Source organism: Myodes glareolus, chromosome X, assembly GCF_982192425.1.
Source record: "Myodes glareolus chromosome X, mMyoGla1.1, whole genome shotgun sequence".
Lineage (NCBI taxonomy): Eukaryota > Metazoa > Chordata > Mammalia > Rodentia > Cricetidae > Myodes > Myodes glareolus.
The window spans coordinates 29,450,114-29,521,282 of record NC_142053.1 but is presented as its reverse complement, the minus strand read 5'-3'; the positions used below and the strand labels follow the sequence as shown (position 1 = coordinate 29,521,282).

Sequence of the window (71,169 nt, the reverse complement as noted above, 5' to 3'; positions counted from 1 at the left end):
GACCTCTTAATGAGCTGTAGGGTTTTGCAGCTAAAGCTGAGTCAGGAAGCCTCTCTTAGATGAGAGCCTTGCTTGCCTCTAGCAAGCAAAGCAGACCTGAGAAATTGCTGCTACCAAGAAAACGTGCTTTACTCTATTCTTTCCCAAACTTTCTCAGGCTTTCTGTGGATGCAGTTATCCACGTGGGCGCCATATGTAAAATGAGGGACTGGCTGGTTCGGGTTTCTTGTCCTGCCCGGTACCCCACAGCCGGCAAGTCCCAAAGAAAATCACACAGAAGACTCCATAAGATTATGAACTGATTGGCCCATTAGGTCAGGCTTCTTATTAGTCCTTGTAACTTATATTAATCCATTATTGTTATCTATGTTATCCACACGGCTCAGTACCTTTGTCAGCGTGGCAGCTCACATGTTGCCTCTTCAGTGATCTGGGCAGGAATGGCAGAGGGAGCTTCCTGCTTTCCAGAATATTTCTGTTCTCATCGCCCCGCCTCTACTTCCTGTCTGGTTGACCCACCTATACTTCCTGCCTGGCCAATCAGCGTTCTATTAAAATATGATTGACAGAATATAGACAATTCTTCTGTATCATCCTACTTATGGTTGGGAAAGTTTTCTTCTATAGTTTTATTGAATATATTTTTTGGGCCTTTGAGCTGTAATTCCTCTCATTTTTCTACCCCTATTATTCTTAGGTTTGGTCGTTTTATGGTGTCCCAGATTTCCTGGATGTTTTGTGATGTTATTTTGTTGGATTTTTGTTTTCTTTGATCAGTGCGTTTATTGTCTCTATAGTGTCTTCAACATCTGAAATTCTTTCTACTGTCTCTTGAATACTGTTGATTATGCTTGTCTCTGTAGTCCCCGTTCGTTTACCCAGATTTTCCATATCCAGCCGGCCCTCGGTTTGTGTTTCCTTCATTGTCTCCATTTCAGTTTTTAATCTTGAACTGTTTCCATTACCTGTTTGATTGTTATTTCTTGGTTTTGTAGGGTATCTTTTAGGGACTTATTTATTTCTTCGAACTTTTTGTTATTCTTATCATCCATTTCTTTAAGGGAATTTTTCACGTCTTGTTTAAGGGACTCTATCACTTTCATAATGTCTATTTCAGATTGTTGGAGGAATTCTTGCATTGGTGCCTGCCCATTTCTTCCTTCAAATGCTCTCTGATGGATGTTCTGGTACAGGATCAGGACCAGTTGATGGCCAGGATCCTCTCTGATGGATCTTCTGGTACAGGATCAGGGCCACTTGCTGGCCAGGAACCTTGCAGATAAAAGAGCGGGCTCATAGAGTGCAGGCTCAGTGAAACAAAGGAACTCCTGCACCCTTGCACTCCCTACATTTTCCCCAGATCCTCAACTCCAAAGCAGGCTGAGTTGGGGGATCTTATGTCCCTGAAGAAGGGAAGGCATGCCTGGGAGTAAGCTGGGCTGGGATAGGAAGTGGGAGGCATTAGCTGGGGAGAGCAGCCCCTGCTGAATACCCAGATAGTTTAGGAGGTTGCAGGGTGTCTGTGCTTTATGTCCGGAGCATTTGTCAGCGGTTGGGAACACACTCACCTCTCCAATGGGTCTTCTGATACAGAATCAGGGTCACGTGCTGACCAGGAACCTCACAGACAAAAGGGCAGGCTTGCAGCGTGCAGGATCAGTGAAATCTGGTGAAGAATTCTTAACAGAAACATTTTTTGTTCTTTTTGTTTTTTTGAGATGGGTTTCTCTATGCAGCTGATCCTGCTCTGTAGACCAGGCTGGCCTCGAATTCACAGTGATCCTCCTGCCTCTGCCTCCTTAGTGCTGAGAGAGATTAAAGGCATACACTGCCAATCCTGGATAGCATAATCAGTTTTTATATGTACAAAATTTTTGCTCCCATGGTTCTAACAGGTCGAATCACTGTCATCTTCAGCCTTGAGTTTTATTAGAAACCGTGCCCCTTTACCTAAATGTTACTGTGTGTAACTGAGAATTTTCTAATCAAGTTTATTAGTTTATCCTTCGTAGCAGAGGTTCTCAATCTTCCTAATGCTGTGAACCTTTAATACAGTTCCTCATGTTGACATGATCCCCAATCATAAAATTACTTTATTGCTATTTCATAAGTATAATTCTCCTACTGTTATGATTTGTAATATAAATAACTGATATGTAGGATATCCGGGATGTGATCCCAAAGGAATTGTGACCCACAGATTCAGAACAATTACTTTATAATATCAATTTGTTCATGTTCTCTCTCCTTCTGCTCCTCATTTGGACCTTGGGAGCTCAGGCCAGTGCTCCAGGGTGGGTCTCTGTCTCTATCTCCATCCATCGTCAGATGAAGGTTCTATGGTGATATGGAAGATATTCATCAGTGTGGCTATGGGACAAGGCCAGTTCAGGCACCCTTTCCTCTGCTGCCCAAGGAACAATCTGGAGACCTCTCCTTGGACCTGGGAAGCCCTCTATATTCAAGTCTCTTGCAAACCCTAAAATGGCTCCCTTAATTAAGATATTTACTTCCCTGCTTCTATATCTACCCATCCTCCATCCCACCCATCACATTCCCCTAAGCTCTCCCGAATCCCCCCTTCTCCCTTCCCTCTATCCATCTCCCCTTACATCCACCCCCCACCCTCATGCACCCAACTTTTGTCTGGCAATCTTCTCTACTTCCAATATCCAGGAGGATAGCTATGTGATTTTCTTTGGGTTCACCTTCTTATTTAGCTTCTCAAGGATCACGAATTATAGGCTCAATGTCCTTTAATTATGGCTAGGAATTCAGGGCCATGAGTGATGGGTCCACCCACTGAGATGGTGGGACTGATCTAATGGGAGCTTAGCAAGGCCAGCTGGACTGTGAGTGATGGAGCATGTGATCAAACTGAACACTCTGAATGTGGCTGACAATGAAGGCTGACTGAGAAGCCAAGGACAATGACACTGGGTTTTGATTCTACTGCATGGACTGACTCTGTGGGAGCCTGGTTTGTTTGGATGCTCAAATATATAGACCTGGATAGACGGGGGAGGACCTTGGACTTCCCACAGGGCAGGGAACCCTGACTGCTCTTAGGACTAGAGAGGGAGGGGGAGGTGGGGAGGGGACGGATAAGGGAGGCGGGGAGGAGGTGGAAATTTTTAATAAATAAATAAATAAATAAGTGAAAAATGATGAAGATAGGACATAAAAAATAAAAAATAATATCGATTTGTCATTCCTGACTTCTTCTATATTAGGGTAGCAATCATAAATGTATTGCAATGAACAGCACCATGCCAAGTCACATGTAACAATCTTACAAAATTGAAAAGAATGTAATTTTAGAATAGAAGTTTGGAGTTTCAATTCTTACTTCAATAATACAATATCGATTAAGACGATTGCAAAGAAGCAGACAAACCAAACAACATTATTAACCAAGCTGACCTAAGAGGTAGGTGTATACAAGAGTTCACTCACTGACAAAATGAGATATAGATATAGATATATGGTGTTTGAATGAGAATGGCCCCATAGGCTCATTTATTTGGATGCTTGATTGCCAGTTGGTGGAACTGTTTGGTAAGGAATAGAAGGTGTGGCCTTGTTGGAAGTGTATCCCAGGGGTCAACTACTGAGGTTTAAAAACCCACACCATTTTAGTTAGCTCTATTTTGCTTCATGCTTATGGATCAAGGTATAAGCTCTCAGAGACTGCTACAGTACCATGTCTGCCTGCCTGCAGCCATAGTCCCTGCCATGATGGTCATGAACTCTGACACTGTAAGCACACAAATAAACCCTTTTTTAAGAAATTGCCTTTGTAGTAATATCTATGCCTTTCTGACTGAGGTAAGATGAGGTAAGTTGTTTTGATTTGCAATTGCTTAATTGTTAGGGATGATGAACATTTTAAAGACATTCCTTAGCTATTTCCTCTTCTTTTGAGATCTATCCGTTCATGTTTCAGACATGATCCGATTTTTTCATTGTTTTGGAGGGGTGTTTATTTCAACTTGCAGGTTACAGTCCATCTTGGAAAGTAGTCAGAGCACAAAACTAAGCAAAAATGTAAAGCAAAAACCATGAAAGAATACTGCATGCTGACTCACTTACTCAGGCCCATGCTTAACTAAGAGAGACATACATGGATCTAATCTACATGGGAAGTAGAAAGAGACAAGATCTCCTGTGTAGATTGGGAGCATGGGAATCATGGGAGAGGTTAAAAAGGGAGGGGAGAGGAAGCAAGAGGAGTGGAGAAAAATATATAGCTCAATAAAAGCAATCCATATCTAGATTCTATATACATTCCATGATTGCCTGCCCAGGAAATGGTTCCATGAGTGTCCCACGGATTTAACAGCTATTTTCAGGGTTAACAGCAAACATATTTACACATCTTGTCATTTTGTTAGCCCTAAGCATTGGAGTATTTTGTGAAGCTTTACATGCATGAAATAAATACATCATCATTTTGAAACTAGATTAAACCCTTTCTTCCTATTCCACTTACATTTTCCTCATAACAGTGTATTGAGTGCTTCTTGTACATTACAGTAGACCACACTGTCCTCTCCCTGACTGACAGCCGCCAAAACACAAAGAGGCATCTTTCTGATGTAATACAACTGTACCCTACTCAATGTACCCTATTTTTTTATGTATATCAGACATTTTACCTGGAGCCCCTAGTGGCCACACCAATTAGGAATTCAGAAAAATTTCCTACAAGAAAACAGAGATCCACCTCATTCTCCTAAGAACCAGAGAGGGCAACAGAAATCAAGGAATAAAATACCCACTCAAGAAAAATAAGACCACATACCAGGACCTAGCATTACAGTCTCAGGTGCCTAGACATCAGTGTTAAAATGCAGTAACAACCAGAACGAAATATATCTCCTCTAGAACTGAAAAATCTTAACTGAGCAGGCCCTGAGTATTGCAGCATAGCTGAAGCACACGGACTGAGATTGATATGTCAAATGAAAGAGATTGTTTTTAATAATATGAAAATGTACTTAAAAATATGAAAAGCACATTTAAAAAATTCTGGCACAAAAGAAAACCCTGGAAATCTGGAATAGTATGAAAAGACCAAATCTAAGAATAATAGGAATAGAGGAAGGAAAAGAAACCCATGTCAAAGGCTCAGAAAATATTCTCAATAAAATCATAGAAGAAAAATTTCCCAACCTAAATAAGGAGATGCCTATAAAGGTACAAGAAGCATACAGAACACCAAATAGACTGGACCAGAAAAGACCACAAAAGAGAAACCCCTCAGCACACATAACAATCAAATGAAAGAGCTTACAAACCAAAAGCACAATATAAAATGCTACAAAGGGAAAAGACTAAGTAACGTTTAAGAGCAAACCTATTAGAATTATACCCGACTTCTCAATGGAGATTCTAGAACCCGAAAGGGCATGGACAGATGTGCTACAAACTCTGAGAGACCACACATGCCAGACTACCATACTCAGTAAAATTTTAAATTACAAAAGATAGAAAGATATTGAATGATGAAAAAAATTAAGTTTTCTTATATATAATCTATGCCCACAGAAGGACCTAGAAGGAAAAGTCCAACCACAAGGAGTTAAGCCACACACAAGAAAACACAGGGAATCTCAGGAAAGCAAATCAATACAGTGTAAACACATAAACCCCACCGCCACCAACATCGCCACCATCACCATCACCACCACCAAAAAAATAAGAGGACTGCTCACATGTATTTCTCAATATCGATGGTCTCAAGTCCTCAATAAAAAGACACGGACTAACAAAATTAATGTGAAAGCAGGATTTGTCCTCCTGACGCATCTGAGAAACATATCTCAACATCAAGGATGACAATCAAAACTAATCAGAGGACACAAAGAAGAACACTAAATACTCATTAAAAGATAAATTCATCTATAGGACATTGAATTCTCAACAACCAAGTACCAAACACAAAGACATCCACGTTGGTCAAAGAAACACTACTACAGCTTAAATCACTTATTTATCCTCACACCCTGACAGTGGGAGACTTTGATATCTCAGTCTCGTCAATAGACAGGTCATACAGACAAAAACTAAATGGAGAAACGCTGGTGCTAACTGACACCATAATCCAAATGGACTTTATAGATATTTACAGAACATTTCACCCAAACACCAAAGGATGTACTTTATTTTGTGAGGATATACCTTCTTTGGGGAGAACCTAGTGGAACTGTCTCAGATACTAATCACATATTTGAACACAGAGTATCAACAGATACAAGGAACTTGAAATTACTCCCTGGATTTTATCTGAACTCCCGGATTAAATATGGATACCAACAACAGAAACAACAGAAAGCTTACAAACTCATGAAAACTGAAAAGCTCACTACTGATAGAAGAATGGATGAAGACAGAAATAATAAAGCATTTTTCTGTGTATATGTGTTCACCGATGTGTATGGGTTTTATACATTCATGCGAAAGCAGAGGTCAGCCTCTGGGGTAAAATCTCACAAGCCAGCTGCCATTTATTTATCTATTTAGTCATTAAATTACTCTTTATTTATGTAAGACCGAATCCCTGGTGTGTCTTTATGTAAGACCGAATCCCTGGTGTGTCTCTAGAGTTTTGACTAAATTTCCTGTCTCTAAATCCACACACCTATTGTTTTTGATAAAGAGGCCAGAAATACAGTCTGGATAAAAGATAGCCTCTTCTACAAACGGTGTTGGTCAAATTGGATGTCTGCACGTAGGGAAGTCAAAATAGGAAATCACTGGTCCACTGCAGTTATAGATTGACTACTGGGTGCCTGCAGAAGTGAGGCCCTTTGGGGGAACCCAGACCCTCATGGTGATGGAAGAGATGAAGGGAAGATCCAGCAAGGAAGGACTATCCCTGAGGTTACTGCCACAGGAGATGATGCCCTACCTGTCTGCCCTGGCTACCTTGATAACCAGGTCTCCCTCTGGCTACTGGATTCCATTTACAGGGATCTGAATATTGTTAAGATATTAATAATACTGGAATATTATTTTATGCTGGTCTACTTTTCTAAAAAGCCCCCTCTGGATTTGACTTATGACTCTAGACCTAATCATGCTTTAAAAAATGAACAAAAATTCCTCTCCATCTAGTGTTTGGTGATCTGCCTGACTTTATGACAGGGAAAGTAAGGCAAAGCAGAACAGTCAAGAAACTGAGCGATTGGCTTCATTCAACTCCCTAAGATTTTGCAACTGCAAGACATACATGTTACAATTAGACCCTGTCTACTTGCAGTACAATATATTGTAATCTTGTATTTTTGTCTCTATAAGCCTTGGATCACTCGGTCCAGGGACCAAATCTAGGGAGAGCTCTCAGTTTAAGTCCTGGAGTCATGAGCATACAGCACTGTTATTTATTTGATCAAGCCTCTTCTTATTAAAATTGATTCATGGTCAGGGTGAATCTCTGAGTGATCCCAGACCCACAACATTGTGTTCAATTTTAATGTGTTAGCTTCTATTTTCCTTATTATATTTTCTTTTATTATTACTCCTTAGAAGACTGTACGGTTGTATACATTCTACATATAATATATGATATATGCAACTGCTTTATTGATTCTTTGGGAATTTCACAACATGCATCCCAATTCTGCTCATTTCCCAGTCCCTCTATATCCTCACTTTTCCCCTGTGGTGTCCCTCCCGGAAAAGAAAATTTAAAAAAACACCAAACCAAGCAACAAAACAAACAAACAAACAAAAATCCCCACTTCACTCCTCTGTCTTTCGTGCTGCTCCAATTATTTTAGTGGCCTTGGGACCCGTGGTCTGACATGCAGTATACCGTTTTGTCCAATCAGATCCGCCTGAAAACGTGCACTTTGATGAGTCATCGGTCTGGTTAAAGGTCTCTGGTATCTGGACCCTGACTGAAACTCCTCTCCACTATCCCGCAGCTGCCCCAAGTCGGGGAGATCCTGCAGAACCAGTCCCTTCACATGTGCCAGCAGGTCCTAGATGGGTAGATGCTATAGTGGGCCAACTCAAAGCCCTGATATTGCCCTGGGAGGTAGGTAACCTGGTCAGTATTGGTCCTCAAGCCGCCCCCTCAGGTCATCAGTGGAGCCAGCTCTCCTACACCAATTCCATCAGGGCCAGCTGTTGCATGTCTGTGTTGAGGGGTGGGGTCATCTCTCCTGAGTGCAGGGACCAGGCCTCCATGTCTGGGCCACTGGGACCAGCTCGGCCGTGAGTGTCAGGGTCAGTTCTCTTGCCACAGTGTCTAGCATGGTTCAGGGACAACTTTGCCAGGGCTAGTGAAGGGCAGGGCTGGCTCAGCACGGCCCTTGGCTTTCATCATGCATGACCTTCTATGGAAACATAGACCAGAGACATCATCACAAATCTCAGCTGCACCAGGACCACAGATCCAGACATGGCCTTGTGCATCGTCTCTGGCTCAGATGTCATCATGGCAGTTGTGGCAGCCTAGGTCATCCAGATCTGTATGGCCCCAGCAGCAGCATGGCTCTCCACCACAAATTTGCTCATCACAGTGACCCTCTCTGCCCATGAATGTCTTCAGCCGGTCCAGGCTGGCCTGTGGGCGTTGTCCACCCACCTGGGCTTTTTCTTTTTCGAATGTATCCAGATGGGATACAAGGGGAATGTATCCAGATGGGAGGGTAAGTGGGGAGGAACTGGGAGGAGTAGGGGGAAGGGAAACCATAACCAGGATATGACAAAAAAAATCTATTTTCATTATGAGGAAAAAATGGTACAATCCCCCAAGTAAAATGCATTCAAACCATCAATATCATCTGTGCCAGCTTCTCCTGAGATTTCTTGTTTGCAAGATTACTTCTGAATCTCTTGCTCAAAGGATGAAGTGAGCCTGAATCAAGAAGGCTTATGTGACCCACTGTCTCCCAATCACCACATATTGGGAATATTCATCTTTGCAAGCAACACTCATGACTTAGAAATGATACCCCATGAAACTAGACTTTGTCATTCTGTTTAAATGGAATTTCCTGAAGAGTGTACCTCATAGCCTACAAAATACCAGAAAGTATGTGGAGGTTATGTTTTTATTGTTAACAAGAGTGTTCAATATTAGTTAAGCTTAACAATGGGCACATGGGTCACCAATTAGTCATTTGGCTCCTGAACAAAGGATGATGCCATTCTAGGAAGAATCTTCTTCTATGTCTCTAAGTATAATGATGTCTTCAACTGGAGGTGTGTTTTCTACCGGACGAGTGTTTTCTTCTTCCTTTCTTTGGCTCTTCGGTTGGCAAACCACACCTAAAATCAGAGGGAGAGAAGAGTGTTTTAGCATTGGCTTCCAACCTCAGAGCCAAGAAAAAAAATTCACTTTAAGGCATCTAACATGGAACTTCCTACTCAGCTCACAAAAGCAAGCCCCGGCTGTGTGTCAACCTCTGCAAATAGGGCCATGATTTTGTCTTTTTCCCGCACTATAAACACTTCAGTAGGGACTTCCACCCATGGTAAACCTGACCAGCATATTCTTTCATGTTATACAAAGTTCTCCAGCATCAGGATGAAGAATACTATCTCTGCTTCAGTGAGACTTCCAGAATCCTGTCCTGCCCAATATTAATCTTTGTGTTTTAAGTGTTGTTCTTCCATACCTATCAGTCCTTACCTCCACTCAATCCTTATATAACTGTTGGTAATGTGTTTGACTAGACACAACACAGAATGCCAGAAAAATTAACATTAAGGGATGCCACTATGTATTACCATCGTCCCAAGATATGATCATTTTTATCTTTATGCAGTGTAGTACTTTAACCTGATATTCCAGACACAAAACAGAAAGACGGGAAGAATCAAAGAGTTAGAGGGGCAAGGAGTATTTCAGTAGGAGGCCAAGTGTCTGGCCAGCTGAGGGTCAAGAATTGCATCACAGTGAACAACAAATGCTATGAGAGTTTTCCACCTAGATATGATGATCCTTTATGTAGTGTTGTTTCAATTAATGTCAAAATAGAGTTAATACAGCTCAGTTTGTCAGGTGCTGTAATCTCAGCACTTGGGGGACTGGAGGCAAAAGAACCCCGAGTTCTAGGACAGCAAGGGTTACATAGACAAACCCTGTGCCAAAAATCAAACATTCAAAGAGGGAAAAATGAATTCCATTCATTTAAAAGTGCCTAGGTTAAGGCTAGCTAACCCTAAAGAAGGCCATAGATTGTCTGTCCAATTGCTGTGTTTGTATTCACTGACCTTCAGTTTGTCTTTAGGCACGTTCAGAGCTCTCGCAAGTTCTTCCCTGTGTAAAGACAACCACGGATGTTTATCATTCTGCTTTACATGCAATACAATGTCATATATGAATTCTATGCCTTTTACAATATCACCATCCTCTACCCTCACACTCGGTATTAACTTTCATTCTCAGAGGCAGTCTTACTTTTGATATGTCTTAATTTCCTGCAAAAGTTTCTAAATGATAGAGACAAATAATTTTAACAAACTTTCAAAAATTAAAAATAAATGTCAAAGTCTATGCTGAGCAAAGAATGCTAATTTAAAAACAGCACTTGGGGCCGGGCAGTGGTGGCACAGGCCTTTAATCCCAGCACTCAGGAGGCAGAGGCAGGCAGCTGTCTGTGAGTTCCAGGCCAACTGGTCTTCAAGAACTAGTTCCAGGATAGGCTCCAAAAGGTAAAGAGAAACCCTCTCTCGAAAATATCAAAAAAGGAAAGAAAGAAAGAAAGAAAGAAAGGAAAAAGAAAGAAAGAAACAAAACAAACGAAAAGAAGAGAAAAGAAAAGAAAAGAAAAGAAAAAGAAAAAGAAAAGAAAAGAAGAGAAAAGGAAAGAAAAGAAAAGAAAAAAAAAGAAAAGAGCACTGGGGAGGGGAAAAAGAACCCAAAAGGAGTTGATGGTTATGTACACAGTCCCTGAAAAGATGAGGAGACTACTGGTGGGGAGGTCACCAAACACAGTATAAAGCCCTAGCACTCGTGAACTTGATGCTAGTAAGTTGTTTGGGCCCACTAAGCTCTGGTCTCTATATTTCACAGAAATTAAAATATGACTCGTAATGAGAGGTGTGGACTAGGGACACTTGCTTCACGCCAACACTACATGTTGTTACTGAGCTCAGCCCCCACACAGGGCGCCCTCCCGTACCCACCACCAAAGGAGAAGACCCCTGTGACATGGAGATGGGCGATAGGGAATATAGGGCCTTGAAGCGAAAAAGGACACCTCAACATGAGCCAGAGGCCAGGGAGGGTGGGGAGCTCTTAGTCCAAGCCACATACCTGGCAGCCAAATCTGGGCACTGGGATTTTTTAAAGACTTGTTCCATTTTCTGGATCTGGCACCTTGTGAAACGGAAATGGTTTTGAGGACCCTGGTGCCTCTGAGGAATCCTTGCCACACCAGCCGCTGAGGTGTTCAGATCTTCTGGGTCAAGCTCCAAAGAACATTCCGGGTGGCCACTGCTTTCGCCCACGTTGGCATCACATTCCTCAGAGTCCCTCTCGCTATCCTGGCCCTGGATGCTGTCATAGAGTCTGATATATGGGAGACCTATGCAGCATCCACAAAGGCCACCAACTGCTTCCTTGGCTGCGGCTGAGGAGGAGGCTACAACCCCGTCCTCATACACTATTTCATCCCCATAATCTTGCGTAGTATTGAGTTGAAACTCATAATAAAGCTTCTTGGCCATGACTCCAACTGTGAGCCACAGGCAGACTGGGGTCCCGAAAATGAGTGACCTCGAGTTCTAGAATCTCGGCACTGCTACAGACAAAACAATGAGAGAACTGAGGAAAGGGTGACGTCAATGTGTCAATGCTCAGGTCCGAGCATGCTGCCCAGTTCTTCATGCTCGACGTCCAGGCGCTTGCTTGCATGCAGGAGCTGTTGAATTGTGCACCCTCCACTCACTGCTGCCTGACTGGCTGCGCTGGCCCTTCTGCCCACTTGCTGAGGTTGGTGCTGTCTGTTTCAGTGCACAAAGGATGGGTGTGGTCCAAACGAGGAGGACCTGAGGGAGACTGAACGGGGATGTGGAAACGTAGCATGGAGTTAAATCTTTCTCCTAGGCCATTCTTCCAGAATGAGCTTTAATGCTTGTATGCATGGTGCCCGTTCCTTCTAGCTTGTAAGGAGGAGTTAACAGGTGGATTGTGTGGAAGTGCTAGATAATTTGGAATGGCGTATGGGAGAAAGGCACACACTTGACTCCAGGATCCTCGAGTGAACATGTAAGAATTTCTGTGACCCCCACCCACCACCCAGGACTAGAAGCTCAGAGAATGGGTTTAGAACCAAGTGGACATGGTCAGCTTTAGAGGCCACTAGTTCAGGAAAAAAAGCAAATCAAGACCACATTCTAGCACCTAGTATTACAATCTTCCCCACACCCAGGTGCCTAGACATCAGTGTATAAATGCAGTAACAACCAGAAGAAAATATGTCTCCTCTACAACTGAGAAATCTTAACTGAGCAGGCCCTGAGTGTTGCTACATAACTGAAGCACATGAACTGAGATTGATGCGTCAAATGAAAGAGATTTTTTTAAAAAAATATGAAAAATGCTTTTAAAAAATATGAAAAGCACATTTAAAAAATTCTGACACAAAGAAATCCAGGAAATTTAGGATAGTATGAAGAGACCAAATCTAAGAATAATAAGAACAGAGGAAGGAGAAGAAATCCAGGTCAAAGACACAGAAAATATTCTCAACAAAATCATAGAGGAAAAAAATTCCCAACCTAAAGAAGGAGATGCCTATAAAGGTGCAAGAAGCATACAGAACACCAAATAGACTGGACCAGAAAAGATCACAAAAGAAAAATCCCTCAGCACACATAACAATCAAATGAAAGAGCTTACAAAAAAAAGCACAATATAAAATGCTACAAAGGGAAAAGACTAAGTAACATTTAAGAGCAAACCTATGAGAATTATACCCGACTTCTCACTGGAGATTCTAGAACCCGAAAGGGCATGGACAGATGTGCTACAAACTCTGAGAGACCACACATGCCAGACTACTATACTCAGCAAAATTATAAATTACAAAAGATAGAAAGATATTGAATGATGAAAACAAAATTACGTTTGCTTATATATAATCTATGCCCATCCAAGGCCCTAGAAGGAAAAGTCCAACCACAAGGAATTAAAGTTACAGATTAAGAAATCAAAAAATTGTGATTTTTAGATTTTTTAAAGATCCTTTTTAATAAAAAGTCATTATTAGTTGGTATGGCCATACTTAAGGATGCCTACATGGATCACTGGATCTCCTGAAGCTCAGCTTATAGATAGGTGGTTACCGAGGTGGATCCTGGGAACTGTACTCTGGTCCTCTTAAAGAAGAACAAAATCTTTTAACCATTTAGCCATCTCTCCAGTCCCCTCGCACAAATGCAAACTTTTTCTTTCTTCCTTTTAATTGTAGAATCCTAGAGCACTGTGATATTAGGGAAGCTAGCAAGATTACTAAGGAAGTTGTAGTGCAAATATTTTTACTTATAAATGTGAACATCAACATCCATAAACACAAAAACATTGTCAAATACCTACATAGTTAGTAGCTAAGTAAATTAGGATTCCTTCTAATTGTTGAATTTATTTGTCATGTGTGTATGGACCTGGACCATGTTGTGCATGTCACAGCACATGTTTAGATGTCAGAAGACAACTTGGAAAATCAGTTCTCTCTTTCCATCACGCAGATCCCACAGATCAGGTTCAGGTCATCTGGGGGTGTAAGAGATCCTCCTGTTTATGTGCTGCTTTCATTGGTTAATGAATAAAGAAAGTCCCTTGGCCTTTTGATAGGGCAGTGCTTAGGTAGGCATGGAAGACAGAACAGAATGCTGGGAGGAAGAAAGATGAGTGAAAAAGACGCCATGGATCTGCTGCCAGAGAAAAACGTCCTGGAACTTTGCTTGTAAGTCATGACTTCGTGGTGTTACACAGATTAATAGAAATGGGTTAATTTAATATGTAAGAGTTAGCCAATAATGCCGGGTGGTGGAGGAACACGGCTTTAATCCCAGCACTCGGGAGCCAGAGGCAGGCAGATCCCTGTGAGTTCGTGGCGAGCCTGGTCTACAAGAGCTAGTTCCAGGAAAGGCTCCAAAGCTACAGAGAAACCCTGTCTCAAAAAACCAAAAAAGAAAAAAGTTAGTGAATAAGAAGTTAGACCTAATAGGCCAAGTAGTGATTTCTCTAATACAGTTTCTATGTTGTATTTTAGGACTAAGCTAGCTTGTCGGCTGGGATGATTGAGCATGCCCTCTCTGAAAGCATCGGCGCTCCAACATTGTCAACTAAATCCATGTAAAACCTGAGAGGGCTTGAAAACGGAATTCTAGACTAAAAAAATATTGAGTTTAACACAACTTCTTTGTGTTTGCTGGCGGTGTGCCACAGCTCCTTTAATAGAGATTTTCCTGACCCAGCAGCAGCAACAGAAGAAGAGCCATGCCATTTTAAAACACGGCTTCCTAGTCCGTGTCACAAGCACAAACTCTGGCCATGGAGCATTTCAATGGCATTTGTGGGCCCAGGTGTTTGTGTGCCCACGTGGTGTCTGGAGGAATGTCGCTGAGACTGTACCCACTGCTTAGCGTTCCCCGCCTGGGCAGGCAGCTGGATCAGATATACTAGGCTTGCACAGGCGGGAGAGCATGGCGGATTCCTGCTGCCCTACACAGAGATATTTCAAGGCCATGCAGTGCACTGCATGGCGGATTTAATTTTTACTCAGGAAAAAAGGGGTTTATGTGTTGCATGGTGCTACCCAGAGTCTAGGTGGTGAGGATGGATCCCACCCAGCAGTCCTAGAGCTGAGGTGAACTATCTCCACCATATTTAAAGCCCGAGAGGGGTGGAGTCAGCACCCAGAGCCACTGAGACCAAGCTGCTTAGCATTTTAAGAAATGCTTCTGATCAGAAAAGAAGTACAGATACACAGTAGGACAGATTCAGACAAAAAAGTCCTCTAAATGTGTCACAGTGTTGGATAAATGTACATAGGCTTGGAAGAGAAAAACAATTGAATATAGAGAGTCATAAAATAACATTAATGCTTTTAAAAGGGGAGGGGTAAAGCCTTTAAAGAGACAGAGTACAGAGAGTCATAGATTCAATAGAGTAAAGGAAAATAAGCCATGTGAAAATGGAAAATTCACAGAGAGTCTGGATTATGTACAGTATTATGTTTTCTTTGAACTTTTTGACTGTGAAGGAGCTAAGTACAGAGAGACATTTCATTGTATGGGCTGCTAAACTAAACCAGCATTTATATTATAATGATATCTTGACTTCAAAATTTAAGTCTAAAGATATGGTGCTTTGGAAAAGAGGTTCTTTTGTTTTCACAGAAGATGAGAACCTGTGGATTGCTTCTATCCCAATATGGTTTGATAGACCACACCTTCCCTGAAAGGTTGCCGTGGACACCCTCAAAAGATTACTTCACCCAACTGCTGACTGAGATAAACCTAGCACATAGGATACACAATAAAATACCTGATAAACAGCACCCCCAAACAGCAGAAAGCAGTATAGACAAAACTATGCCCTTATTCCCAAATACTGTTTATGTATGTTCTTTTACACTTAAAGGGGGATATACTATAGATATGAATAATTTGCATTGGTATGGATCTTGGTTTATTGATACAAATTTAAGGTCAATTTTGTTATATGTCTACGTATTTCTGATCTTGATTAAGGTATTGTGATTGTGTAGGTCTCTTAAAAAATGTAATGTATAATTGAGAAATATAGGTTAATAGATAATCATTTATAATAGTCGAGTTTGTAGTCATGTCATTTAGATTTTCTAGATATATAGAGATATATTTCAGTTAGCGAGGTATTCTTCAAATATTTCAGAGACCTTCAGAATATGGTATTTACAATGTCATAAGAAGTTATGATTTTTCGTGACAGTGAGACACATCTGTTTCTGGCAGCACCATGCTACTTCAAGAGGAAGACAGACATCAAAGAGGCTCCTTAGGGAGTTGGTTAGCCATTTGGGCAAGAAACTGCTCTTGCCCGGACTGATTAACTGAACATGTAGTACCTGCAGAGAAATGACTGCTGAACTTGCCTAAAGATGAGATGATCCTGCTTCATGAAAGAACCTGTGAGACATTCTGCAGGATAGAGAAAAAAGAGACTGAATTGTTTTTGAAATTTCTGCTTCATGGAAAAGTCTGCCAAATACTATGGGCCTGTAGGCAGAAGATGGATACCCCAATGGTACAGAAAAACTTTGGGTAACTATCCTGGTATTGAGATGTCTCTGCAAATTGAAGAATTCAGAAAGTTGCTTACAATGGACTTCCTGTTTACTTCAGTAACATTATATCCTTCTGGAGTCTTTGATGGAGTTGAAGAATTTATAATGATAGTTATAGTTTACCTTAGTTATGATAAAAGATAAAGTAGATGAAAATATAATAACTGTAATTCTTGCTTGATAACTGTTTAGTTATATGTAAGTTTACTATGTTAAAGTTAAAGCATTCCTTTTTGTTTAAACAGAGAAGGTGACATGGTATAGGAAGTCCTTCTGTTTATGTGTTGCTTTCATGGGTTAATAAATAAAGAAACTGCCTTGGCATTTTGATAGAGCAGAACATAGATAGGCAGGGAAGACAGAACTGAATGCTGAGAAGAAGAAAGCAGAGTGAGAGAGACATCATGGATTTGCCACCAGAGGTAGATGTGCTGTAACTTTGCTGGTAGGCCACGACCTCATGGTGATACACAGATGAATAGAAATGGGTTAAATTATTATGTGAGAGTTAGTCAATGAGAAGTTAGAGCTCATGGGCCAAGCAGTGATTTAATTAATACAGTTTCTTGTAGTTCTATTGGGGCTAAGCTAGCTAGGTGGCCTGGACGAACAAGTATCCACTCTTGTAACAATCAGGGTGGCCAGCAAGCGTCCTTACCAATGGAATCACTGCCAAAAACCACACCATGGCTTCAGTTTTATGTACAAGGAGAGAGGTACAGTCAGGATCACATAAGAATATGCTTGATGAAAATCATTAAACAACATTCAGTGTACTTTTAGCTGGATAGGGTAGCACACACCTATAATCCCAGCACTTGGGAGATAGAGAGAGGCAGGTGAATCTCTGTGAATTAAAGGCCAGCCTAGTTTGCAAGAGCTAGTCCCAGAGAAAGCGCCAAATACTACAGAGAAACCCTGTCGCGAAAAACAAAAAAAATAAATCTTTTGAATATTCAGCTTACCAAACATTGAGCCCTACATAAACTACAGGGGTTCCTAAATCATAACAGCATCCCCCAAGAATTCTTGACCTAAGTATATTCCATCAAATTCCTCCTAAACACACTATCAGGAGATAGGGAAGAATATCTACTCTGAAGAGAATACTATCCTTGCTGAAGTATTATGGGGTTGTATTACACACTTTTTAATATACTGTGTGTTTTTATAGAAAATAGCTCTTTTTAAGATTTGAGCCATAAAATTAAAAAATAGAGCCTCTGAGGCTGCATCCTGCTAATGCCTGAAGCAGAGGTCTTCAAGGGTGATGCCTAACTCAGAAAAGCCCCTAATATTTGCATCCTGTGAGCATCAGCAGAACAGGACACACTCACCTTCCCTTTTCACTCACTGCTAGGACATCTTGGATTCTAAACTTTGAGAAGGAAGAGAGCAGGAAAAGACAGAAGAATGAGCACAAAAGGAGTGGAAAGGGCAGGCTCCTGTGAAGCAAGGAGATGACTGACCGTGGGAGGTGGCACATGGGTGCCCAGCTCCAAAGTCTGAGCTTTGTGTCTTAGGACCCTAGGCTGCTGTCTGATTATCACTTACATTGGCCTCCTGGATTGCAGCTTCACCTACTCCTCTTGCCTCTAGCAACATTTTACTCTCGGTTGCTGCTGCGAAACACACTTTTTCTAAGGAAACAACACACGTTTACTCCTAGAGAAAGGAATCCTGCCACAGACAGAAGGAACAATACCAGAGTCCACCTGGTGAACAAGTCGCTTTTACCAGAGTTACTTACAGGAATATAGGTGAGGGGTTGCTTACAGCAGAGAAATGACTCCAAGTCAGCTTTGTCACCAAAGCCTACCTCAGTATGACTGATGGCTCACCACATCTGGAAACCCGAGCCACACTGTGCAGTCCACAGACAGGAGAGTGGGCTGCAGTCTTTCCAGATGGGTCAGCCCCTCTGAGCCTCTTCCAGGCAGCTCACCTGGTCTCTGCTCCTGCTGAGATGATCCACTGGTCTCTTCCAGGCTGCCCTGCTGGTCTGAGATTGACTCTCAGCAGTCTTTACTATTTATCGACTCTTGGGAGGGCGGAGCCTACCGAATCCAATCAGGTTGGGGCTCTTCCTGAACTTATTTTGAATTGGACTGAATGCTTTAACCCAGGGGGACACTGCTAAGGAAGAGCAGTAACAGGAATCAATGACAGAAATGTGCACTTGAGACTGTCAGGCTGCTCATGACACCCTCCCAGAGAAGGTACATGACACCTGGAAATTCATAGGGCCTTCTAACTTTCACGTACCTGGGGACAGAGTAGAGCAGGCCACAAAAGAAATCCTGTTATCTTTGTTAAACATACGTGTTTCTGACTCATTTTGGATATAACACAGTTTGTTGTTGTTCCTGAACAACAAATCAGGTCATATTTAAAAACAAGAGAGTTGTGGAGCAGAAGAAAGCACAGGGGTAGGGATACACTTCCCCGGGTCACAAAAGGAACCCCGGCCACAGAACACCTAAGCGGGTGGAGCGGCCAATAGTGGCCAATGATCCAGAATTCCCACGGACTTAATTTGAGGAATTTGTGGACAGAATTGTGGTAGAGGGTGACTGCAATGCCACTGTGTCCATTGGACCTGGCGCAGAGAGAGCTGATTCTAAAGCAGTGGTTCTCAACCTTCCTAATGCTTCAACCCTTTTATACAGTTCCCTATATGGTGGTGACCTGCAACCATAAAATTGTTATTTGGTACTTCATAAGTGTAATCTGTTATTGTTATGAATTATAATGTAAATGTCTGACATGCCGGATATCTGAGATGCAACCCCCAGTGGGTCACAACTTGTTGAGAATCACTATTCTAAGCAAAGGTGGCTTTCATCTGAGTTGTAGGTACCTGGTTTTCCTCAAGCTAAGCTCAGGGAATTTGGGTGCATCTGGCACCTACGAAACCACAGTCCACTTCAAACTTCCACACCCTAATCAAATACATATTTGTTGCTGCCTATTTGTGCACATGGTGCATTCAAATCAAGTTTTAGGAGCCAGAAACACAATTGTTGTTTCAGAAGAAGACAGTAGTTTTCTGGGTACTGCCAACAGTCTCCAGTTCAAATGTTTTCTAATACCCACCTAGTTAACTACCCTTCAGTTCTCATTGCAAGACACAGGGGAAATGTGTACTTGAGAAAAATAGAGTTTTCTTTCCTTGTTCCTGTGACATGTGTGAATATTTAATTTATAAGGACTTATTTATTTCTAAGCCAATATAAGTGGAAATCCTTTAAGAGAGTTGGTGCTCTCAATAAGTACTTGCAACCAGATATAAGAACTATCTAGTATGTATTATGTATCTGCTAATATACAAGCATTTAAATGTAGAGACAGATCGTATACGTGTCATTTTAAGTGTTAAGTCATACATAAATATATAAACAAAAGCCGATGGGACGCTAGCACTTCTGTATACACAGACACACACACACACACACACACACACACACACACACACCATGAATATCTGTGGAAAAACCATTTCAGATTTCTGAGGATGCCAATATGAAATTTTCTGTAATTGTAGACTGTATATTAGGTGAGAAATCAAGGCTGCCTTTCAGTGTCTTCGAAGGCCTCTGAATGTATGAAATACTCTGAATTTGGCCAGTGGGATTTCTTCCATTAGAGGTTTATGCTAGTTCTGTGAACAATATGAATCCTAGGGAAAAGAGGGCCTACATAGCCAGTGACTGTAGACAGCACAGGATCTGATGAGAGAAGGAAATAGTATGCCAGGGTCGGGCAGATGGAGAAGGGAAGGGTTTACAAGGAGCATTAACGGGTTCAAGACCAGAAATGAAAAAGGATTGAGGATGACCAGACGGGGAAGCAGGACAGAAACAGAGAACAGAACCTGGTATATCCGTTGAGGAGACTTCTGTATCTCAAAACTGCAATGAATGTTCAAGTGACCTTCACCAAATCCTGCCAGAAAATATGTCAGTGTCAGTAGGGCCTCAAGAATAGGGTTCCATTTAGAAAAGATCTCTCATACACTGTCATAGAAAAAAAGACCCCTTTGTCAGCAAAAGAGACTTCCAAGAACAAGGAAACTGGTACTGATGCACACACAAGGTAAAGCTAAAAGAGGAAAGAGTTTGCACCCAGGAGGAGTCTTTCAAAAGAAGCTTAGCACTCCAACCCATTCTCCAAGATCCAGCCTCCCAGGAGGCTTAAGTCTTCGGAGTTAAGTCCACCCTGACCAGCTTCACAGGAGCTGCCTGAAGCAACGAGTCTGGAATATGATTCATGAGTCGCTGTCAAGTATATAGGTCAGGAGTGAAGGGTCAGCATTGATGTGTAAGTATCTGGGGTGCCAGAGGAGAGGCCCAGGAGCTCAGGGATGTCAAAGTTACAACATCCCACCTAAGAAAGGAAAACATTTACTGAATTCTCCAGCGGTGGAAAGAGAGGCTGTTCAGGGGGAGCATAGAGACAGAAATAGGGAAAGGAGCTGACATCAGGTTCAGGGTGGGCAAAAGTCAACACAGCTTGTAGCCAATTGTCCTCTTTGGCATAAATAGCAAGTATCAGTGCTCTGACTCTGACTGTGGAGGAGAAAGAGAAGTTTAGCTTCTTCTACACGTATGCCATGCATTTAGGGTTCTGTAACTGAGGTCACTGTCACTATAACGAAACCTGGTTGGGACTAGAGAGATGACTCAGTGGTTAAGAGCACTTGGTGCTCTTGCAGAGGACCCAGGTCCACTTATCTTTACCAACATGGTGGCTCACAGCTGTCTAGAGACTCATTTCCAGGGTATCCGATACCTTCTTCGGACCTCTACGGACATTAGAAAGGAACATAGTACACATGCATACAGGCAGGCAAAACAGTCACACACATAAACTAAAAGAAATGAATCTAAGGAAAATGGGAACCTGGGAATGTGGGAATTCACAGATCAAGAGTAGGGTGGAGTAGTGGAATAGGTGGAAACCCTATTCACAGAAATCCTTTCATGGAAGGAAGAATTCTGGCTGACTAGAGATAATAAGACTTTGCCTAAGTCAGGCCAGGCTGTCCAGACTTCTGCTGGGTGTGCACAAGGATGTGGATGCAGAGCAGACATGGGCAGTGCTAGGCTATGCGGTGCAGGTCAACTGACTGAGTGTGAGCTTTGCTAAACCTGCGACAGGCAGACACAAACTCATAAGCTCAGAGTCCACACCCAGTCTCAAAGAACTCAGGAGAGATTGAATGACAGGCTTCTCCCCTCCATGACCTCAAGATAGATGGCACTGAGACAAAACCACACTATGCAGCAAAAATGGAGGGATATTCCAGTGAGTCTGAGGAGCTAGCCATGGCTGCATTGACGGGACCGTGAGGGAGAGCAGAGGGAGCAGGACACATCGTGAGAGAGAGAGGAAGCTGAGAATTTTCAGGAGTAGGGTGGAGAAGGGACTGCACCTTGACGGAGTGAAGGGAGGTATGGAGAGCCGAAAGGGGGCAGGCAGAAGACAAATATCAAGACTCAGAAGTGTGAAGTCAGAAGCATGAAATGAGCCAAGGAGTGGGGAAAGAGGTCTGCTTACAGCCCTAGCTCAGGCCATGAGCATGTGCATAACCCACATACATAAGGACTAGGACCATTAGAAGTATTAGGGAAATATTCTCCCAGCTCTGGAGTCACACGGTGAAAGCATGAAGTCCCGGGGCTTCTGGACTGACCGCAGGTTTCCTGTGCTCCTGGCTGCTTCCACTTTCCCTTATGTTCCATAGCTACTGCTACTGTGAAAGGGGCCTCTCTTCCTAAGAGTGTTTGTTCTCATGCTCTTTCCGGTCATCCACGAACAGTTCATCATACAGAAAGTCAACACATTGCCGGGCACGGGTGGTGCATGCCTTTAATCAGAGCACTCAGGAGGGAGAAGAAGGTGGGTCTCTGTGAGTTCGAGGCCAACCTGGTCCACAAGACCTAGTTCTATGACAGGCACCAAAAGCTACATAGAAAGCCTGTCTCAAAAATCCAAAAAGAAAGAGAAAGAAAACAGAAAATGAGCACACCCACTGGCACGGGGAGGTAATGGCGCCCATGGTCCCAGAGTGGGTGATGGGAAGCCAAAAGCTGCAGATTTAAAAAAGGAAAGAACATTGGGCTATCCCCAGAGAAATGTAATATCTGGGAGTTCATTGGGGCATCTGCCATCATCCTGGCTATGACCACAAAGTACCTCCATGTCCTCTTTCATGCTCAGACTGACATCCAAGTGTCAACTGTCACTTAACCTGTGCTGACTGCATGGTTTGCATGTGGAGAACAAAGCATTTGCCTCCGCAAAGCATGTCCTTTGGTCCTCAGCAATTGTCATGTGGGTCTAGGGGTTTGGCCTTAGTAGGGTCTGCCCCTCTTGACATGTCTGATTCTGGTGGCAACATGTCTGTTACAGGCACCAAATATATTTACTATCACTAGATGAAGGGACTAGATGAAGGGACTGCCTTTCTGTGACGAGGACTTGATGCTTCCATGGGCGAGAAGAAAGCCTATGTAATCTAACAATGCTGTTCAGTGAAGACTGAGAGGGATCTGGTCTCTGACCAATCCAACTGTATACGGAATTTAAGTGCAATTCTAATTTTCATAGATAAAGTCAAGCCTAATATTTAATACTTCTATAAGAAATAGTCAACAATGTGAGGAATGATGTCACATACCTAAAATCCCAGCATGAAGAAAGCGATTGCAACAATATCACCACATATTTGAGGCTCTCCAGGACAATGTAGTAAATTCCAGGTCAGAAAAGACTCCATAATGAGATCTTATCTTTTCTCAAACAAACAAACAAACAGACAAACAGAATTTAAAAATCTATGTGGAATACAAATGATTTCCATACAGATAAGCTACAGTCTTGACTGCTGTGCTGGCTGGTTTTATGTCAGCTTGGCACAAGCTAGGGTCATTTTGGAAAAGGAAACTTGAACTGAGACAGTACTGCCACCAGATTGACCTATAGTGTATTTTCTTTCTTTTTTAACAAAATAAAATATGCTAGAAATTTATCACATCCAAGTTGGACAAGGCAAGTTAACAGAAGGAAAAGAGCCTAGGAATCAGAGACACATGTGTTCTCACACTCAGGAGTCCCATAAAAACACTAAACTGAAAGCTATAGTTCATATGTAGAGGATTAGGGGAGACCCGTGCAGGCCCTGTGCTTGCTGTCACAGTCTCTGAGAATTCCTATGAGCTTTGCTCAGTCCACTTAGAGGGACTTGTTATCCTGGTGTCCTCCATCCCCTCTGGTTCTTACACTCCTCCTACCTCCTCTTCCACGGGGTTCCCTGAACTCTGATGTGAGGGATTTGGGGGAGACATCCCATTTAGTGCTGAGTACGAGGCACAATGAATTGTTAAAGTCACTTTAATTGGGCTATTTACAGTAATACAGAAGTCAGCAGCTTCCAGGCTGACAAAAGCTCTGAAAGTATTATCTTAGTGCTGAGACTGTCATTCAGGTAAGGTACTCTGATTCAGAGCAATGACTGCAACTCTGAAGTGCATGTGTGGACCCCAGCATGGTGTTTCATACATCCAGCAATACCCACACTGCATGAGCTCTGTGTCCAACACCATACGACCTGAGCTGTGTTCCATTAGGGCACTTCCGGTTGCAGGCTGACTCCCAAAACTCGGGTGTTACCTGAGCAGGGGTCCTGCAATGGAATTGACTGAGTTTCAATGCTTCCTCTGCCCCGTCCCTCTACCTGGCTGCACTAGGTATGAGCACTGCCAGGAACTATGCCAGGATGTCATCTCTTTGACACACTTGGTACAGTTGCTTTTGTGGCCTCCTACATGTTTTATTATACATTGAAAATGAGGACGCCAAACTCAGTTGAAACTATTAAGTGCCTCTCCAGAGCACAACCCAAGGACAAACATCATAAGGTGTAATAAGGTGCACCAACAGGGCTGAATCCGTAGGCCCACCCTCCACCACTTCTGAATGAAAGGAGGTTCAAGGAAGAAAAGGTCCAAGCCAGAAGACAGAAGCTAATATAAAATCTACCCCAGGTGGTGAGTTACTAGGCTCTGTGGAAGAAATCAAGAGGTTTGAGGATGTGCTTTCCAGGGGAAGGAAACCGTAGTTGCTGGTACACTGGTTTGTGAAGCCGAAGTAAAAGGATGCCAAAATTCTGCAAGTAATTAATGAACCTGGACGGTCTCCCTGTCCTGTGCCATTGATGTTATCCCCGTTCATGGTTATGGAAGCTGTGAATGAAGCATTTCATCCAGGGTCCCAAGATATGCACAGCTCAGGCTTTGGGATTTAGCTTCCTACTAGACAGAGCTGGCACTGCCCATCCCATTTTCTTTTTCTTATGCTGCTTCTTTCTTAGCAGTCTACACTCTTCTTCCTCTGAAGTTATAATCCAGAGGTCTTCTAGAAAGTGCTTGGTAGTCAGTGAGAGGGGAAACTGTTCTGAAGCCCAAGTACAAATGTCAAGTATCATCCTTGACTCCTTGTCATCAGAAAGACCCCAACTTCTTGCACTGGCATTCTGCAGACTCGGAGTCTCTGTCTCTTCATCTATACTGCCAGACCAACAAACAGTCAAGCCATCAACTAATATAAACATCAATATAAGGCATATGACACGTTTTCAGAAAAATAATCGGTGCCTGAATTAACCAGCATGGGAAATGGGGAAGGGTCAGTAGCCCTCTTCCTAACAAATTATCTAGGGTTTTCTCTGTCCTTGAAAGTTTTGCACCTCAGAATTAAAGATTAAGTTCATTTTGTAGATTTATTTTAGTTTTTGTGTGTGTGTGTGTGTGTGTGTGTGTTTGAGTATTCATGTGTATGTATTTGTACATGTGTGTGGGTGTCTTCAGAGTCCAGGCAAGGACACTGGATTCCCGGAGCTAGAGCTAAAGGTGGTAGTGAGCTAGCATATATGGGCTCTGGGAGCCGAAGTCTGGTCCTCTGCTAGAGCAGCAAGGGCTCTTGATCACGGAAGCACCTATCTATCCAGTCCCCCATTGTGTGTTTTTAGCAAAAGTTTTGTGTAAGCGATTTAAAGACTTCCATCTTTGCACTTACTCTAAAGCAAGCTTTTTCAAGAATCTAATGATTCACAGAGAATCACAAGATAAAATAAGATCAAATCATTCAAAGACATCGGCAGCTAAGCACTGAGCTGAGTTCTGGGAGTCCTCATGAAGAAGGGCGAGGGATTGTATGAGCCAGAGGGGTCAAGGTCATGACAGAAGAACCACAGGCACAGCTGATCTAAGCTCGTGGGACCACATGGGCTCTGGACCAACAGTTAGGGAGCTGGCATGGACCCGACCTAGGCCCTCTGCATGTGTGTGACAATTGTGTAGCTTTCTCTGTTTGTAAAGTCCTGGCTGTGAGATCAGGACCTGTCCCTGGTGCTTAGTTTACATTTTGGACCCTAGTCCCCATGCTGGATTACCTTAACCAGCCTTTATACAAGGGAAAGAGCTTGGTCCTCCCTCAACTTGATGTGTCCTGCTATGTTCAAGTCCATGGGAGGCCCGCCCCTTTCTGGATGGAGACCAAGGAGCAGTGGGTAGAAGGGAAGGGGGATAGATGGGAGTCGGGGAAAGGGAGAGGATGAGAGGAGGAGAAGGAAGGGTAACTGTGGGCTAGAGAAATGGCTCAGACGTTGAGATCACTGGCTGCTCTTCCACAGGTCCTGAGTTCAATTCCCAGCAACCACATGGTGGCTCACAACCACCTATGATGAAATCTGGTGCCCTTTTCTGGTGTGCAGGCAGAATGCTATATAAATAATAAATCCTTTATAAAAAGAGGTTTTAGCCTCTTCCCCTGTATAAAGTACTGCATTATTCTACAATAAAGATATTAATGCTTAAAAAATAAAAAGAGAAAGAAAAATTAAATGATTCCTTATTCAATAACTGTAAACAGATTTAGCCATTCATTTTATTTCTATATTGTGTGTATTGTGTTAATGTATATAAGTACTGATTCCAAAAATTCCAAGAGCAAGGAAAACCCTAGAGAATCTGCCAGGACGAGGGTTACTTAACCTCCCCAACATCCAACCTTGGATAACTCAGACACCTATTCTTTTGCTGAAAATGTGTCACATGCTGTATGTTCTAGGCCAAATCTTATTCTAAATGTTGCCTGAATATTTATATATTTACCTTCAGTCCAACAGGAGTAAGGAACCACATCAACACCCTCAGAGATAAGATCTGATGCAAATGTTACATGTAAAATTTAACAGAAATTATTAAAAATCTGACATAATTATTATCAGTATTACTATTATTTTGGCTTTTTGAGACATGGTTTCTCTGTGTTACTGTCCTACAAGTCCTGGAACTAGCTCTTTTTTTCTTTGTTTGGTTTGTTCCAGACAGGTTTTCTCTGTGGCTTTGGAGCCTGTCCTGGAACTAGCTCTTTTAGACCAGGCTTGCCTAGATCTCACAGAGATCTGCCTGCCTCAGGCTTCCGAGTGCTGGGATTAAAGGTGTGCCACTATTGCCCGTCAATGTAATTACTTCCTAAGCAGATCATTTTTTTTTGGGAGGAGCATACCAATTGTTTGCTTTTTGAAAGTGTCATTAGCTAGCATTCTATTCAAACCCAGTCCTAAAATCTTGATGTTGTACTTGAAAAGCAATGGCAGGCTAGCATTCAGTATGCTAACAGGCGTTCCTGAACTAGTGGCCTCTAAAGCTGACCATGTCCACTTGGTTCTAAACCCATTCTCTGTGCTGCTAGTCCTGGGTGGTGGGTGGGGGTCACAGAAATTCTTACATGTTCACTCGAGGATCCTGGAGTCAAGTGTGTGCCTTTCTCCCATACTCCATTCCAAATTATCTAGCACTTCCACACAATCCACCTGTTAACTCCTCCTTACAAGCTAGAAGGAACGGGCACCATGCATACAAGCATTAAAGCTCATTCTGGAAGAATGGCCTAGGAGAAAGATTTAACTCCATGCTATGTTTCCACATCCCCGTTCAGTCTCCCTCAGGTCCTCCTCGTTTGGGCCACACCCATCCTTTGTGCACCAAAACAGACAGCACCGACCTCAGCAAGTGGGCAGAAGGGCCAGCGCAACCAGTCAGGCAGCAGTGAGTGGAGGGTGCACAATTCAACAGCTCCTGCATGCAAGCAAGCGCCTGGACGTCGAGCATGAAGAACTGGGCAGCATGCTCGGACCTGAGCATTGACACATTGACGTCACCCTTTCCTCAGTCCTCTCATTGTTTTGTCTGTAGCAGTGCCGAGATTCTAGAACTCGAGGTCACTCATTTTCGGGACCCCAGTCTGCCTGTGGCTCACAGTTGGAGTCATGGCCAAGAAGCTTTATTATGAGTTTCAACTTAATACTACGCAAGATTATGGGGATGAAATAGTGTATGAGGACGGGGTTGTGGCCTCCTCCTCAGCAACAGCCAAGGAAGCAGTTGGTGGCCTTTGTGGATGCTGCATAGGTCTCCCATATATCAGACTCTATGACAGCATCCAGGGCCAGGATAGCGAGAGGGACTCTGAGGAAAGTGATGCCAACGTGGGAGAAAGCAGTGGCCACCCGGAATGTTCTTTGGAGCTTGACCCAGAAGATCTGAACACCTCAGCGGCTGGTGTGGCAAGGATTCCTCAGAGGCACCAGGGTCCTCAAAACCATTTCCGTTTCACAAGGCGCCAGATCCAGAAAATGGAACAAGTCTTTAAAAAATCCCAGTGCCCAGATTTGGCTGCCAGGTATGTGGCTTGGACCAAGAGCTCCCCACCCTCCCTGGCCTCTGGCTCATGTTGAGGTGTCCTTTTGCGCTTCAAGGCCCTGTATTCCCTATCGCCCATCTCCAAGTCACAGGGGTCTTCTCCTTTGGTGGTGGGTACCGGAGGGCGCCCTGTGTGGGGGCTGAGCTCAGTAACAACATGTAGTGCTGGCGTGAAGCAAGGGTCCCTAGTTCAAACCTCTCATTACGAGTCATATTTTAATTTCTGTGAAATATAGAGACCAGAGTTTAGTGGACCCAAACAACTTACTAGCATCAAGTTCACGAGTGCTAGGGGTTTATACTGTGTTTGGTGACCTCCCCACCTGTAGTCTCCTCATCTTTTCAGGGACTGTGTACATAACCATCAACTCCTTTTGGGTTCTCTTTCCCCTCCCAGGTGCTCTTTTCTTTTCTTTTCTTTTCTTTTCTTTTCTTTTCTTTTCTTTTCTTTTCTTTTCTCTTCTCTTCTCTTCTTTTCGTTTGTTTTGTTTCTTTCTTTCTTTTTCCTTTCTTTCTTTCTTTCCTTTTTTGGTTTTTTCGAGACAGGGTTTCTCTTTAGCTTTTGGAGCCTATCCTGGAACTAGTTCTTGTAGACCAGCTGGCCTGGAACTCACAGACATCTGCCTGCCTCTGACTCCTGAGTGCTGGGATTAAAGGCCTGTGCCACCACTGCCTGGCCCCAAGTGCTGTTTTTAAATTAGCATTCTTTGCTCAGCATAGACTTTGACATTTATTTTTAATTTTTGAAAGCTTGTTAAAATTATTTGTCTCTATCATTTAGAAACTTATGCAGGAAATTAAGACATATCAAAAGTAAGACTGCCTCTGAGAATGAAAGTTAATACTGAGTGTGAGGGTAGAGGATGGTGATATTGTAAAAGGCATAGAATTCATATTTGACATTGTATTGCATGTAAAGCAGAATGATAAACATCCGTGGTTGTCTTTACACAGGGAAGAACTTGCGAGAGCTCTGAACGTGCCTAAAGACAAACTGAAGGTCAGTGAATACAAACACAGCAATTGGACAGACAATCTATGGCCTTCTTTAGGGTTAGCTAGCCTTAACCTAGGCACTTTTAAATGAATGGATTTCATTTTTCCATCTTTGAATGTTTGATTTTTGGCACAGGGTTTGTCTATGTAACCCTTGCTGTCCTAGAACTCGGGGTTCTTTTGCCTCCAGTCCCCCAAGTGCTGAGATTACAGCACCTGACAAACTGAGCTGTATTAACTCTATTTTGGCATAAATTGAAACAACACTACATAAAAGGGCCATCCTCTCTAGGTGGACAACCTTCATAACATATGTTGTTCACTGTGATGCAATTCTTGACCCTCAGCTGGCCAGACACTTGGCCTCCTACTGAAATACTCCTTGCCCCTCTAACTCTTTGATTCTTCCCGTCTTTCTGTTTTGTGGTCTGGAATATCAGGTTAAAGTACTACACTGCATAAAGATAAAAATGATCATATCTTAGGACGATGGTAATACATAGTGGCATCCCTTAATGTTAATTTTTCTGGCATTCTGTGTTGTGTCTAGTCAAACACATTATCAAAAGTTGTATTAGGATTGAGTGGAGGTAAGGAATGATAGGTATGGAAGAACAACACTTAAAACACAAAGATTAATATTGTGCAGGACAGGATTCTGGAAGTCTCACTGAAGCAGAGATAGTATTCTTCATCCTGATGCTGGAGAACTTTGTATAACATGAAAGAATATGCTGGTCAGGTTTACCACGGGTGGAAGTCCCTACTGAAGTGTTTATAGTGCAGGAAAAAGACAAAATTATGGCCCTATTTGCAGAGGTTGACACACAGCCAGCGCTTGTTTTTGTGAGCTGAGTAGGAAGTTCCATATTTGATGCCTTAAAGTGACTTTTTTCTTTTGGCTCTGAGGGTGGAAGCCAATGCTAAAACAATCTTGTCTCCCTCTGATTTTAGGTGTGGTTTGCCAACCGAAGAGCCAAAGAAAGGAAGAAGAAAACACTCGTCCGGTAGAAAACACACCTCCAGTTGAAGACATCATTATACTTAGAGACATAGAAGAAGATTCTTCCTAGAATGGCATCATCCTTCGTTCAGGAGCCAAATGGCTATTTGGTGACCCATGTGCCCATTGTTAAGCTTAACTAATATTGAACACTCTTGTTAACAATAAATTTGTTTTTATCCTGGAATATTTTGTTTTCTCCGTTGATAGTGAACGATAGCTTGGCTTTGTGTAGTAGTCTGGGGTTGCATCCATGATCTCTTAGTGTCTGCAGTACCTCTATCCAGGACCTTCTGCCTTTCATGGTTTCCATAGAGAAGTCTGTTGCAAGTCTGATAGGTTTACCTTTATAAGTTACTTGACCTTTTTCCTTTGCAGCTCTTAATATTCTTTCCTTAATCTGAATGTTTTGTGTTTTGATTATTTTATGGCGAGGGGATTTTTTTTTAAACCAGTCTATTCGATATTCTGTATGCTTCTTGAACCTTGATAGGATTTTCGTTATTTTGGTTGGGAAAGTCTTCTTCTATAATTTTGTTGAATATATTTTCTGGGCCTTTGATCTGCAATTCTCCTTTTTCTACCCCTATTATTCTTAGATTTGTTCTTTTTAATGTGTTTCAGATTTCTTGAATGTTTTGTGATTAGAATTTGTTGGACTTGTTGTTTTCTTTGATCAGAGCATTTATTTTCTCTATGGTGTCTTCAGAATCTGAGATTCGTTCTTCTATCTCTTGTATTCAATTGGTTTTGCTTGTTTCTGTAGTCTCTGTTCATTTACCTAGATTTTCCAGCCTGTCCTAGGTTTATGTCTTCTTCATTGCCTCCATTTCAGTTTTCAATTCTTGAACTGTTTTCATTACCTGTTTGATTGTTTTTCTTGGTTTCCCATAGTGTCATTTACGTATTTACTGATTTCTTCAAACTTTTTGTTATACTTCTCTTCCATTTCTTTAAGGGATTTATTCATATCCTGTTTAAGGGACTCTATTGCTTTCATAATGACACTCTTTTCCACTTCTTCCAGAATATGGTGTTCAAGTCCTTCTGTTGTAAGATAACTGGGATCTGGTGGTTTCATGTTGTTTTTCAGATTGTTGGAAGAATTCTTGCCTTCTGGCCTGTCCATCTCTTCCTTCAAATGCTCTCCAATAGAACTTCTGGTACAGGGTCAGGTTTCCTTGTTGGCCAGGGAATTTGTCCTCTGATGGAACTTCTGCTACAGGATCAGTGCCCCTTGCTGGTCAGGAATCTCGCTGACTAAAGGTCTACCTTGCTGCAGGCAGGCCATTGAAACAAAGGAACTTCCTCCTGCCCGGTTGCACTCACCACCCCTTCCCAGCACCCAAACAGGCTGAGCTGGGGGACTTTATGGCCGCGAAGTAGGGAGAAAAGAAGGGAAGGGGGTTCCTGGATGAGAGCTGGGATGGGATAGGAGGAGAGAGGGCTTAGCAGGGTGAAGCAGCCCCTTCATAATAACCAGGGAGATAAGGGTGTTGGGGAATGTCTGTGTTCCCTTTCCGGGCTTCTGCTGCATGTCAGGAGTACACTCACCCCTCCGATGGATCTTCTGCTACAGGATCAGTGCCCCTTGCTGGCCAGGAATCTCGCTGACTAAAGCCGCTTCCAATCTCTTAACCTGTGCTTTTTTATGGGTGAATTGAGTCCATTGATATAAAGTGATTTTATTGACCAATGGTTGTTAACTCTGGTTATTTTTTTTTAGTGGTAGAGTTTGTGTGTTTCCCTTCTTTCAGTTGTGCTGGTGAAGGGTTGTTAGATGTCTGAGTTATTGTGGGCATTGTTGAGATCCTTGGGTTGTGATTTTCCTTTTATTACTTTCTGTAAGGCTGGATTTGTGGCTATGTATTATTAAACTTGTTTTTTTCCTGGAATACCTTGATTTCTCTGTTGATGGTGAACAAAAGCTTGGTTGGGTATAGTAGTCTGGGCTTGCATCCATGGTCTCTCAATTTCTGCAGCACATGTATCCAAGACCTTCTGGCTTCCACGGTTTCCATAGAGAAGTCAGGTATAATTCTGATAGGTTTACCTTTATAAGTTACTTGACCGTTTTTCCTTTGCAGCTCTTAATATTCTTTCTTTATTCTGTATGTTTTGTGTTTTGATAATTATATGGGATGCTTTTGTTTTGTTTTGATTCAGTCTATTTGGTGTTCTGTATGCTTCTTGTACCTTCATAGGAATATCGTTCTGTAACATGAGGGCCTGGCTTGTTTGAATTTCTGTCCCACCCGGTACCCCACAGCTGGCAATTCCCAAAGAAAATAACACAGAGTCTACATTAGGTTATAAACTGATTGGCCCATTAGGTCAGGCTTCTTATTAGTCCTTGTTACTTATATTAATCCATTATTGTTATCTATGTTAGCCACACGGCTCAGTACCTTTGTCAGCGTGGCAGCTCACATGTTGCCTCTTCAGTGATCTGGGCAGGAATGGCAGAGGGAGCTTCCTGCTTTCCAGAATATTTCTGTTCTCATCGCCCCGCCTCTACTTCCTGTCTGGTTGACCCACCTATACTTCCTGCCTGGCCAATCAGCGTTCTATTAAAATATGATTGACAGAATATAGACAATTCTTCTGTATCATCCTACTTATGGTTGGGAAAGTTTTCTTCTATAGTTTTATTGAATATATTTTTTGGGCCTTTGAGCTGTAATTCCTCTCATTTTTCTACCCCTATTATTCTTAGGTTTGGTCGTTTTATGGTGTCCCAGATTTCCTGGATGTTTTGTGATGTTATTTTGTTGGATTTTTGTTTTCTTTGATCAGTGCGTTTATTGTCTCTATAGTGTCTTCAACATCTGAAATTCTTTCTACTGTCTCTTGAATACTGTTGATTATGCTTGTCTCTGTAGTCCCCGTTCGTTTACCCAGATTTTCCATATCCAGCCGGCCCTCGGTTTGTGTTTCCTTCATTGTCTCCATTTCAGTTTTTAATCTTGAACTGTTTCCATTACCTGTTTGATTGTTATTTCTTGGTTTTGTAGGGTATCTTTTAGGGACTTATTTATTTCTTCGAACTTTTTGTTATTCTTATCATCCATTTCTTTAAGGGAATTTTTCACGTCTTGTTTAAGGGACTCTATCACTTTCATAGTGTCTATTTCAGATTGTTGGAGGAATTCTTGCATTGGTGCCTGCCTATTTCTTCCTTCAAATGCTCTCTGATGGATGTTCTGGTACAGGATCAGGACCAGTTGATGGCCAGGATCCTCTCTGATGGATCTTCTGGTACAGGATCAGGGCCACTTGCTGGCCAGGAACCTTGCAGATAAAAGAGCGGGCTCATAGAGTGCAGGCTCAGTGAAACAAAGGAACTCCTGCACCCTTGCACTCCCTACATTTTCCCCAGATCCTCAACTCCAAAGCAGGCTGAGTTGGGGGATCTTATGTCCCTGAAGAAGGGAAGGCATGCCTGGGAGTAAGCTGGGCTGGGATAGGAAGTGGGAGGCATTAGCTGGGGAGAGCAGCCCCTGCTGAATACCCAGATAGTTTAGGAGGTTGCAGGGTGTCTGTGCTTTATGTCCGGAGCATTTGTCAGCGGTTGGGAACACACTCACCTCTCCAATGGGTCTTCTGATACAGAATCAGGGTCACGTGCTGACCAGGAACCTCACAGACAAAAGGGCAGGCTTGCAGCGTGCAGGATCAGTGAAATCTGGTGAAGAATTCTTAACAGAAACATTTTTTGTTCTTTTTGTTTTTTTGAGATGGGTTTCTCTATGCAGCTGATCCTGCTCTGTAGACCAGGCTGGCCTCGAATTCACAGTGATCCTCCTGCCTCTGCCTCCTTAGTGCTGAGAGAGATTAAAGGCATACACTGCCAATCCTGGATAGCATAATCAGTTTTTATATGTACAAAATTTTTGCTCCCATGGTTCTAACAGGTCGAATCACTGTCATCTTCAGCCTTGAGTTTTATTAGAAACCGTGCCCCTTTACCTAAATGTTACTGTGTGTAACTGAGAATTTCCTAATCAAGTTTATTAGTTTATCCTTCGTAACAGAGGTTCTCAATCTTCCTAATGCTGTAAACCTTTAATACAGTTCCTCATGTTGACATGATCCCCAATCATAAAATTACTTTATTGCTATTTCATAAGTATAATTCTCCTACTGTTATGATTTGTAATATAAATAACTGATATGTAGGATATCCGGGATGTGATCCCAAAGGAATTGTGACCCACAGATTCAGAACAATTACTTTATAATATCAATTTGTTCATGTTCTCTCTCCTTCTGCTCCTCATTTGGACCTTGGGAGCTCAGGCCAGTGCTCCAGGGTGGGTCTCTGTCTCTATCTCCATCCATCGTCAGATGAAGGTTCTATGGTGATATGGAAGATATTCATCAGTGTGGCTATGGGACAAGGCCAGTTCAGGCACCCTTTCCTCTGCTGCCCAAGGAACAATCTGGAGACCTCTCCTTGGACCTGGGAAGCCCTCTATATTCAAGTCTCTTGCAAACCCTAAAATGGCTCCCTTAATTAAGATATTTACTTCCCTGCTTCTATATCTACCCATCCTCCATCCCACCCATCACATTCCCCTAAGCTCTCCCGAATCCCCCCTTCTCCCTTCCCTCTATCCATCTCCCCTTACATCCACCCCCCACCCTCATGCACCCAACTTTTGTCTGGCAATCTTCTCTACTTCCAATATCCAGGAGGATAGCTATGTGATTTTCTTTGGGTTCACCTTCTTATTTAGCTTCTCAAGGATCACGAATTATAGGCTCAATGTCCTTTAATTATGGCTAGGAATTCAGGGCCATGAGTGATGGGTCCACCCACTGAGATGGTGGGACTGATCTAATGGGAGCTTACCAAGGCCAGCTGGACTGGGAGTGATGGAGCATGTGATCAAACTGAACACTCTGAATGTGGCTGACAATGAAGGCTGACTGGGAAGCCAAGGACAATGACACTGGGTTTTGATTCTACTGCATGGACTGACTCTGTGGGAGCCTGGTTTGTTTGGATGCTCAAATATATAGACCTGGATAGACGGGGGAGGACCTTGGACTTCCCACAGGGCAGGGAACCCTGACTGCTCTTAGGACTAGAGAGGGAGGGGGAGGTGGGGAGGGGACGGATAAGGGAGGCGGGGAGGAGGTGGAAATTTTTAATAAATAAATAAATAAATAAGTGAAAAATGATGAAGATAGGACATAAAAAATAAAAAATAATATCGATTTGTCATTCCTGACTTCTATATTAGGGTAGCAATCATAAATGTATTGCAATGAACAGCACCATGCCAAGTCACATGTAACAATCTTACAAAATTGAAAAGAATGTAATTTTAGAATAGAAGTTTGGAATTTCAATTCTTACTTCAATAATACAATATCTATTAAGAAGATTGCAAAGAAGCAGACAAACCAAACAACATTATTAACCAAGCTGACCTAAGAGGTAGGTGTATACAAGAGTTCACTCACTGACAAAATGAGATATAGATATAGATATATGGTGTTTGAATGAGAATGGCCCCATAGGCTCATTTATTTGGATGCTTGATTGCCAGTTGGTGGAACTGTTTGGTAAGGAATAGAAGGTGTGGCCTTGTTGGAAGTGTATCCCAGGGGTCAACTACTGAGGTTTAAAAACCCACACCATTTTAGTTAGCTCTATTTTGCTTCATGCTTATGGATCAAGGTATAAGCTCTCAGAGACTGCTACAGTACCATGTCTGCCTGCCTGCAGCCATAGTCCCTGCCATGATGGTCATGAACTCTGACACTGTAAACACACAAATAAACCCTTTTTAAAGAAATTGCCTTTGTAGTAATATCTATGCCTTTCTGACTGAGGTAAGATGAGGTAAGTTGTTTTGATTTGCAATTGCTTAATTGTTAGGGATGATGAACATTTTAAAGACATTCCTTAGCTATTTCCTCTTCTTTTGAGATCTATCCGTTCATGTTTCAGACATGATCTGATTTTTTCATTGTTTTGGAGGGGTGTTTATTTCAACTTGCAGGTTACAGTCCATCTTGGAAAGTAGTCAGAGCACAAAACTAAGCAAAAATGTAAAACAAAAACCATGAAAGAATACTGCATGCTGACTCACTTACTCAGGCCCATGCTTAACTAAGAGAGACATACATGGATCTAATCTACATGGGAAGTAGAAAGAGACAAGATCTCCTGTGTAGACTGGGAGCATGGGAATCATGGGAGAGGTTAAAAAGGGAGGGGAGAGGAAGCAAGAGGAGTGGAGAAAAATATATAGCTCAACAAAAGCAATAAATATCTAGATTCTATATACATTCCATGATTGCCTGCCCAGGAAATGGTTCCATGAGTGTCCCACGGATTTAACAGCTATTTTCAGGGTTAACAGCAAACATATTTACACATCTTGTCATTTTGTTAGCCCTAAGCATTGGAGTATTTTGTGAAGCTTTACATGCATGAAATAAATACATCACCATTTTGAAACTAGATTAAACACAGTTCCCTTTCTTCCTCTTCCACTTACATTTTCCTGGTAACAGTGTATTGAGTGCTTCTTGTACATTACAATAGACCACACTGTCCTCTCCCTGACTGACAGCCGCCAAAACACAAAGAGGTATCTTTCTGATGTAATACAACTGTACCCTACTCAATGTACCCTATTTTTTTATGTATATCAGACATTTTACCTGGAGCCCCTAGTGGCCACACCGATCAGGAATGCAGAAAAATTTCCTACAAGAAAACAGAGATCCACCTCATTCTCCTAAGAACCAGAGAGGGCAACAGAAATCAAGGAATAAAATACCCACTCAAGAAAAATAAGACCACATACCAGGACCTAGCATTACAGTCTCAGGTGCCTAGACATCAGTGTTAAAATGCAGTAACAACAAGAACGAAATATATCTCCTCTAGAACTGAAAAATCTTAACTGAGCAGGCCCTGAGTATTCAGCAACATAGCTGAAGCACACGGACTGAGATTGATATGTCAAATGAAAGAGATTGTTTTTAATAATATGAAAATGCACTTAAAATATGAAAAGCATATTTAAAAAATTCTGGCACAAAAGAAAACCCTGGAAATCTGGAATAGTATGAAAAGACCAAATCTAAGAATAATAGGAATAGAGGAAGGAAAAGAAACCCATGTCAAAGGCTCAGAAAATATTCTCAATAAAATCATAGAAGAAAAATTTCCCAACCTAAAGAAGGAGATGCCTATAAAGGTGCAAGAAGCATACAGAACACCAAATAGACTGGACCAGAAAAGACCACAAAAGAGAAACCCCTCAGCACACATAACAATCAACTGAAAGAGCTTACAAACCAAAAGTACAATATAAAATGCTACAAAGGGAAAAGACTAAGTAACATTTAAGAGCAAACCTATGAGAATTATACCCGACTTCTCAATGGAGATTCTAGAACCCGAAAGGGCATGGACAGATGTGCTACAAACTCTGAGAGACCACACATGCCAGACTACCATACTCAGTAAAATTTTAAATTACAAAAGATAGAAAAATATTGAATGTAGAAAACAAAATTAAGTTTTCTTATACATAATCTATGCCCACGGAAGGACCTAGAAGGAAAAGTCCAACCACAAGGAGTTAAGCCACACACAAGAAAACACAGGGAATCTCAGGAAAGCAAATCAATAGAGTGTAAACACACATACCCCACCACCACCAACATTGCTGCCATCACCATCACCACCACCAAAAAAATAAGAGGACTGCTCACATGTATTTCTCAATATCGATGGTCTCAAGTCCTCAATAAAAAGACACGGACTAACAAAACAAATGTGAAAACAGGATTTGTCCTCATGAAACATCTGAGAAACATATCTCAACATCAAGGATGACAATCAAAACTAATCAGAGGACACAAAGAAGAACACTAAATACTCATTAAAAGATAAATTCATCTATAGGACATTGAATTCTCAACAACCAAGTACCAAACACAAAGACATCCACGTTGGTCAAAGAAACACTACTACAGCTTAAATCACTTATTTATCCTCACACCCTGACAGTGGGAGACTTTGATATCTCAGTCTCATCAATAGACAGGTCATACAGACAAAAACTAAATGGAGAAATGCTGGTGCTAACTGACACCATAATCCAAATGGACTTTATAGATATTTACAGAACATTTCACCCAAACACCAAAGGATGTACTTTATTTTGTGAGGATATACCTTCTTTGGGGAGAACCTAGTGGAACTGTCTCAGATACTAATCACATATTTGAACACAAAGTATCAACAGATACAAGAAACTTGAAATTACTCCCTGGATTTTATCTGAACTCCCGGATTAAATATGGATACCAACAACAGAAACAACAGAAAGCTTACAAACTCATGAAAACTGAAAAGCTCACTACTGATAGAAGAATGGATGAAGACAGAAATAATATAGCATTTTTCTGTGTATATGTGTTCACCGATGTGTATGGGTTTTATATATTCATGCGAAAGCAGAGGTCAGCCTCTGGGGTAAAATCTCACAAGCCAGCTGCCATTTATTTATCTATTTAGTCATTAAATTACTCTTTATTTATGTAAGACCTAATTCCTGGTGTGTCTCTAGAGTTTTGTCTAAATTTCCTGTCTCTAAATCCACACACCTATTGTTTTTGATAAAGAGGCCAGAAATACAGTCTGGATAAATGATAGCCTCTTCAACAAACGGTGTTGGTCAAATTGGATGTCTGCACGTAGGGAAATCAAAATAGGAAATCACTGGTCCACTGCAGTTGTAGATTGACTCCTGGGTGCCTGCAGAAGTGAGGCTCTTTGGGGGAACCCATACCCTCGTGGTGATGGGAGAGATGAAGGGAAGATCCAGCAAGGAAGGACTATCCCTGAGGTTACTGCCACAGGAGATGATGCCCTACCTGTCTGCCCTGGCTACCTTGATAACCAGGTCTCCCTCTGGCTACTGGATTCCATTTACAGGGATCTGAATATTGTTAAGATATTAATAATACTGGAATATTATTTTATGCTGGTCTACTTTTCTAAAAAGCCCCCTCTGGATTTGACTTATGACTCTAGACCTAATCATGCTTTAAAAAATGAACAAAAATTCCTCTCCATCTAGTGTTTGGTGATCTGCCTGACTTTATGACAGGGAAAGTAAGGCAAAGCAGAACAGTCAAGAAACTGAGCGATTGGCTTCATTCAACTCCCTAAGATTTTGCAACTGCAAGACATACATGTTACAATTAGACCCTGTCTACTTGCAGTACAATATATTGTAATCTTGTATTTTTGTCTCTATAAGCCTTGGATCACTCGGTCCAGGGACCAAATCTAGGGAGAGCTCTCAGTTTAAGTCCTGGAGTCATGAGCATACAGCACTGTTATTTATTTGATCAAGCCTCTTCTTATTAAAATTGATTCATGGTCAGGGTGAATCTCTGAGTGATCCCAGACCCACAACATTGTGTTCAATTTTAATGTGTTAGCTTCTATTTTCCTTATTATATTTTCTTTTATTATTACTCCTTAGAAGACTGTACGGTTGTATACATTCTACATATAATATATGATATATGCAATTGCTTTATTGATTCTTTGGGAACTTCACAACATGCATCCCAATTCTGCTCATTTCCCAGTCCCTCTATATCCTCACTTTTCCCCTGTGGTGTCCCTCCCGGAAAAGAAAATTTAAAAAAACACCAAACCAAGCAACAAAACAAACAAACAAACAAAAATCCCCACTTCACTCCTCTGTCTTTCGTGCTGCTCCAATTATTTTAGTGGCCTTGGGACCCGTGGTCTGACATGCAGTATACCGTTTTGTCCAATCAGATCCGCCTGAAAACGTTCACTTTGATGAGTCGTAGGTCTGGTTAAAGGTCTCTGGTATCTGGATCCTGACAGAAACTCCTCTCCACTATCCCGCAGCTGCCCCAAGTCGGGGAGATCCTGCAGAACCAGTCCCTTCACATGTGCCAGCAGGTCCTAGATGGGTAGATGCTATAGTGGGCCAACTCAAAGCCCTGATATTGCCCTGGGAGGTAGGTAACCTGGTCAGTATTGGTCCTCAAGACGCCCCCTCAGGTCATCAGTGGGCCAGCTCTCCTACACCAATTCCATCAGGGCCAGCGGTTGCATGTCTGTGTTGAGGGGTGGGGCCATCTCTCCTGAGTGCAGGGACCAGTCCTCCATGTCTGGGCCACTGGGACCAGCTCGGCCGTGAGTGTCAGGGTCAGTTCTCTTGCCACAGTGTCTAGCATGATTCAGGGCCAACTTTGCCAAGGCTAGTGAAGGGCAGGACTGGCTCAGCACGACCCTTGGCTTTCATCATGCATGACCTTCTATGGTAACATAGACCAGAGACATCAGCACAAATCTCAGCTGCACCAGGACCATAGATCCAGACATGGCCTTGTGCATCGTCTCTGGCTCAGATGTCACCATGACAACTGTGGCAGCCTAGGTCATCCAGATCTGTATGGCCCCAGCAGCAGCATGGCTCTCCACCACACATTTGCTCATCACAGTGACCCTCTCTGCCCATGAATGTCTTCAGCCGGTCCAGGCTGGCCTGTGGGCGTTGTCCACCCACCTGGGCTTTTTCTTTTTCGAAGAGGGACAGAAAGGGGAATGTATCCCGATGGGAGGGTAAGTGGGGAGGAACTGGGAGGAGTAGTGGGAAGGGAAACCATAATCAGGATATGACAAAAAAAAATCTATTTTCATTATGAGGAAAAAAATGGTACAATCTCCCAAGTAAAATGCATTCAAACCATCAATATCATCTGTGCCAGCTTCTCCTTAGATTTCTTTTTTACAGGATTACTTCTGAATCTCTTGCTCAAAGGATCAAGTGAGCCTGAATCAAGAAGGCTTATGTGACCCATTGTCTCCCAATCACCACATATTGGGAATAATCATCTATGCAAGCAACACTCATGACTTAGAAATGATACCCCATGAAACTAGACTTTGTCATTCTGTTTAAATGGAATTTCCTGAAAAGTGTACCTCATAGCCTACAAAATACCAGAAAGCATGTGGAGGTTATGTTTTTATTGTTAACAAGAGTGTTCAATATTAGTTAAGCTTAACAATGGGCACATGTGTCACCAATTAGCCATTTGGCTCCTGAACGAAGGATGATGCCTTTCTAGGAAGAATCTTCTTCTATGTCTCTAAGTATAATGATGTCTTCAACTGGAGGTGTGTTTTCTACCGGACGAGTGTTTTCTTCTTCCTTTCTTTGGCTCTTTGGTTGGTAAACCACACCTAAAATCAGAGGGAGACAAGATTGTTTTAGCATTGGCTTCCACCCTCAGAGCCAAGAGAAAAAAGTCACTTTAAGGCATCTAACATGGAACTTCCTACTCAGCTCACAAAAGCAAGCCCCGGCTGTGTGTCAACCTCTGCAAATAGGGCCATGATTTTGTCTTTTTCCTGCACTATAAACACTTCAGTAGGGACTTCCACCCATGGTAAATCTGACCAGCTTATTCTTTCATGTTATACAAAGTTCTTTAGCATCAGGATGAAGAGTACTATCCATGCTTCAGCGAGACTTCCAGAATCCTGCCATGCACAATATTAATCTTTGTGTTTTAAGTGTTGTTCTTCCATACCTTTCAGTCCTTACCTCCACTCAATCCTTATATAACTGTTGGTAATGTGTTTGACTAGACACAACACAGAATGCCAGAAAAATTAACATTAAGGGATGCCACTATGTATTACCATCGTCCCAAGATATGATCATTTCTTTCTTTATGCAGTGTAGTACTTTAACCTGATATTCCAGACACCAAACAGAAAGACGTGAACAATCAAAGAGTTAGAGGGGCAAGGAGTATTTCAGTAGGAGGCCAAGTGTCTGGCCAGCTGAGGGCCAAGAATTGCATCACAGTGAACAACATATGTTATGAAGGTTGTCCACCTAGAGAGGATGGCCCTTTTATGTAGTGTTGTTTCAATTTATGCCAAAATAGGGTTAATACAGCTCAGTTTGTCAGGTGCTGTAATCTCAGCACTTGGGGGACTGGAGGCAAAAGAACCCCGAGTTCTAGGACAGCAAGGGTTACATAGACAAACCCTGTGCCAAAAATCAATCATTCAAAGAGGGAAAAATGAAATCCATTCATTTAAATGTGCCTAGGTTAAGGCTAGCTAACCCTAAAGAAGGCCATAAATTGTCTGTCCAATTGCTGTTTTTGGATTCACTGACCTTCAGTTTGTCTTCAGGCACGTTCAGAGCTCTCGCAAGTTCTTCCCTGTGTAAAGACAACCACGGATGTTTATCATTCTGCTTTACATGCAATACAATGTCATATATGAATTTTATGCCTTTTACAATATCACCATCCTTTACCCTCACACTCGGTATTAACTTTCATTCTCAGAGGCAGTCTTACTTTTGATATGTCTTAATTTCCTGCAAAAGTTTCTAAATGATAGAGACAAATAATTTTAACAAGCTTTCAAAAATTAAAAATAAATGTCAAACTCTTGCAGAGCAAAGAATGCTAATTTAAAAACAGCACTTGGGGCCGGGCAGTGGTGGCACAGGCCTTTAATCCCAGCACTCAGGAGGCAGAGGCAGGCAGATGTCTGTGAGTTCCAGGCCAGCTGGTCTACAAGAACTAGTTCCAGGATAGGCTCCAAAAGGTAAAGAGAAACCCTGTCTCGAAAAAACCAAAAAAGGAAAGAAAGAAAGAAAGGAAAAAGAAAGAAAGAAACAAAACAAACGAAATGAAGAGAAAAGAAAAGAAAAGAAAAAAAGAAAAGAAAAGAAAAGAAAAGATCACTGGCGAGGGGAAAGAGAACCCAAAAGGAATTGATGGTTAGGTACACAGTCCCAGAAAAGATGAGGAGACTACTGGTGGGGAGGTCACCAAACACAGTATAAACCCCTAGCACTCATGAACTTGATGCTAATAGATTGTTTGGGCCCATTAAACTCTGGTCTCTATATTTCACAGAAATTAAAATATGACTCGGAATGAGAGGTGTGGACTAGGGACACTTGCTTCACGCCAACACTACATGTTGTTACTGAGCTCAGCCCCCACACAGGGCGCCCTCCGGTACCCACCACCAAAGGAGAAGACCCCTGTGACATGGAGATGGGCGATAGGGAATATAGGGCCTTGAAGCGCAAAAGGACACCTCAACATGAGCCAGAGGCCAGGGATGGTGAGGAGCTCTTGGTCCAAGCCACGTACCTGGCAGCCAAATCTGGGCACTGGGATTTTTTAAAGACTTGTTCCATTTTCTGGATCTGGCGCCCTGTGAAATGGAAATGGTTTTGAGGACCCTGGTGCCTCTGAGGAATCCTTGCCACACCAGCCACTGAGGTGTTCAGATCTTCTGGGTCAAGCTCCAAAGAACATTCCGGGTGGCCACTGCTTTCTCCCACGTTGGCATCACTTTCCTCAGAGTCCCTCTTGCTATCCTGGCCCTGGATGCTGTCATAGAGTCTGATATATGGGAGACCTATGCGACATCCAAAATGGCCACCAACTGCTTCCTTGGCTGCTGCTGAGGAGGAGGCCACAACCCCGTCCTCATACACTATTTCATCCCCATAATCTTGCGTAGTATTAAGTTGAAACTCATAATAAAGCTTCTTGGCCATGACTCCAACTGTGAGCCACAGACAGACTGGGGTCCCGAAAATGAGTGACCTCGAGTTCTAGAATCTCGGCACTGCTACAGACAAAACAATGAGAGGACTGAGGAAAGGGTGACGTCAATGTGTCAATGCTCAGGTCCGAGCATGCTGCCCAGTTCTTCATGCTCGACGTCCAGGCGCTTGCTTGCATGCAGGAGCTGTTGAATTGTGCACCCTCCACTCACTGCTGCCTGACTGGTTGCGCTGGCCCTTCTGCCCACTTGCTGAGGTCGGTGCTGTCTGTTTCGGTGCACAAAGGATGGGTGTGGCCCAAACGAGGAGGACCTGAGGGAGACTGAACGGGGATGTGGAAACGTAGCATGGAGTTAAATCTTTCTCCTAGGCCATTCTTCCAGAATGAGCTTTAATGCTTGTCTGCATGGTGCCCGTTCCTTCTAGCTTGTAAGGAGGAGTTAACAGGTGGATTGTGTGGAAGTGCTAGATAATTTGGAATGGAGTATGGGAGAAAGGCACACACTTGACTCCAGGATCCTCGAGTGAACATGTAAGAATTTCTGTGACCCCCACCCTCCACCCAGGACTAGCAGCTCAGAGAATGGGTTTAGAACCAAGTGGACATGGTCAGCTTTAGAGGCCACTAGTTCAGGAACGCCTGTTAGCATACTGAATGCTAGCCTGCCATTGCTTTTCAAGTACAACATCAAGATTTTAGGACTGGGTTTGAATAGAATGCTAGCTAATGACACTTTCGAAAAGCAAACAAATAGTATGCTCCTCCTAAAGAAAAATGATCTGCTTAGGAAGTAATTACATTGACGGGCAATAGTGGCACACCTTTAATCCCAGCACTCGGAAGCCTGAGGCAGGCAGATCTCTGTGAGATCTAGGCAAGCCTGGTCTAAAAGAGCTAGTTCCAGGACAGGCTCCAAAGCCACAGAGAAAACCTGTCTGGAACAAACCAAACAAAGAAAAAAAGAGCTAGTTCCAGGACTTGTAGGACAGTAACACAGAGAAACCATGTCTCAAAAAGCCAAAATAATAGTAATAATGATAATAATTATGTCAGATTTTTAATAATTTCTGTTAAATTTTACGTGTAACATTTGCATCAGATCTTATCTCTGAGGGTGTTGATGTGGTTCCTTACTCCTGTTGGACTGAAGGTAAATATATAAATATTCAGGCAACATTTAGAATAAGATTTGGCCTAGAACATACAGCATGTGACACATTATCAGCAAAAGAGTAGGTGTCTGAGTTATCCAAGGTTGGATGTTGGGGAGGTTAAGTAACCCTCGTCCTGACAGATTCTTTAGGGTTTTCCTTGCTCTTGGAATTTTTGGAATCAGCACTTATATACATTAACACCATACACACAATATAGAAATAAAATGAATGACTAAATCTGTTTACAGTTATTGAATAAGGAATCATTTAATTTTTTTCTCTTTTTATTTTTTAAGCATTAATATCTTTATTGTAGAATAATGCAGTACTTTATACAGGGGAAGAGGCTAAAACCTCTTTTTATAAAGGATTTATTATTTATATAGCATTCTGCCTGCACACCAGAAGAGGGCACCAGATTTCATCATAGATGGTTGTGAGCCACCATGTGGTTGCTGGGAATTGAACTCAGGACCTGTGGAAGAGCAGTCAGTGATCTCAACGTCTGAGCCATTTCTCTAGCCCACAGTTACCCTTCCTTCTCCTCCTCTCATCCTCTCCCTTTCCCCGACTCCCATCTATCCCCCTTCCCTTCTACCCACTGCTCCTTGGTCTCCATCCAGAAAGGGGCAGGCCTACCATGGACTTGAACATAGCAGGACACATCAAGTTGAGGGAGGACCAAGCTCTTTCCCTTGTATAAAGGCTGGTTAAGGTAATCCAGCATGGGGACTAGGGTCCAAAATGTAAACTAAGCACCAGGGACAGGTCCTGATCTCACAGCCAGGACTTTACAAACAGAGAAAGCTACACAATTGTCACACACATGCAGAGGGCCTAGGTCGGGTCCATGCCAGCTCCCTAACTGTTGGTCCAGAGCCCATGTGGTCCCACGAGCTTAGATCAGCTGTGCCTGTGGTTCTTCTGTCATGACCTTGACCCCTCTGGCTCATACAATCCCTCGCCCTTCTTCATGAGGACTCCCAGAACTCAGCCCAGTGCTTAGCTGCCGATGTCTTTGAATGATTTGATCTTATTTTATCTTGTGATTCTCTGTGAATCATTAGATTCTTGAAAAAGCTTGCTTTAGAGTAAGTGCAAAGATGGAAGTCTTTAAATCGCTTACACAAAACTTTTGCTAAAAACACACAATGGGGGACTGGATAGATAGGTGCTTCCGTGATCAAGAGCCCTTGCTGCTCTAGCAGAGGACCAGACTTCGGCTCCCAGAGCCCATATATGCTAGCTCACTACCACCTTTAGCTCTAGCTCCGGGAATCCAGTGTCCTTGCCTGGACTCTGAAGACACCCACACACATGTACAAATACATACACATGAATACTCAAACACACACACACACACACACACACACACAAAAACTAAAATAAATCTACAAAATGAACTTAATCTTTAATTCTGACGTGCAAAACTTTCAAGGACAGAGAAAACCCTAGATAATTTGTTAGGAAGAGGGCTACTGACCCTTCCCCATTTCCCATGCTGGTTAATTCAGGCACCGATTATTTTTCTGAAAACGTGTCATATGCCTTATATTGATGTTTATATTAGTTGATGGCTTGACTGTTTGTTGGTCTGGCAGTATAGATGAAGAGACAGAGACTCCGAGTCTGCAGAATGCCAGTGCAAGAAGTTGGGGTCTTTCTGATGACAAGGAGTCAAGGATGATACTTGACATTTGTACTTGGGCTTCAGAACAGTTTCCCCTCTCACTGACTACCAAGCACTTTCTAGGAGACCTCTGGATTATAACTTCAGAGGAAGAAGAGTGTAGACTGCTAAGAAAGAAGCAGCATAAGAAAAAGAAAATGGGATGGGCAGTGCCAGCTCTGTCTAGTAGGAAGCTAAATCCCAAAGCCTGAGCTGTGCATATCTTGGGACCCTGGATGAAATGCTTCATTCACAGCTTCCATAACCATGAACGGGGATAACATCAATGGCACAGGACAGGGAGACCGTCCAGGTTCATTAATTACTTGCAGAATTTTGGCATCCTTTTACTTCGGCTTCACAAACCAGTGTACCAGCAACTACGGTTTCCTTCCCCTGGAAAGCACATCCTCAAACCTCTTGATTTCTTCCACAGAGCCTAGTAACTCACCACCTGGGGTAGATTTTATATTAGCTTCTGTCTTCTGGCTTGGACCTTTTCTTCCTTGAACCTCCTTTCATTCAGAAGTGGTGGAGGGTGGGCCTACGGATTCAGCCCTGTTGGTGCACCTTATTACACCTTATGATGTTTGTCCTTGGGTTGTGCTCTGGAGAGGCACTTAATAGTTTCAACTGAGTTTGGCGTCCTCATTTTCAATGTATAATAAAACATGTAGGAGGCCACAAAAGCAACTGTACCAAGTGTGTCAAAGAGATGACATCCTGGCATAGTTCCTGGCAGTGCTCATACCTAGTGCAGCCAGGTAGAGGGACGGGGCAGAGGAAGCATTGAAACTCAGTCAATTCCATTGCAGGAACCCTGCTCAGGTAACACCCGAGTTTTGGGAGTCAGCCTGCAACCGGAAGTGCCCTAATGGAACACAGCTCAGGTCGTATGGTGTTGGACACAGAGCTCATGCAGTGTGGGTATTGCTGGATGTATGAAACACCATGCTGGGGTCCACACATGCACTTCAGAGTTGCAGTCATTGCTCTGAATCAGAGTACCTTACCTGAATGACAGTCTCAGCACTAAGATAATACTTTCAGAGCTTTTGTCAGCCTGGAAGCTGCTGACTTCTGTATTACTGTAAATAGCCCAATTAAAGTGACTTTAACAATTCATTGTGCCTCGTACTCAGCACTAAATGGGATGTCTCCCCCAAATCCCTCACATCAGAGTTCAGGGAACCCCGTGGAAGAGGAGGTAGGAGGAGTGTAAGAACCAGAGGGGATGGAGGACACCAGGATAACAAGTCCCTCTAAGTGGACTGAGCAAAGCTCATAGGAATTCTCAGAGACTGTGACAGCAAGCACAGGGCCTGCACGGGTCTCCCCTAATCCTCTACATATGAACTATAGCTTTCAGTTTAGTGTTTTTATGGGACTCTTGAGTGTGAGAACACATGTGTCTCTGATTCCTAGGCTCTTTTCCTTCTGTTAACTTGCCTTGTCCAACTTGGATGTGATAAATTTCTAGCATATTTTATTTTGTTAAAAAAGAAAGAAAATACACTATAGGTCAATCTGGTGGCAGTACTGTCTCAGTTCAAGTTTCCTTTTCCAAAATGACCCTAGCTTGTGCCAAGCTGACATAAAACCAGCCAGCACAGCAGTCAAGACTGTAGCTTATCTGTATGGAAATCATTTGTATTCCACATAGATTTTTAAATTCTGTTTGTCTGTTTGTTTGTTTGTTTGAGAAAAGATAAGATCTCATTATGGAGTCTTTTCTGACCTGGAATTTACTACATTGTCCTGGAGAGCCTCAAATATGTGGTGATATTGTTGCAATCGCTTTCTTCATGCTGGGATTTTAGGTATGTGACATCATTCCTCACATTGTTGACTATTTCTTATAGAAGTATTAAATATTAGGCTTGACTTTATCTATGAAAATTAGAATTGCACTTAAATTCCGTATACAGTTGGATTGGTCAGAGACCAGATCCCTCTCAGTCTTCACTGAACAGCATTGTTAGATTACATAGGCTTTCTTCTCGCCCATGGAAGCATCAAGTCCTCGTCACAGAAAGGCAGTCCCTTCATCTAGTCCCTTCATCTAGTGATAGTAAATATATTTGGTGCCTGTAACAGACATGTTGCCACCAGAATCAGACATGTCAAGAGGGGCAGACCCTACTAAGGCCAAACCCCTAGACCCACATGACAATTGCTGAGGACCAAAGGACATGCTTTGCAGAGGCAAACGCTTTGTTCTCCACATGCAAACCATGCAGTCAGCACAGGTTAAGTGACAGTTGACACTTGGATGTCAGTCTGAGCATGAAAGAGGACATGGAGGTACTTTGTGGTCATAGCCAGGATGATGGCAGATGCCCCAATGAACTCCCAGATATTACATTTCTCTGGGGATAGCCCAATGTTCTTTCCTTTTTTAAATCTGCAGCTTTTGGCTTCCCATCACCCACTCTGGGACCATGGGCGCCATTACCTCCCCGTGCCAGTGGGTGTGCTCATTTTCTGTTTTCTTTCTCTTTCTTTTTGGATTTTTGAGACAGGCTTTCTATGTAGCTTTTGGTGCCTGTCATAGAACTAGGTCTTGTGGACCAGGTTGGCCTCGAACTCACAGAGACCCACCTTCTTCTCCCTCCTGAGTGCTCTGATTAAAGGCATGCACTACCCGTGCCCGGCAATGTGTTGACTTTCTGTATGATGAACTGTTCGTGGATGACCGGAAAGAGCATGAGAACAAACACTCTTAGGAAGAGAGGCCCCTTTCACAGTAGCAGTAGCTATGGAACATAAGGGAAAGTGGAAGCAGCCAGGAGCACAGGAAACCTGCGGTCAGTCCAGAAGCCCCGGGACTTCATGCTTTCACCGTGTGACTCCAGAGCTGGGAGAATATTTCCCTAATACTTCTAATGGTCCTAGTCCTTATGTATGTGGGTTATGCACATGCTCATGGCCTGAGCTAGGGCTGTAAGCAGACCTCTTTCCCCACTCCTTGGCTCATTTCATGCTTCTGACTTCACACTTCTGAGTCTTGATATTTGTCTTCTGCCTGCCCCCTTTCGGCTCTCCATACCTCCCTTCACTCCGTCAAGGTGCAGTCCCTTCTCCACCCTACTCCTGAAAATTCTCAGCTTCCTCTCTCTCTCACGATGTGTCCTGCTCCCTCTGCTCTCCCTCACGGTCCCGTCAATGCAGCCATGGCTAGCTCCTCAGACTCACTGGAATATCCCTCCATTTTTGCTGCATAGTGTGGTTTTGTCTCAGTGCCATCTATCTTGAGGTCATGGAGGGGAGAAGCCTGTCATTCAATCTCTCCTGAGTTCTTTGAGACTGGGTGTGGACTCTGAGCTTATGAGTTTGTGTCTGCCTGTCGCAGGTTTAGCAAAGCTCACACTCAGTCAGTTGACCTGCACCGCATAGCCTAGCACTGCCCATGTCTGCTCTGCATCCACATCCTTGTGCACACCCAGCAGAAGTCTGGACAGCCTGGCCTGACTTAGGCAAAGTCTTATTATCTCTAGTCAGCCAGAATTCTTCCTTCCATGAAAGGATTTCTGTGAATAGGGTTTCCACCTATTCCACTACTCCACCCTACTCTTGATCTGTGAATTCCCACATTCCCAGGTTCCCATTTTCTTCAGATTTATTTCTTTTAGTTTATGTGTGTGACTGTTTTGCCTGCCTGTATGCATGTGTACTATGTTCCTTTCTAATGTCCGTAGAGGTCAGAAGAATGTACCGGAAACCCTGGAAATGAGTCTCTAGACAGCCACCATGTTGGTAAAGATAAGTGAACCTGGGTCCTCTGCAAGAGCACCAAGTGCTCTTAACCACTGAGTCATCTCTCTAGTCCCAACCAGGTTTCGTTATAGTGACAGTGACCTCAGTTACAGAACCCTAAATGCATGGCATACGTGTAGAAGAAGCTAAACTTCTCTTTCTCCTCCACAGTCAGAGTCAGAGCACTGATACTTGCTATTTATGCCAAAGAGGACAATTGGCTACAAGCTGTGTTGACTTTTGCCCACCCTGAACCTGATGTCAGCTCCTTTCCCTATTTCTGTCTCTATGCTCCCCCTGAACAGCCTCTCTTTCCACCGCTGGAGAATTCAGTAAATGTTTTCCTTTCTTAGTTGGGATGTTGTAACTTTGACATCCCTGAGCTCCTGGGCCTCTCCTCTGGCACCCCAGATACTTACACATCAATGCTGACCCTTCACTCCTGACCTATATACTTGACAGCGACTCATGAATCATATTCCAGACTCGTTGCTTCGGGCAGCTCCTGTGAAGCTGGTCAGGGTGGACTTAACTCCGAAGACTTAAGCCTCCTGGGAGGCTGGATCTTGGAGAATGGGTTGGAGTGCTAAGCTTCTTTTGAAAGACTCCTCCTGGGTGCAAACTCTTTCCTCTTTTAGCTTTACCTTGTGTGTGCATCAGTACCAGTTTCCTTGTTCTTGGAAGTCTCTTTTGCTGACAAAGGGGTCTTTTTGTTCTATGACAGTGTATGAGAGATCTTTTCTAAATGGAACCCTATTCTTGAGGCCCTACTGACACTGACATATTTTCTGGCAGGATTTGGTGAAGGTCACTTGAACATTCATTGCAGTTTTGAGATACAGAAGTCTCCTCAACGGATATACCAGGTTCTGTTCTCTGTTTCTGTCCTGCTTCCCCGTCTGGTCATCCTCAATCCTTTTTCATTTCTGGTCTTGAACCCGTTAATGCTCCTTGTAAACCCTTCCCTTCTCCATCTGCCCGACCCTGGCATACTATTTCCTTCTCTCATCAGATCCTGTGCTGTCTACAGTCACTGGCTATGTAGGCCCTCTTTTCCCTAGGATTCATATTGTTCACAGAACTAGCATAAACCTCTAATGGAAGAAATCCCACTGGCCAAATTCAGAGTATTTCATACATTCAGAGGCCTTCGAAGACACTGAAAGGCAGCCTTGATTTCTCACCTAATATACAGTCTACAATTACAGAAAATTACATATTGGCATCCTCAGAAATCTGAATTGGTTTTTCCACAGATATTCATGGTGTGTGTGTGTGTGTGTGTGTGTGTGTGTGTGTGTGTGTGTGTGTCTGTGTATACAGAAGTGCTAGCGTCCCATCGGCTTTTGTTTATATATTTATGTATGACTTAACACTTAAAATGACACGTATACGATCTGTCTCTACATTTAAATGCTTGTATATTAGCAGATACATAATACATACTAGATAGTTCTTATATCTGGTTGCAAGTACTTATTGAGAGCACCAACTCTCTTAAAGGATTTCCACTTATATTGGCTTAGAAATAAATAAGTCCTTATAAATTAAATATTCACACATGTCACAGGAACAAGGAAAGAAAACTCTATTTTTCTCAAGTACACATTTCCCCTGTGTCTTGCAATGAGAACTGAAGGGTAGTTAACTAGGTGGGTATTAGAAAACATTTGAACTGGAGACCGTTGGCAGTACCCAGAAAACTACTGTCTTCTTCTGAAACAACAATTGTGTTTCTGGCTCCTAAAACTTGATTTGAATGCACCATGTGCACAAATAGGCAGCAACAAATATGTATTTGATTAGGGTGTGGAAGTTTGAAGTGGACTGTGGTTTCGTAGGTGCCAGATGCACCCAAATTCCCTGAGCTTAGCTTGAAGAAAACCAGGTACCTACAACTCAGATGAAAGCCACCTTTGCTTAGAATAGTGATTCTCAACAAGTTGTGACCCACTGGGGGTTGCATCTCAGATATCCGGCATGTCAGACATTTACATTATAATTCATAACAATAACAGATTACACTTATGAAGTACCAAATAACAATTTTATGGTTGCAGGTCACCACCATATAGGGAACTGTATAAAAGGGTTGAAGCATTAGGAAGGTTGAGAACCACTGCTTTAGAATCAGCTCTCTCTGCGCCAGGTCCAATGGACACAGTGGCATTGCAGTCACCCTCTACCACAATTCTGTCCACAAATTCCTCAAATTAAGTCCGTGGGAATTCTGGATCATTGGCCACTATTGGCCGCTCCACCCGCTTAGGTGTTCTGTGGCCGGGGTTCCTTTTGTGACCCGGGGAAGTGTATCCCTACCCCTGTGCTTTCTTCTGCTCCACAACTCTCTTGTTTTTAAATATGACCTGATTTGTTGTTCAGGAACAACAACAAACTGTGTTATATCCAAAATGAGTCAGAAACACGTGTGTTTAACAAAGATAACAGGATTTCTTTTGTGGCCTGCTCTACTCTGTCCCCAGGTACGTGAAAGTTAGAAGGCCCTATGAATTTCCAGGTGTCATGTACCTTCTCTGGGAGGGTGTCATGAGCAGCCTGACAGTCTCAAGTGCACATTTCTGTCATTGATTCCTGTTACTGCTCTTCCTTAGCAGTGTCCCCCTGGGTTAAAGCATTCAGTCCAATTCAAAATAAGTTCAGGAAGAGCCCCAACCTGATTGGATTCGGTAGGCTCCGCCCTCCCAAGAGTAGATAAATAGTAAAGACTGCTGAGAGTCAATCTCAGACCAGCAGGGCAGCCTGGAAGAGACCAGTGGATCATCTCAGCAGGAGCAGAGACCAGGTGAGCTGCCTGGAAGAGGCTCAGAGGGGCTGACCCATCTGGAAAGACTGCAGCCCACTCTCCTGTCTGTGGACTGCACAGTGTGACTCGGGTTTCCAGATGTGGTGAGCCATCAGTCATACTGAGGTAGGCTTTGGTGACAAAGCTGACTTGGAGTCATTTCTCTGCTGTAAGCAACCCCTCACCTATATTCCTGTAAGTAACTCTGGTAAAAGCGACTTGTTCACCAGGTGGACTCTGGTATTGTTCCTTCTGTCTGTGGCAGGATTCCTTTCTCTAGGAGTAAACGTGTGTTGTTTCCTTAGAAAAAGTGTGTTTCACAGCAGCAACCGAGAGTAAAATGTTGCTAGAGGCAAGAGGAGTAGGTGAAGCTGCAATCCAGGAGGCCAATGTAAGTGATAATCAGACAGCAGCCTAGGGTCCTAAGACACAAAGCTCGGACTTTGGAGCTGGGCACCCATGTGCCACCTCCCACGGTCAGTCATCTCCATGCTTCACAGGAGCCTGCCCTTTCCACTCCTTTTGTGCTCATTCTTCTGTCTTTTCCTGCTCTCTTCCTTCTCAAAGTTTAGAATCCAAGATGTCCTAGCAGTGAGTGAAAAGGGAAGGTGAGTGTGTCTTGTTCTACTGATGCTCACAGGATGCAAATATTAGGGGCTTTTCTGAGTTAAGCATCACCCTTGAAGACCTCTGCTTCAGGCATTAGCAGGATGCAGCCTCAGAGGCTCTATTTTTTAATTTTATGGCTCAAATCTTAAAAAGAGCTATTTTCTATAAAAACACACAGTATATTAAAAAGTGTGTAATACAACCCCATAATACTTCAGCAAGGATAGTATTCTCTTCAGAGTAGATATTCTTCCCTATCTCCTGATAGTGTGTTTAGGAGGAATTTGATGGAATATACTTAGGTCAAGAATTCTTGGGGGATGCTGTTATGATTTAGGAACCCCTGTAGTTTATGTAGGGCTCAATGTTTGGTAAGCTGAATATTCAAAAGATTTATTTTTTTGTTTTTCGCGACAGGGTTTCTCTGTAGTTTTTGGCGCTTTCTCTGGGACTAGCTCTTGCAAACTAGGCTGGCCTCTAATTCACAGAGATTCACCTGCCTCTCTCTGTCTCCCAAGTGCTGGGATTATAGGTGTGTGCTACCCTATCCAGCTAAAAGTACTCTTAATGTTGTTTAATGATTTTCATCAAGCATATTCTTATGTGATCCTGACTGTACCTCTCTCCTTGTACATAAAATTGAAGCCATGGTGTGGTTTTTGGCAGTGATTCCATTGGTAAGGACGCTTGCTGGCCACCCTGATTGTTACAAGAGTGGATACTTGTTCGTCCAGGCCACCTAGCTAGCTTAGCCCCAATAGAACTACAAGAAACTGTATTAATTAAATCACTGCTTGGCCCATGAGCTCTAACTTCTCATTGACTAACTCTCACATAATAATTTAACCCATTTCTATTCATCTGTGTATCACCATGAGGTCGTGGCCTACCAGCAAAGTTACAGCACATCTACCTCTGGTGGCAAATCCATGATGTCTCTCTCAATCTGCTTTCTTCTTCTCAGCATTCAGTTCTATCTTCCCTGCCTATCTATGTTCTGCTCTATCAAAATGCCAAGGCAGTTTCTTTATTTATTAACCCATGAAAGCAACACATAAACAGAAGGACTTCCTATACCATGTCACCTTCTCTGTTTAAACAAAAAGGAATGCTTTAACTTTAACATAGTAAACTTACATATAACTAAGCAGTTATCAAGCAAGAATTACAGTTATTATATTTTCATCTACTTTATCTTTTATCATAACTAAGGTAAACTATAACTATCATTATAAATTCTTCAACTCCATCAAAGACTCCAGAAGGATATAATATTACTGAAGTAAACAGGAAGTCCATTGTAAGCAACTTTCTGAATTCTTCAATTTGCAGAGACATCTCAATACCAGGATAGTTACCCAAAGTTTTTCTGTACCATTGGGGTATCCATCTTCTGCCTACAGGCCCATAGTATTTGGCAGACTTTTCCATGAAGCAGAAATTTCAAAAACAATTCAGTCTCTTTCTTCTCTATCCTGCAGAATGTCTCACAGGTTCTTTCATGAAGCAGGATCATCTCATCTTTAGGCAAGTTCAGCAGTCATTTCTCTGCAGGTACTACATGTTCAGTTAATCAGTCCGGGCAAGAGCAGTTTCTTGCCCAAATGGCTAACCAACTCCCTAAGGAGCCTCTTTGATGTCTGTCTTCCTCTTGAAGTAGCATGGTGCTGCCAGAAACAGATGTGTCTCACTGTCACGAAAAATCATAACTTCTTAAGACATTGTAAATACCATATTCTGAAGGTCTCTGAAATATTTGAAGAATACCTCGCTAACTGAAATATATCTCTATATATCTAGAAAATCTAAATGACATGAATACAAACTCGACTATTATAAATGATTATCTATTAACCTATATTTCTCAATTATACATTACATTTTTTAAGAGACCTACACAATCACAATACCTTAATCAAGATCAGAAATACATAGACATATAACAAAATAGACCTTAAATTTGTATCAATAAACCAAGATCCATACCAATGCAAATTATTCATATCTATAGTATATCCCCCTTTAAGTGTAAAAGAACATACATAAACAGTATTTGGGAATAAGGGCATAGTTTTGTCTATACTGCTTTCTGCTGTTTGGGGGTGCTGTTTATCAGGTATTTTATCGTGTATCCTATGTGCTAGGTTTATCTCAGTCAGCAGTTGGGTGAAGTAATCTTTTGAGGGTGTCCACGGCAACCTTTCAGGGAAGGTGTGGTCTATCAAACCATATTGGGATAGAAGCAATCCACAGGTTCTCATCTTCTGTGAAAACAAAAGAACCTCTTTTCCAAAGCACCATATCTTTAGACTTAAATTTTGAAGTCAAGATATCATTATAATATAAATGCTGGTTTAGTTTAGCAGCCCATACAATGAAATGTCTCTCTGTACTTAGCTCCTTCACAGTCAAAAAGTTCAAAGAAAACATAATACTGTACATAATCCAGACTCTCTGTGAATTTTCCATTTTCACATGGCTTATTTTCCTTTACTCTATTGAATCTATGACTCTCTGTACTCTGTCTCTTTAAAGGCTTTACCCCTCCCCTTTTAAAAGCATTAATGTTATTTTATGACTCTCTATATTCAATTGTTTTTCTCTTCCAAGCCTATGTACATTTATCCAACACTGTGACACATTTAGAGGACTTTTTTGTCTGAATATGTCCTACTGTGTATCTGTACTTCTTTTCTGATCAGAAGCATTTCTTAAAATGCTAAGCAGCTTGGTCTCAGTGGCTCTGGGTGCTGACTCCACCCCTCTCGGGCTTTAAATATGGTGGAGATAGTTCACCTCAGCTCTAGGACTGCTGGGTGGGAGCCATCCTCACCACCTAGACTCTGGGTAGCACCATGCAGCACATAAACCCCTTTTTTCCTGAGTAAAAATTAAATCCGCCATGCAGTGCACTGCATGGCCTTGAAATATCTCTGTGTAGGGCAGCAGGAATCCGCCATGCTCTCCCGCCTGTGCAAGCCTAGTATATCTGATCCAGCTGCCTGCCCAGGCGGGGAACGCTAAGCAGTGGGTACAGTCTCAGCGACATTCCTCCAGACACCACGTGGGCACACAAACACCTGGGCCCACAAATGCCATTGAAATGCTCCATGGCCAGAGTTTGTGCTTGTGACACGGACTAGGAAGCCGTGTTTTAAAATGGCATGGCTCTTCTTCTGTTGCTGCTGCTGGGTCAGGAAAATCTCTATTAAAGGAGCTGTGGCACACCGCCAGCAAACACAAAGAAGTTGTGTTAAACTCAATATTTTTTTAGTCTAGAATTCCTTTTTAAAGCCCTCTCAGGTTTTACATGGATTTAGTTGACAATGTTGGAGCGCCAATGCTTTCAGAGAGGGCATGCTCAATCTTCCCAGCCGGCAAGCTAGTTTAGTCCTAAAATACAACATAGAAACTGTATTAGAGAAATCACTACTTGGCCTATTAGGTCTAACTTCTTATTCACTAACTTTTTTTTTTTGGTTTTTTGAGACAGGGTTTCTCTGTAGCTTTGGAGCCTTTCCTGGAACTAGCTCTTGTAGACCAGGCTCGCCACGAACTCACAGGGATCTGCCTGCCTCTGGCTCCCGAGTGCTGGGATTAAAGCCGTGTTCCTCCACCACCCGGCATTATTGGCTAACTCTTACATATTAAATTAACCCATTTCTATTAATCTGTGTAACACCACGAAGTCATGACTTACAAGCAAAGTTCCAGGACGTTTTTCTCTGGCAGCAGATCCATGGCGTCTTTTTCACTCATCTTTCTTCCTCCCAGCATTCTGTTCTGTCTTCCATGCCTACCTAAGCACTGCCCTATCAAAAGGCCAAGGGACTTTCTTTATTCATTAACCAATGAAAGCAGCACATAAACAGGAGGATCTCTTACACCCCCAGATGACCTGAACCTGATCTGTGGGATCTGCGTGATGGAAAGAGAGAACTGATTTTCCAAGTTGTCTTCTGACATCTAAACATGTGCTGTGACATGCACAACATGGTCCAGGTCCATACACACATGACAAATAAATTCAACAATTAGAAGGAATCCTAATTTACTTAGCTACTAACTATGTAGGTATTTGACAATGTTTTTGTGTTTATGGATGTTGATGTTCACATTTATAAGTAAAAATATTTGCACTACAACTTCCTTAGTAATCTTGCTAGCTTCCCTAATATCACAGTGCTCTAGGATTCTACAATTAAAAGGAAGAAAGAAAAAGTTTGCATTTGTGCGAGGGGACTGGAGAGATGGCTAAATGGTTAAAAGATTTTGTTCTTCTTTAAGAGGACCAGAGTACAGTTCCCAGAATCCACCTCGGTAACCACCTATCTATAAGCTGAGCTTCAGGAGATCCAGTGATCCATGTAGGCATCCTTAAGTATGGCCATACCAACTAATAATGACTTTTTATTAAAAAGGATCTTTAAAAAATCTAAAAATCACAATTTTTTGATTTCTTAATCTGTAACTTTAATTCCTTGTGGTTGGACTTTTCCTTCTAGGGCCTTGGATGGGCATAGATTATATATAAGCAAACGTAATTTTGTTTTCATCATTCAATATCTTTCTATCTTTTGTAATTTATAATTTTGCTGAGTATAGTAGTCTGGCATGTGTGGTCTCTCAGAGTTTGTAGCACATCTGTCCATGCCCTTTCGGGTTCTAGAATCTCCAGTGAGAAGTCGGGTATAATTCTCATAGGTTTGCTCTTAAATGTTACTTAGTCTTTTCCCTTTGTAGCATTTTATATTGTGCTTTTTTTTGTAAGCTCTTTCATTTGATTGTTATGTGTGCTGAGGGATTTTTCTTTTGTGATCTTTTCTGGTCCAGTCTATTTGGTGTTCTGTATGCTTCTTGCACCTTTATAGGCATCTCCTTCTTTAGGTTGGGAATTTTTTTCCTCTATGATTTTGTTGAGAATATTTTCTGTGTCTTTGACCTGGATTTCTTCTCCTTCCTCTGTTCTTATTATTCTTAGATTTGGTCTCTTCATACTATCCTAAATTTCCTGGATTTCTTTGTGTCAGAATTTTTTAAATGTGCTTTTCATATTTTTTAAAAGCATTTTTCATATTTTTTTTAAAAAATCTCTTTCATTTGACGCATCAATCTCAGTTCATGTGCTTCAGTTATGTAGCAACACTCAGGGCCTGCTCAGTTAAGATTTCTCAGTTGTAGAGGAGACATATTTTCTTCTGGTTGTTACTGCATTTATACACTGATGTCTAGGCACCTGGGTGTGGGGAAGATTGTAATACTAGGTGCTAGAATGTGGTCTTGATTTGCTTTTTTTCCTGAACTAGTGGCCTCTAAAGCTGACCATGTCCACTTGGTTCTAAACCCATTCTCTGAGCTTCTAGTCCTGGGTGGTGGGTGGGGGTCACAGAAATTCTTACATGTTCACTCGAGGATCCTGGAGTCAAGTGTGTGCCTTTCTCCCATACTCCATTCCAAATTATCTAGCACTTCCACACAATCTACCTGTTAACTCCTCCTTACAAGCTAGAAGGAACGGGCACCATGCAGACAAGCATTAAAGCTCATTCTGGAAGAATGGCCTAGGAGAAAGATTTAACTCCATGCTACGTTTCCACATCCCCGTTCAGTCTCCCTCAGGTCCTCCTCGTTTGGACCACACCCATCCTTTGTGCACTGAAACAGACAGCACCAACCTCAGCAAGTGGGCAGAAGGGCCAGCGCAGCCAGCCAGTCAGGCAGCAGTGAGTGGAGGGTGCACAATTCAACAGCTCCTGCATGCAAGCAAGCGCCTGGACGTCGAGCATGAAGAACTGGGCAGCATGCTCGGACCTGAGCATTGACACATTGACGTCACCCTTTCCTCAGTCCTCTCATTGTTTTGTCTGTAGCAGTGCCGAGATTCTAGAACTCGAGGTCACTCATTTTCGGGACCCCAGTCTGCCTGTGGCTCACAGTTGGAGTCATGGCCAAGAAGCTTTATTATGAGTTTCAACTCAATACTACGCAAGATTATGGGGATGAAATAGTCTATGAGGACGGGGTTGTGGCCTCCTCCTCAGCCGCAGCCAAGGAAGCAGTTGGTGGCCTTTGTGGATGCTGCATAGGTCTCCCATATATCAGACTCTATGACAGCATCCAGGGCCAGGATAGCGAGAGGGACTCTGAGGAATGTGATGCCAACGTGGGCGAAAGCAGTGGCCACCCGGAATGTTCTTTGGAGCTTGACCCAGAAGATCTGAACACCTCAGCGGCTGGTGTGGCAAGGATTCCTCAGAGGCACCAGGGTCCTCAAAACCATTTCCGTTTCACAAGGTGCCAGATCCAGAAAATGGAACAAGTCTTTAAAAAATCCCAGTGCCCAGATTTGGCTGCCAGGTATGTGGCTTGGACTAAGAGCTCCCCACCCTCCCTGGCCTCTGGCTCATGTTGAGGTGTCCTTTTTCGCTTCAATGCCCTATATTCCTTATCGCCCATCTCCAAGTCACAGGGGTCTTCTCCTTTGGTGGTGGGTACGGGAGGGCGCCCTGTGTGGGGGCTGAGCTCAGTAACAACATGTAGTGTTGGCGTGAAGCAAGTGTCCCTAGTCCACACCTCTCATTACGAGTCATATTTTAATTTCTGTGAAATATAGAGACCAGAGCTTAGTGGGCCCAAACAACTTATTAGAATCAAGTTCACGAGTGCTAGGGCTTTATACTGTGTTTGGTGACCTCCCCACCAGTAGTCTCCTCATCTTTTCAGGGACTGTGTACATAACCATCAACTCCTTTTGGGTTCTTTTTCCCCTCCCCAGTGCTCTTTTCTTTTCTTTTCTTTTCTTTTTCTTTTCTTTCCTTTTCTCTTCTTTTCTTTTCTTTTTCTTTTTCTTTTCTTTTCTCTTCTTTTCGTTTGTTTTGTTTCTTTCTTTCTTTTTCCTTTCTTTCTTTCTTTCTTTCTTTCTTTCTTTCTTTCCTTTTTTGATATTTTCGAGAGAGGGTTTCTCTTTACCTTTTGGAGCCTATCCTGGAACTAGTTCTTGAAGACCAGTTGGCCTGGAACTCACAGAGAGCTGCCTGCCTCTGCCTCCTGAGTGCTGGGATTAAAGGCCTGTGCCACCACTGCCCGGCCCCAAGTGCTGTTTTTAAATTAGCATTCTTTGCTCACCATAGACTTTGACATTTATTTTTAATTTTGAAAGTTTGTTAAAATTATTTGTCTCTATCATTTAGAAACTTTTGCAGGAAATTAAGACATATCAAAAGTAAGACTGCCTCTGAGAATGAAAGTTAATACCGAGTGTGAGGGTAGAGGATGGTGATATTGTAAAAGGCATAGAATTCATATATGACATTGTATTGCATGTAAAGCAGAATGATAAACATCCGTGGTTGTCTTTACACAGGGAAGAACTTGCGAGAGCTCTGAACGTGCCTAAAGACAAACTGAAGGTCAGTGAATACAAACACAGCAATTGGACAGACAATCTATGGCCTTCTTTAGGGTTAGCTAGCCTTAACCTAGGCACTTTTAAATGAATGGAATTCATTTTTCCCTCTTTGAATGTTTGATTTTTGGCACAGGGTTTGTCTATGTAACCCTTGCTGTCCTAGAACTCGGGGTTCTTTTGCCTCCAGTCCCCCAAGTGCTGAGATTACAGCACCTGACAAACTGAGCTGTATTAACTCTATTTTGACATTAATTGAAACAACACTACATAAAGGATCATCATATCTAGGTGGAAAACTCTCATAGCATTTGTTGTTCACTGTGATGCAATTCTTGACCCTCAGCTGGCCAGACACTTGGCCTCCTACTGAAATACTCCTTGCCCCTCTAACTCTTTGATTCTTCCCGTCTTTCTGTTTTGTGTCTGGAATATCAGGTTAAAGTACTACACTGCATAAAGATAAAAATGATCATATCTTGGGACGATGGTAATACATAGTGGCATCCCTTAATGTTAATTTTTCTGGCATTCTGTGTTGTGTCTAGTCAAACACATTACCAACAGTTATATAAGGATTGAGTGGAGGTAAGGACTGATAGGTATGGAAGAACAACACTTAAAACACAAAGATTAATATTGGGCAGGACAGGATTCTGGAAGTCTCACTGAAGCAGAGATAGTATTCTTCATCCTGATGCTGGAGAACTTTGTATAACATGAAAGAATATGCTGGTCAGGTTTACCATGGGTGGAAGTCCCTACTGAAGTGTTTATAGTGCGGGAAAAAGACAAAATCATGGCCCTATTTGCAGAGGTTGACACACAGCCGGGGCTTGCTTTTGTGAGCTGAGTAGGAAGTTCCATGTTAGATGCCTTAAAGTGAATTTTTTTTCTTGGCTCTGAGGTTGGAAGCCAATGCTAAAACACTCTTCTCTCCCTCTGATTTTAGGTGTGGTTTGCCAACCGAAGAGCCAAAGAAAGGAAGAAGAAAACACTCGTCCGGTAGAAAACACACCTCCAGTTGAAGACATCATTATACTTAGAGACATAGAAGAAGATTCTTCCTAGAATGGCATCATCCTTTGTTCAGGAGCCAAATGACTAATTGGTGACCCATGTGCCCATTGTTAAGCTTAACTAATATTGAACACTCTTGTTAACAATAAAAACATAACCTCCACATACTTTCTGGTATTTTGTAGGCTATGAGGTACACTCTTCAGGAAATTCCATTTAAACAGAATGACAAAGTCTAGTTTCATGGGGTATCATTTCTAAGTCATGAGTGTTGCTTGCAAAGATGAATATTCCCAATATGTGGTGATTGGGAGACAGTGGGTCACATAAGCCTTCTTGATTCAGGCTCACTTCATCCTTTGAGCAAGAGATTCAGAAGTAATCTTGCAAACAAGAAATCTCAGGAGAAGCTGGCACAGATGATATTGATGGTTTGAATGCATTTTACTTGGGGGATTGTACCATTTTTTCCTCATAATGAAAATAGATTTTTTTTGTCATATCCTGGTTATGGTTTCCCTTCCCCCTACTCCTCCCAGTTCCTCCCCACTTACCCTCCCATCTGGATACATTCCCCTTGTATCCCATCTGGATACATTCGAAAAAGAAAAAGCCCAGGTGGGTGGACAACGCCCACAGGCCAGCCTGGACCGGCTGAAGACATTCATGGGCAGAGAGGGTCACTGTGATGAGCAAATGTGTGGTGGAGAGCCATGCTGCTGCTGGGGCCATACAGATCTGGATGACCTAGGCTGCCACAACTGCCATGATGACATCTGAGCCAGAGACGATGCACAAGGCCATGTCTGGATCTGTGGTCCTGGTGCAGCTGAGATTTGTGATGATGTCTCTGGTCTATGTTTCCATAGAAGGTCATGCATGATGAAAGCCAAGGGCCGTGCTGAGCCAGCCCTGCCCTTCACTAGCCCTGGCAAAGTTGTCCCTGAACCATGCTAGACACTGTGGCAAGAGAACTGACCCTGACACTCACGGCCGAGCTGGTCCCAGTGGCCCAGACATGGAGGCCTGGTCCCTGCACTCAGGAGAGATGACCCCACCCCTCAACACAGACATGCAACAGCTGGCCCTGATGGAATTGGTGTAGGAGAGCTGGCTCCACTGATGACCTGAGGGGGCGGCTTGAGGACCAATACTGACCAGGTTACCTACCTCCCAGGGCAATATCAGGGCTTTGAGTTGGCCCACTATAGCATCTACCCATCTAGGACCTGCTGGCACATGTGAAGGGACTGGTTCTGCAGGATCTCCCCGACTTGGGGCAGCTGCGGGATAGTGGAGAGGAGTTTCAGTCAGGGTCCAGATACCAGAGACCTTTAACCAGACCGATGACTCATCAAAGTGCACGTTTTCAGGCGGATCTGATTGGACAAAACGGTATACTGCATGTCAGACCACGGGTCCCAAGGCCACTAAAATAATTGGAGCAGCACGAAAGACAGAGGAGTGAAGTGGGGATTTTTGTTTGTTTGTTTGTTTTGTTGCTTGGTTTGGTGTTTTTTTAAATTTTCTTTTCCGGGAGGGACACCACAGGGGAAAAGTGAGGATATAGAGGGACTGGGAAATGAGCAGAATTGGGATGCATGTTGTGAAATTCCCAAAGAATCAATAAAGCAATTGCATATATCATATATTATATGTAGAATGTATACAACCGTACAGTCTTCTAAGGAGTAATAATAAAAGAAAATATAATAAGGAAAATAGAAGCTAACACATTAAAATTGAACACAATGTTGTGGGTCTGGGATCACTCAGAGATTCACCCTGACCATGAATCAATTTTAATAAGAAGAGGCTTGATCAAATAAATAACAGTGCTGTATGCTCATGACTCCAGGACTTAAACTGAGAGCTCTCCCTAGATTTGGTCCCTGGACCGAGTGATCCAAGGCTTATAGAGACAAAAATACAAGATTACAATATATTGTACTGCAAGTAGACAGGGTCTAATTGTAACATGTATGTCTTGCAGTTGCAAAATCTTAGGGAGTTGAATGAAGCCAATCGCTCAGTTTCTTGACTGTTCTGCTTTGCCTTACTTTCCCTGTCATAAAGTCAGGCAGATCACCAAACACTAGATGGAGAGGAATTTTTGTTCATTTTTTAAAGCATGATTAGGTCTAGAGTCATAAGTCAAATCCAGAGGGGGCTTTTTAGAAAAGTAGACCAGCATAAAATAATATTCCAGTATTATTAATATCTTAACAATATTCAGATCCCTGTAAATGGAATCCAGTAGCCAGAGGGAGACCTGGTTATCAAGGTAGCCAGGGCAGACAGGTAGGGCATCATCTCCTGTGGCAGTAACCTCAGGGATAGTCCTTCCTTGCTGGATCTTCCCTTCATCTCTTCCATCACCATGAGGGTCTGGGTTCCCCCAAAGGGCCTCACTTCTGCAGGCACCCAGTAGTCAATCTACAACTGCAGTGGACCAGTGATTTCCTATTTTGACTTCCCTACGTGCAGACATCCAATTTGACCAACACCGTTTGTAGAAGAGGCTATCTTTTATCCAGACTGTATTTCTGGCCTCTTTATCAAAAACAATAGGTGTGTGGATTTAGAGACAGGAAATTTAGTCAAAACTCTAGAGACACACCAGGGATTCGGTCTTACATAAAGACACACCAGGGATTCGGTCTTACATAAATAAAGAGTAATTTAATGACTAAATAGATAAATAAATGGCAGCTGGCTTGTGAGATTTTACCCCAGAGGCTGACCTCTGCTTTCGCATGAATGTATAAAACCCATACACATCGGTGAACACATATACACAGAAAAATGCTTTATTATTTCTGTCTTCATCCATTCTTCTATCAGTAGTGAGCTTTTCAGTTTTCATGAGTTTGTAAGCTTTCTGTTGTTTCTGTTGTTGGTATCCATATTTAATCCGGGAGTTCAGATAAAATCCAGGGAGTAATTTCAAGTTCCTTGTATCTGTTGATACTCTGTGTTCAAATATGTGATTAGTATCTGAGACAGTTCCACTAGGTTCTCCCCAAAGAAGGTATATCCTCACAAAATAAAGTACATCCTTTGGTGTTTGGGTGAAATGTTCTGTAAATATCTATAAAGTCCATTTGGATTATGGTGTCAGTTAGCACCAGCGTTTCTCCATTTAGTTTTTGTCTGTATGACCTGTCTATTGACGAGACTGAGATATCAAAGTCTCCCACTGTCAGGGTGTGAGGATAAATAAGTGATTTAAGCTGTAGTAGTGTTTCTTTGACCAACGTGGATGTCTTTGTGTTTGGTACTTGGTTGTTGAGAATTCAATGTCCTATAGATGAATTTATCTTTTAATGAGTATTTAGTGTTCTTCTTTGTGTCCTCTGATTAGTTTTGATTGTCATCCTTGATGTTGAGATATGTTTCTCAGATGCGTCAGGAGGACAAATCCTGCTTTCACATTAATTTTGTTAGTCCGTGTCTTTTTATTGAGGACTTGAGACCATCGATATTGAGAAATACATGTGAGCAGTCCTCTTATTTTTTTGGTGGTGGTGATGGTGATGGTGGCGATGTTGGTGGCGGTGGGGTTTATGTGTTTACACTGTATTGATTTGCTTTCCTGAGATTCCCTGTGTTTTCTTGTGTGTGGCTTAACTCCTTGTGGTTGGACTTTTCCTTCTAGGTCCTTCTGTGGGCATAGATTATATATAAGAAAACTTAATTTTTTTTCATCATTCAATATCTTTCTATCTTTTGTAATTTAAAATTTTACTGAGTATGGTAGTCTGGCATGTGTGGTCTCTCAGAGTTTGTAGCACATCTGTCCATGCCCTTTCGGGTTCTAGAATCTCCATTGAGAAGTCGGGTATAATTCTAATAGGTTTGCTCTTAAACGTTACTTAGTCTTTTCCCTTTGTAGCATTTTATATTGTGCTTTTGGTTTGTAAGCTCTTTCATTTGATTGTTATGTGTGCTGAGGGGTTTTTCTTTTGTGGTCTTTTCTGGTCCAGTCTATTTGGTGTTCTGTATGCTTCTTGTACCTTTATAGGCATCTCCTTATTTAGGTTGGGAAATTTTTCTTCTATGATTTTATTGAGAATATTTTCTGAGCCTTTGACATGGGTTTCTTTTCCTTCCTCTATTCCTATTATTCTTAGATTTGGTCTTTTCATACTATTCCAGATTTCCAGGGTTTTCTTTTGTGCCAGAATTTTTTAAATGTGCTTTTCATATTTTTAAGTACATTTTCATATTATTAAAAACAATCTCTTTCATTTGACATATCAATCTCAGTCCGTGTGCTTCAGCTATGCTGCAATACTCAGGGCCTGCTCAGTTAAGATTTTTCAGTTCTAGAGGAGATATATTTCGTTCTGGTTGTTACTGCATTTTAACACTGATGTCTAGGCACCTGAGACTGTAATGCTAGGTCCTGGTATGTGGTCTTATTTTTCTTGAGTGGGTATTTTATTCCTTGATTTCTGTTGCCCTCTCTGGTTCTTAGGAGAATGAGGTGGATCTCTGTTTTCTTGTAGGAAATTTTTCTGAATTCCTAATTGGTGTGGCCACTAGGGGCTCCAGGTAAAAAGTCTGATATACATAAAAAAATAGGGTACATTGAGTAGGGTACAGTTGTATTACATCAGAAAGATGCCTCTTTGTGTTTTGGCGGCTGTCAGTCAGGGAGAGGACAGTGTGGTCTACTGTAATGTACAAGAAGCACTCAATACACTTTTATGAGGAAAATGTAAGTGGAATAGGAAGAAAGGGAACTGCTGTTTAATCTAGTTTCAAAATGGTGATGTATTTATTTCATGCATGTAAAGCTTCACAAAATACTCCAATGCTTAGGGCTAACAAAATGACAAGATGTGTAAATATGTTTGCTGTTAACCCTGAAAATAGCTGGTAAATCCGTGGGACACTCATGGAACCATTTCCTGGGCAGGCAATCATGGAATGTATATAGAATCTAGATATGGATTGCTTTTATTGAGCTATATATTTTTCTCCACTCCTCTTGCTTCCTCTCCCCTCCCTTTTTAACCTCTCCCATGATTCCCATGCTCCCAATCTACACAGGAGATCTTGTCTCTTTCTACTTCCCATGTAGATTAGATCCATGTATGTCTCTCTTAGTTAAGCATGGGCCTGAGTAAGTGAGTCAGCATGCAGTATTCTTTCATGGTTTTTGCTTTACATTTTTGCTTAGTTTTGTGCTCTGACTACTTTCCAAGATGGACTGTAACCTGCAAGTTGAAATAAACACCCCTCCAAAACAATGAAAAAATCGGATCATGTCTGAAACATGAACGGATAGATCTCAAAAGAAGAGGAAATAGCTAAGGAATGTCTTTAAAATGTTCATCATCCCTAACAATTAAGCAATTGCAAATCAAAACAACTTACCTCATCTTACCTCAGTCAGAAAGGCATAGATATTACTACAAAGGCAATTTCTTAAAAAAGGGTTTATTTGTGTGCTTACAGTGTCAGAGTTCATGACCATCATGGCAGGGACTATGGCTCCAGGCAGGCAGACATGGTACTGTAGCAGTCTCTGAGAGCTTATACCTTGATCCATAAGCATGAAGCAAAATAGAGCTAACTAAAATGGTGTGGGTTTTTAAACCTCAGTAGTTGACCCCTGGGATACACTTCCAACAAGGCCACACCTTCTATTCCTTACCAAACAGTTCCACCAATTGGCAATCAAGCATCCAAATAAATGAGCCTATGGGGCCATTCTCATTCAAACACCATATATCTATATCTATATCTCATTTTGTCAGTGAGTGAACTCTTGTATACACCTACCTCTTAGGTCAGCTTGGTTAATAATGTTGTTTGGTTTGTCTGCTTCTTTGCAATCGTCTTAATCGATATTGTATTATTGAAGTAAGAATTGAAACTCCAAACTTCTATTCTAAAATTACATTCTTTTCAATTTTGTAAGATTGTTACATGTGACTTGGCATGGTGCTGTTCATTGCAATACATTTATGATTGCTACCCTAATATAGAAGAAGTCAGGAATGACAAATCGATATTATTTTTTATTTTTTATGTCCTATCTTCATCATTTTTCACTTATTTATTTATTTATTTATTAAAAATTTCCACCTCCTCCCCGCCTCCCTTATCCGTCCCCTCCCCACCTCCCCCTCCCTCTCTAGTCCTAAGAGCAGTCAGGGTTCCCTGCCCTGTGGGAAGTCCAAGGTCCTCCCCCGTCTATCCAGGTCTATATATTTGAGCATCCAAACAAACCAGGCTCCCACAGAGTCAGTCCATGCAGTAGAATCAAAACCCAGTGTCATTGTCCTTGGCTTCTCAGTCAGCCTTCATTGTCAGCCACATTCAGAGTGTTCAGTTTGATCACATGCTCCATCACTCCCAGTCCAGCTGGCCTTGGTAAGCTCCCATTAGATCAGTCCCACCATCTCAGTGGGTGGACCCATCACTCATGGCCCTGAATTCCTAGCCATAATTAAAGGACATTGAGCCTATAATTCGTGATCCTTGAGAAGCTAAATAAGAAGGTGAACCCAAAGAAAATCACATAGCTATCCTCCTGGATATTGGAAGTAGAGAAGATTGCCAGACAAAAGTTGGGTGCATGAGGGTGGGGGGTGGATGTAAGGGGAGATGGATAGAGGGAAGGGAGAAGGGGGGATTCGGGAGAGCTTAGGGGAATGTGATGGGTGGGATGGAGGATGGGTAGATATAGAAGCAGGGAAGTAAATATCTTAATTAAGGGAGCCATTTTAGGGTTTGCAAGAGACTTGAATATAGAGGGCTTCCCAGGTCCAAGGAGAGGTCTCCAGATTGTTCCTTGGGCAGCAGAGGAAAGGGTGCCTGAACTGGCCTTGTCCCATAGCCACACTGATGAATATCTTCCATATCACCATAGAACCTTCATCTGACGATGGATGGAGATAGAGACAGAGACCCACCCTGGAGCACTGGCCTGAGCTCCCAAGGTCCAAATGAGGAGCAGAAGGAGAGAGAACATGAACAAATTGATATTATAAAGTAATTGTTCTGAATCTGTGGGTCACAATTCCTTTGGGATCACATCCCGGATATCCTACATATCAGTTATTTATATTACAAATCATAACAGTAGGAGAATTATACTTATGAAATAGCAATAAAGTAATTTTATGATTGGGGATCATGTCAACATGAGGAACTGTATTAAAGGTTCACAGCATTAGGAAGATTGAGAACCTCTGCTACGAAGGATAAACTAATAAACTTGATTAGGAAATTCTCAGTTACACACAGTAACATTTAGGTAAAGGGGCACGGTTTCTAATAAAACTCAAGGCTGAAGATGACAGTGATTCGACCTGTTAGAACCATGGGAGCAAAAATTTTGTACATATAAAAACTGATTATGCTATCCAGGATTGGCAGTGTATGCCTTTAATCTCTCTCAGCACTAAGGAGGCAGAGGCAGGAGGATCACTGTGAATTCGAGGCCAGCCTGGTCTACAGAGTAGGATCAGCTGCATAGAGAAACCCATCTCAAAAAAACAAAAAGAACAAAAAATGTTTCTGTTAAGAATTCTTCACCAGATTTCACTGATCCTGCACGCTGCAAGCCTGCCCTTTTGTCTGTGAGGTTCCTGGTCAGCACGTGACCCTGATTCTGTATCAGAAGACCCATTGGAGAGGTGAGTGTGTTCCCAACCGCTGACAAATGCTCCGGACATAAAGCACAGACACCCTGCAACCTCCTAAACTATCTGGGTATTCAGCAGGGGCTGCTCTCCCCAGCTAATGCCTCCCACTTCCTATCCCAGCCCAGCTTACTCCCAGGCATGCCTTCCCTTCTTCAGGGACATAAGATCCCCCAACTCAGCCTGCTTTGGAGTTGAGGATCTGGGGAAAATGTAGGGAGTGCAAGGGTGCAGGAGTTCCTTTGTTTCACTGAGCCTGCACTCTATGAGCCCGCTCTTTTATCTGCAAGGTTCCTGGCCAGCAAGTGGCCCTGATCCTGTACCAGAAGATCCATCAGAGAGGATCCTGGCCATCAACTGGTCCTGATCCTGTACCAGAACATCCATCAGAGAGCATTTGAAGAAAGAAATGGGCAGGCACCAATGCAAGAATTCCTCCAACAATCTGAAATAGACATTATGAAAGTGATAGAGTCCCTTAAACAAGACGTGAAAAATTCCCTTAAGGAAATGGATGATAAGAATAACAAAAAGTTCGAAGAAATAAATAAGTCCCTAAAAGATACCCTACAAAACCAAGAAATAACAATCAAACAGGTAATGGAAACAGTTCAAGATTAAAAACTGAAATGGAGACAATGAAGGAAACACAAACCGAGGGCCGGCTGGATATGGAAAATCTGGGTAAACGAACGGGGACTACAGAGACAAGTATAATCAACAGTATTCAAGAGACAGTAGAAAGAATTTCAGATGTTGAAGACACTATAGAGACAATAAACGCACTGATCAAAGAAAACAAAAATCCAACAAAATAACATCACAAAACATCCAGGAAATCTGGGACACCATAAAACGACCAAACCTAAGAATAATAGGGGTAGAAAAATGAGAGGAATTACAGCTCAAAGGCCCAAAAAATATATTCAATAAAACTATAGAAGAAAACTTTCCCAACCATAAGTAGGATGATACAGAAGAATTGTCTATATTCTGTCAATCATATTTTAATAGAACGCTGATTGGCCAGGCAGGAAGTATAGGTGGGTCAACCAGACAGGAAGTAGAGGCGGGGTGATGAGAACAGAAATATTCTGGAAAGCAGGAAGCTCCCTTTGCCATTCCTGCCCAGATCACTGAAGAGGCAACATGTGAGCTGCCACGCTGACAAAGGTACTGAGCCGTGTGGCTAACATAGATAACAATAATGGATTAATATAAGTTACAAGGACTAATAAGAAGCCTGACCTAATGGGCCAATCAGTTCATAATCTTATGGAGTCTTCTGTGTGATTTTCTTTGGGACTTGCCGGCTGTGGGGTACCGGGCAGGACAAGAAACCCGAACCAGCCAGCCCCTCATTTTACATATGGCGCCCACGTGGATAAC

At 42.4% G+C, this 71,169-nt stretch overlaps 4 protein-coding genes across 4 annotated transcripts; 2 read left to right on the top strand and 2 right to left on the bottom strand.

Moving 5' to 3' along the window:
• Window positions 1-9,051: 9,051 nt before the first annotated feature.
• On the bottom strand, window positions 9,052-11,750 carry LOC148117253 (retinal homeobox protein Rx2-like). Its single transcript, XM_087903005.1, has 3 exons — window positions 11,276-11,750; window positions 10,231-10,276; window positions 9,052-9,282 (listed from the first exon to the last, which is right to left on the bottom strand). The coding sequence occupies exons 1-3, from the start codon at window positions 11,686-11,688 to the stop codon at window positions 9,226-9,228; spliced, it is 516 nt and encodes a 171-aa protein (XP_087759131.1). The 5' UTR covers window positions 11,689-11,750; the 3' UTR covers window positions 9,052-9,225.
• A 15,679-nt stretch (window positions 11,751-27,429) lies between these two features.
• On the top strand, window positions 27,430-30,249 carry LOC148117252 (uncharacterized). Its single transcript, XM_087903016.1, has 3 exons — window positions 27,430-28,043; window positions 29,018-29,063; window positions 30,014-30,249. The coding sequence occupies exons 1-3, from the start codon at window positions 27,631-27,633 to the stop codon at window positions 30,068-30,070; spliced, it is 516 nt and encodes a 171-aa protein (XP_087759142.1). The 5' UTR covers window positions 27,430-27,630; the 3' UTR covers window positions 30,071-30,249.
• Window positions 30,250-41,103: 10,854 nt separating this feature from the next.
• On the bottom strand, window positions 41,104-43,732 carry LOC148117251 (pituitary homeobox 1-like). The gene is made up of 3 exons (XM_087903019.1): window positions 43,281-43,732; window positions 42,284-42,329; window positions 41,104-41,334 (listed from the first exon to the last, which is right to left on the bottom strand). The coding sequence occupies exons 1-3, from the start codon at window positions 43,691-43,693 to the stop codon at window positions 41,278-41,280; spliced, it is 516 nt and encodes a 171-aa protein (XP_087759145.1). The 5' UTR covers window positions 43,694-43,732; the 3' UTR covers window positions 41,104-41,277.
• A 15,680-nt stretch (window positions 43,733-59,412) lies between these two features.
• On the top strand, window positions 59,413-62,282 carry LOC148117250 (retinal homeobox protein Rx2-like). Its single transcript, XM_087902967.1, has 3 exons — window positions 59,413-60,051; window positions 61,058-61,103; window positions 62,052-62,282. The coding sequence occupies exons 1-3, from the start codon at window positions 59,639-59,641 to the stop codon at window positions 62,106-62,108; spliced, it is 516 nt and encodes a 171-aa protein (XP_087759093.1). The 5' UTR covers window positions 59,413-59,638; the 3' UTR covers window positions 62,109-62,282.
• Window positions 62,283-71,169: the final 8,887 nt, after the last annotated feature.

Bases quoted from the DNA above. Each gene is read 5' to 3' on its own strand.
- LOC148117253 (XM_087903005.1), bottom strand. From the start codon at position 11,688: ATGGCCAAGAAGCTTTATTATGAGTTTCAACTCAATACTACGCAAGAT. The intron at 10,277-11,275 runs GTATGTGGCTTG...GTCTTTACACAG, and splicing joins TGCCCAGATTTGGCTGCCAG to GGAAGAACTTGCGAGAGCTC. The intron at 9,283-10,230 runs GTCAGTGAATAC...CTCTGATTTTAG, and splicing joins TGCCTAAAGACAAACTGAAG to GTGTGGTTTGCCAACCGAAG.
- LOC148117252 (XM_087903016.1), top strand. From the start codon at position 27,631: ATGGCCAAGAAGCTTTATTATGAGTTTCAACTTAATACTACGCAAGAT. The intron at 28,044-29,017 runs GTATGTGGCTTG...GTCTTTACACAG, and splicing joins TGCCCAGATTTGGCTGCCAG to GGAAGAACTTGCGAGAGCTC. The intron at 29,064-30,013 runs GTCAGTGAATAC...CTCTGATTTTAG, and splicing joins TGCCTAAAGACAAACTGAAG to GTGTGGTTTGCCAACCGAAG.
- LOC148117251 (XM_087903019.1), bottom strand. From the start codon at position 43,693: ATGGCCAAGAAGCTTTATTATGAGTTTCAACTTAATACTACGCAAGAT. The intron at 42,330-43,280 runs GTACGTGGCTTG...GTCTTTACACAG, and splicing joins TGCCCAGATTTGGCTGCCAG to GGAAGAACTTGCGAGAGCTC. The intron at 41,335-42,283 runs GTCAGTGAATCC...CTCTGATTTTAG, and splicing joins TGCCTGAAGACAAACTGAAG to GTGTGGTTTACCAACCAAAG.
- LOC148117250 (XM_087902967.1), top strand. From the start codon at position 59,639: ATGGCCAAGAAGCTTTATTATGAGTTTCAACTCAATACTACGCAAGAT. The intron at 60,052-61,057 runs GTATGTGGCTTG...GTCTTTACACAG, and splicing joins TGCCCAGATTTGGCTGCCAG to GGAAGAACTTGCGAGAGCTC. The intron at 61,104-62,051 runs GTCAGTGAATAC...CTCTGATTTTAG, and splicing joins TGCCTAAAGACAAACTGAAG to GTGTGGTTTGCCAACCGAAG.